A 72089-nucleotide genomic window follows, 5' to 3' on the forward strand; every position below is an offset into this window, starting at 1 on the left:
CGTTTACTCACAGATGCCTCAGCACGGTCCCCCAGCTTTGCAATGAGGACGCTCCTTGCATGGGGGGTGGGTTGCTGACTGTATGGGAGGTGATTCCCCACCTCTGACCAATTTCAGAATTGTTTACCGCTGGAGCAAGTGTCCTGATAGGGTTTCCCTCTGTATAACTGGTGGGTTCAGGTTTTTTTTTCTTTTATGGTTCAAGTTAGATTTGATTCCTCTTTTATGTATTTATAGATATCAGCATGGAAATAATTCATTCCTATAAATACATCTGTGTGAAGGGAATAACTTTTTTCTGTTTTATTTTAAAATTTTATTTTTTAAAATTTTGAAATTTAATTTTATTTATTTTTTTATACAGCAGGTTATTATTAGTTATGTATTTTATGCATATACATGTATACAGGTCAATCCCAATCTCCCAACTCATCCCACCACCACCACCCCATGGCTTCCCACACTTGGTGTCCATACGTTTGTTCTCTACCTCTGTGTCTCTATTTCTTCCCTGCAAACCAGTTCATCTGTACCATTTTTTAGGTTCCACATATATGCATTAATATACAATATTTGTTTTCCTCTTTCTGACTGACTTCATTCTGTATGACAGTCTCTAGATCCATCGATGTCTCTACAAATGACCCAGTTTCATTCCTTTTTATGGCTGAGTAATATTGTCTTTTATATATGTACCACATCTTTATCCATTCATCTGTCTGTGGGCATTTAGGTTGCTTGCATTACCTGGCTATTGTAAATAGTGCTGCAATGAACATTGTGGTGAATGTGCCTTTTTGATTTATGGTTTTCTCTGGGTATATGCCCAGAAGTGGGATTGCTGGATCAGATGGTAATTCTATTTCTAGTTTTTTTAAGGAAACTCCATACAGTTCTCCATAGTGACTGTATCAATTTACATCCCCACCAATAGTGGAAGAGGGCTCCTTTTGTCCACACCCTCCCCAGAATTTGTTGTTTGTAGATTTTCTGAGGATGCCGATTCTAACAGGTGTGAGGTGATACCTCATTGTAGTTTTGATTTGCATTTCTCTAATACTTAGTGCTGTTGAGCAGCTTTTCATGTGCGTCTTGGCCATCTCTGTGTCTTCTTTGAAGAAACGTCTCTTTAGATCTTCTGCCCATTTTTGTATTGGGTTGTTTGTTTTTTTTAATATTAAGCTGCATGGGCTGTTTATATATATATTGGAGATTAAACCTTTGTCCATTGATTCGTTTGCAACGATTTTCGCCCATTCTGAGGGATGCCTTTTTCCATTCCCGTTTTTTTAACAAAAAAGGAAAGAAAGAAAAAGAAGCAGAACACTAATGTGGGTAAAATATGCCTTTTGAAATGGTCGTTTTGAAATATGGACGTCCTTTGAATTTTTTGGTCGATATGTGACCCCAGGATTTCTTTTCAGGGCAGGTGTCATTTACAGGCCTGCAATGATTTTGAATATCAACTGACCATTAGCGCTGGGATTAAAGCTGCTGTTGCGTGAAACGGCCACAAGGTGGCAGCAGTTCTCCCTTACCTAATCTGGTTACTAGAGCAACAGAGCCTCAATGGAAGTCGTGTTCTAGATTGGAATTTAGAATGGAATGTGCCAGGAGAAAGCCCCTCAAGTTTGTATCACTACTTCTTGTTCGTGTTTTTAATTTTTTTTTTTTTTATTTTCTATTACAGCAAGTTTGATTACAATGTTTGGCTTGTTGTAGGTGTGGAAGATGTGGTTCTTTTACACATATACAAATGTCTGTTCTTCCTGGGATCCTTTTCCCATGTACGTTAGGACAGAATGTTGAGTAGTCTTCTCTTGGTATTCCGTAGGTCTTTGGTGATTATATATGTCACCTGTGTTTGATTATGTCTGTTAACCCCGATATCGTAATGAAACCAATCCTCACACCTTTCCATTGGTGAACCATAAGTTTGTTTAATGAATCTGTGATTGCCCTTCTCCGTGGAAATAACTGCCCTGGTATCCATTTTTAGGTAACACCTATAAGTGATATGATACGATATGTGTCTTTCACTTTCTGACTTACTCCAAGTCACGTGATTACCTCTAGACTCATCTACGGGGCTGCAAATGGCATTGTGTCCTTTTTTTCCTTGGCTTCTATTCTGCCTTAGCGAGGTCCATTTTCAAAAATGCGATTCCCTGAGGGTTGTGGATTAGCTGACCTGGGCAGCCTTACCCTGCCGGCCGGCCCTCCCCAGGTGTGCCTGGTTGAGGTCAATATAAACAGCGCTCCAGGCAGCAATAGCCCCTGAAGTTGTGCCTGACTCCATATTCTCTGCCCCATCAGCAGTCTCGGGGCTGTGCTGGTGGGAGGGAGTGAGGGGCCAAGGCTTTGTTGGTGGCCCGGTGTGAGTGGGGCTCTGCTGGCCTTTCTGCAGGAGTTGCCAGGCTGCCACCTGTAAAGAAGAGGATGTGTCACCCATACCTTCCGCTGGAATTTCTCTCCGGACAGAGGTGAGGAAGGAAAAAAGCAGTGGGGGCCGGGACAGGAGGGCTATCTCAGGCAGGGCAATAGAAAGCTTCCAGAAGAGCGCCCGGGGCCAGGACCATCCTGGCTGGCCTGCAGGCACCAAGTTGGCCTGCGTGCTGTCGCTGGTGTGGCTCCACGGCCCTTCCTCTAGGCTTTCAAGCCCTTGTACATATTCAGGTGTTTTACCTGGGAAGGGTGGGAACAGTTCAGCAGCAGCTGGCCTGGGGCTCAGCTCACGTTTACTCACAGATGCCTCAGCACGGTCCCCCAGCTTTGCAATGAGGTCGCTCCTTGCATGGGGGGTGGGTTGCTGGCTGTATGGGAGGTGATTCCCCACCTCTGACCAATTTCAGAATTGTTTATCGCTGGAGCAAGTGCCCTGATAGGGTTTCCCTCTGTATAACTGGTGGGTTCAGGTTTTTTTTTCTTTTATGGTTCAAGTTAGATTTGATTCCTCTTTTATGTATTTATAGATATCAGCATGGAAATAATTCATTCCTATAAATACATCTGTGTGAAGGGAATAACTTTTTTCTGTTTTATTTTAAAATTTTATTTTTTAAAATTTTGAAATTTAATTTTATTTATTTTTTTATACAGCAGGTTATTATTAGTTATGTATTTTATGCATATACATGTATACAGGTCAATCCCAATCTCCCAACTCATCCCACCACCACCACCCCATGGCTTCCCACACTTGGTGTCCATACGTTTGTTCTCTACCTCTGTGTCTCTATTTCTTCCCTGCAAACCAGTTCATCTGTACCATTTTTTAGGTTCCACATATATGCATTAATATACAATATTTGTTTTCCTCTTTCTGACTGACTTCATTCTGTATGACAGTCTCTAGATCCATCGATGTCTCTACAAATGACCCAGTTTCATTCCTTTTTATGGCTGAGTAATATTGCATTTTATATATGTACCACATCTTTATCCATTCATCTGTCTGTGGGCATTTAGGTTGCTTGCATTACCTGGCTATTGTAAATAGTGCTGCAATGAACATTGTGGTGAATGTGCCTTTTTGATTTATGGTTTTCTCTGGGTATATGCCCAGAAGTGGGATTGCTGGATCAGATGGTAATTCTATTTCTAGTTTTTTTAAGGAAACTCCATACTGTTCTCCATAGTGACTGTATCAATTTACATCCCCACCAATAGTGGAAGAGGGCTCCTTTTGTCCACACCCTCCCCAGAATTTGTTGTTTGTAGATTTTCTGAGGATGCCGATTCTAACAGGTGTGAGGTGATACCTCATTGTAGTTTTGATTTGCATTTCTCTAATACTTAGTGCTGTTGAGCAGCTTTTCATGTGCGTCTTGGCCATCTCTGTGTCTTCTTTGAAGAAACGTCTCTTTAGATCTTCTGCCCATTTTTGTATTGGGTTGTTTGTTTTTTTAATATTAAGCTGCATGAGCTGTTTATATATATATTGGAGATTAAACCTTTGTCCATTGATTCGTTTGCAACGATTTTCGCCCATTCTGAGGGATGACTTTTTCCATTCCCGTTTTTTTAACAAAAAAGGAAAGAAAGAAAAAGAAGCAGAACACTAATGTGGGTAAAATATGCCTTTTGAAATGGTCGTTTTGAAATATGGACGTCCTTTGAATTTTTTGGTCGATATGTGACCCCAGGATTTCTTTTCAGGGCAGGTGTCATTTACAGGCCTGCAATGATTTTGAATATCAACTGACCATTAGCGCTGGGATTAAAGCTGCTGTTGCGTGAAACGGCCACAAGTTGGCAGCAGTTCTCCCTTACCTAATCTGGTTACTAGAGCAACAGAGCCTCAATGGAGGTCGTGTTCTAGATTGGAATTTAGAATGGAATGTGCCAGGAGAAAGCCCCTCAAGTTTGTATCACTACTTCTTGTTCGAGTTTTTAATTTTTTTTTATTTTCTATTACAGCAAGTTTGATTACAATGTTTGGCTTGTTGTAGGTGTGGAAGATGTGGTTCTTTTACACATATACAGATGTCTGTTCTTCCTGGGATCCTTTTCCCATGTACGTTAGGACAGAATGTTGAGTAGTCTTCTCTTGGTATTCCGTAGGTCTTTGGTGATTATATATGTCACCTGTGTTTGATTATGTCTGTTAACCCCGATATCGTAATGAAACCAATCCTCACACCTTTCCATTGGTGAACCATAAGTTTGTTTAATGAATCTGTGATTGCCCTTCTCCGTGGAAATAACTGCCCTGGTATCCATTTTTAGGTAACACCTATAAGTGATATGATACGATATGTGTCTTTCACTTTCTGACTTACTCCAAGTCACGTGATTACCTCTAGACTCATCTACGGGGCTGCAAATGGCATTGTGTCCTTTTTTTCCTTGGCTTCTATTCTGCCTTAGCGAGGTCCATTTTCAAAAATGCGATTCCCTGAGGGTTGTGAATTAGCTGACCTGGGCAGCCTTACCCTGCCGGCCGGCCCTCCCCAGGTGTGCCTGGTTGAGGTCAATATAAACAGCGCTCCAGGCAGCAATAGCCCCTGAAGTTGTGCCTGACTCCATATTCTCTGCCCCGTCAGCAGTCTCGGGGCTGTGCTGGTGGGAGGGAGTGAGGGGCCAAGGCTTTGTTGGTGGCCCGGTGTGAGTGGGGCTCTGCTGGCCTTTCTGCAGGAGTTGCCAGGCTGCCACCTGTAAAGAAGAGGATGTGTCACCCATACCTTCCGCTGGAATTTCTCTCCGGACAGAGGTGAGGAAGGAAAAAAGCAGTGGGGGCCGGGACAGGAGGGCTATCTCAGGCAGGGCAATAGAAAGCTTCCAGAAGAGCGCCCGGGGCCAGGACCATCCTGGCTGGCCTGCAGGCACCAAGTTGGCCTGCGTGCTGTCGCTGGTGTGGCTCCAGGGCCTTTCCTCTAGGCTTTCAAGCCCTTGTACATATTCAGGTGTTTTACCTGGGAAGGGTGGGAACAGTTCAGCAGCAGCTGGCCTGGGGCTCAGCTCACGTTTACTCACAGATGCCTCAGCACGGTCCCCCAGCTTTGCAATGAGGATGCTCCTTGCATGGGGGTTAGGTTGCTGGCTGTATGGGAGGTGATTCCCCACCTCTGACCAATTTCAGAATTGTTTATCGCTGGAGCAAGTGCCCTGATAGGGTTTCCCTCTGTATAACTGGTGGGTTCAGGTTTTTTTTTCTTTTATGGTTCAAGTTAGATTTGATTCCTCTTTTATGTATTTATAGATATCAGCATGGAAATAATTCATTCCTATAAATACATCTGTGTGAAGGGAATAACTTTTTTCTGTTTTATTTTAAAATTTTATTTTTTAAAATTTTGAAATTTAATTTAATTTATTTTTTTATACAGCAGGTTATTATTAGTTATGTATTTTATGCATATACATGTATACAGGTCAATCCCAATCTCCCAACTCATCCCACCACCACCACCCCATGGCTTCCCACACTTGGTGTCCATACGTTTGTTCTCTACCTCTGTGTCTCTATTTCTTCCCTGCAAACCAGTTCATCTGTACCATTTTTTAGGTTCCACATATATGCATTAATATACAATATTTGTTTTCCTCTTTCTGACTGACTTCATTCTGTATGACAGTCTCTAGATCCATCGATGTCTCTACAAATGACCCAGTTTCATTCCTTTTTATGGCTGAGTAATATTGCATTTTATATATGTACCACATCTTTATCCATTCATCTGTCTGTGGGCATTTAGGTTGCTTGCATTACCTGGCTATTGTAAATAGTGCTACAATGAACATTGTGGTGAATGTGCCTTTTTGATTTATGGTTTTCTCTGGGTATATGCCCAGAAGTGGGATTGCTGGATCAGATGGTAATTCTATTTCTAGTTTTTTTAAGGAAACTCCATACTGTTCTCCATAGTGACTGTATCAATTTACATCCCCACCAATAGTGGAAGAGGGCTCCTTTTGTCCACACCCTCCCCAGAATTTGTTGTTTGTAGATTTTCTGAGGATGCCGATTCTAACAGGTGTGAGGTGATACCTCATTGTAGTTTTGATTTGCATTTCTCTAATACTTAGTGCTGTTGAGCAGCTTTTCATGTGCGTCTTGGCCATCTCTGTGTCTTCTTTGAAGAAACGTCTCTTTAGATCTTCTGCCCATTTTTGTATTGGGTTGTTTGTTTTTTTAATATTAAGCTGCATGAGCTGTTTATATATATATTGGAGATTAAACCTTTGTCCATTGATTCATTTGCAACGATTTTCGCCCATTCTGAGGGATGCCTTTTTCCATTCCCGTTTTTTTAACAAAAAAGGAAAGAAAGAAAAAGAAGCAGAACACTAATGTGGGTAAAATATGCCTTTTGAAATGGTCGTTTTGAAATATGGACGTCCTTTGAATTTTTTGGTCGATATGTGACCCCAGGATTTCTTTTCAGGGCAGGTGTCATTTACAGGCCTGCAATGATTTTGAATATCAACTGACCATTAGCGCTGGGATTAAAGCTGCTGTTGCGTGAAACGGCCACAAGGTGGCAGCAGTTCTCCCTTACCTAATCTGGTTACTAGAGCAACAGAGCCTCAATGGAGGTCGTGTTCTAGATTGGAATTTAGAATGGAATGTGCCAAGGGAAAGCCCCTCAAGTTTGTCTCACTACTTCTTGTTCGTGTTTTTAATTTTTTTTTTTATTTTCTATTACAGCAAGTTTGATTACAATGTTTGGCTTGTTGTAGGTGTGGAAGATGTGGTTCTTTTACACATATACAGATGTCTGTTCTTCCTGGGATCCTTTTCCCATGTACGTTAGGACAGAATGTTGAGTAGTCTTCTCTTGGTATTCCGTAGGTCTTTGGTGATTATATATGTCACCTGTGTTTGATTATGTCTGTTAACCTCGATATCGTAATGAAACCAATCCTCACACCTTTCCATTGGTGAACCATAAGTTTGTTTAATGAATCTGTGATTGCCCTTCTCCGTGGAAATAACTGCCCTGGTATCCATTTTTAGGTAACACCTATAAGTGATATGATACAATATGTGTCTTTCACTTTCTGACTTACTCCAAGTCACGTGATTACCTCTAGACTCATCTACGGGGCTGCAAATGGCATTGTGTCCTTTTTTTCCTTGGCTTCTATTCTGCCTTAGCGAGGTCCATTTTCAAAAATGCGATTCCCTGAGGGTTGTGGATTAGCTTACCTGGGCAGCCTTACCCTGCCGGCCGGCCCTCCCCAGGTGTGCCTGGTTGAGGTCAATATAAACAGCGCTCCAGGCAGCAATAGCCCCTGAAGTTGTGCCTGACTCCATATTCTCTGCCCCGTCAGCAGTCTCGGGGCTGTGCTGGTGGGAGGGAGTGAGGGGCCAAGGCTTTGTTGGTGGCCCGGTGTGAGTGGGGCTCTGCTGGCCTTTCTGCAGGAGTTGCCAGGCTGCCACCTGTAAAGAAGAGGATGTGTCACCCATACCTTCCGCTGGAATTTCTCTCCGGACAGAGGTGAGGAAGGAAAAAAGCAGTGGGGGCCGGGACAGGAGGGCTATCTCAGGCAGGGCAATAGAAAGCTTCCAGAAGAGCGCCCGGGGCCAGGACCATCCTGGCTGGCCTGCAGGCACCAAGTTGGCCTGCGTGCTGTCGCTGGTGTGGCTCCACGGCCCTTCCTCTAGGCTTTCAAGCCCTTGTACATATTCAGGTGTTTTACCTGGGAAGGGTGGGAACAGTTCAGCAGCAGCTGGCCTGGGGCTCAGCTCACGTTTACTCACAGATGCCTCAGCACGGTCCCCCAGCTTTGCAATGAGGATGCTCCTTGCATGGGGGTTAGGTTGCTGGTTGTATGGGAGGTGATTCCCCACCTCTGACCAATTTCAGAATTGTTTATCGCTGGAGCAAGTGCCCTGATAGGGTTTCCCTCTGTATAACTGGTGGGTTCAGGTTTTTTTTTCTTTTATGGTTCAAGTTAGATTTGATTCCTCTTTTATGTATTTATAGATATCAGCATGGAAATAATTCATTCCTATAAATACATCTGTGTGAAGGGAATAACTTTTTTCTGTTTTATTTTAAAATTTTATTTTTTAAAATTTTGAAATTTAATTTTATTTATTTTTTTATACAGCAGGTTATTATTAGTTATGTATTTTATGCATATACATGTATACAGGTCAATCCCAATCTCCCAACTCATCCCACCACCACCACCCCATGGCTTCCCACACTTGGTGTCCATACGTTTGTTCTCTACCTCTGTGTCTCTATTTCTTCCCTGCAAACCAGTTCATCTGTACCATTTTTTAGGTTCCACATATATGCATTAATATACAATATTTGTTTTCCTCTTTCTGACTGACTTCATTCTGTATGACAGTCTCTAGATCCATCGATGTCTCTACAAATGACCCAGTTTCATTCCTTTTTATGGCTGAGTAATATTGCATTTTATATATGTACCACATCTTTATCCATTCATCTGTCTGTGGGCATTTAGGTTGCTTGCATTACCTGGCTATTGTAAATAGTGCTACAATGAACATTGTGGTGAATGTGCCTTTTTGATTTATGGTTTTCTCTGGGTATATGCCCAGAAGTGGGATTGCTGGATCAGATGGTAATTCTATTTCTAGTTTTTTTAAGGAAACTCCATACTGTTCTCCATAGTGACTGTATCAATTTACATCCCCACCAATAGTGGAAGAGGGCTCCTTTTGTCCACACCCTCCCCAGAATTTGTTGTTTGTAGATTTTCTGAGGATGCCGATTCTAACAGGTGTGAGGTGATACCTCATTGTAGTTTTGATTTGCATTTCTCTAATACTTAGTGCTGTTGAGCAGCTTTTCATGTGCGTCTTGGCCATCTCTGTGTCTTCTTTGAAGAAACGTCTCTTTAGATCTTCTGCCCATTTTTGTATTGGGTTGTTTGTTTTTTTAATATTAAGCTGCATGAGCTGTTTATATATATATTGGAGATTAAACCTTTGTCCATTGATTCATTTGCAACGATTTTCGCCCATTCTGAGGGATGCCTTTTTCCATTCCCGTTTTTTTAACAAAAAAGGAAAGAAAGAAAAAGAAGCAGAACACTAATGTGGGTAAAATATGCCTTTTGAAATGGTCGTTTTGAAATATGGACGTCCTTTGAATTTTTTGGTCGATATGTGACCCCAGGATTTCTTTTCAGGGCAGGTGTCATTTACAGGCCTGCAATGATTTTGAATATCAACTGACCATTAGCGCTGGGATTAAAGCTGCTGTTGCGTGAAACGGCCACAAGGTGGCAGCAGTTCTCCCTTACCTAATCTGGTTACTAGAGCAACAGAGCCTCAATGGAGGTCGTGTTCTAGATTGGAATTTAGAATGGAATGTGCCAGGGGAAAGCCCCTCAAGTTTGTCTCACTACTTCTTGTTCGTGTTTTTAATTTTTTTTTTTATTTTCTATTACAGCAAGTTTGATTACAATGTTTGGCTTGTTGTAGGTGTGGAAGATGTGGTTCTTTTACACATATACAGATGTCTGTTCTTCCTGGGATCCTTTTCCCATGTACGTTAGGACAGAATGTTGAGTAGTCTTCTCTTGGTATTCCGTAGGTCTTTGGTGATTATATATGTCACCTGTGTTTGATTATGTCTGTTAACCTCGATATCGTAATGAAACCAATCCTCACACCTTTCCATTGGTGAACCATAAGTTTGTTTAATGAATCTGTGATTGCCCTTCTCCGTGGAAATAACTGCCCTGGTATCCATTTTTAGGTAACACCTATAAGTGATATGATACGATATGTGTCTTTCACTTTCTGACTTACTCCAAGTCACGTGATTACCTCTAGACTCATCTACGGGGCTGCAAATGGCATTGTGTCCTTTTTTTCCTTGGCTTCTATTCTGCCTTAGCGAGGTCCATTTTCAACAATGCGATTCCCTGAGGGTTGTGGATTAGCTGACCTGGGCAGCCTTACCCTGCCGGCCGGCCCTCCCCAGGTGTGCCTGGTTGAGGTCAATATAAACAGCGCTCCAGGCAGCAATAGCCCCTGAAGTTGTGCCTGACTCCATATTCTCTGCCCCGTCAGCAGTCTCGGGGCTGTGCTGGTGGGAGGGAGTGAGGGGCCAAGGCTTTGTTGGTGGCCCGGTGTGAGTGGGGCTCTGCTGGCCTTTCTGCAGGAGTTGCCAGGCTGCCACCTGTAAAGAAGAGGATGTGTCACCCATACCTTCCGCTGGAATTTCTCTCCGGACAGAGGTGAGGAAGGAAAAAAGCAGTGGGGGCCGGGACAGGAGGGCTATCTCAGGCAGGGCAATAGAAAGCTTCCAGAAGAGCGCCCGGGGCCAGGACCATCCTGGCTGGCCTGCAGGCACCAAGTTGGCCTGCGTGCTGTCGCTGGTGTGGCTCCACGGCCCTTCCTCTAGGCTTTCAAGCCCTTGTACATATTCAGGTGTTTTACCTGGGAAGGGTGGGAACAGTTCAGCAGCAGCTGGCCTGGGGCTCAGCTCACGTTTACTCACAGATGCCTCAGCACGGTCCCCCAGCTTTGCAATGAGGATGCTCCTTGCATGGGGGTTAGGTTGCTGGCTGTATGGGAGGTGATTCCCCACCTCTGACCAATTTCAGAATTGTTTATCGCTGGAGCAAGTGCCCTGATAGGGTTTCCCTCTGTATAACTGGTGGGTTCAGGTTTTTTTTTCTTTTATGGTTCAAGTTAGATTTGATTCCTCTTTTATGTATTTATAGATATCAGCATGGAAATAATTCATTCCTATAAATACATCTGTGTGAAGGGAATAACTTTTTTCTGTTTTATTTTAAAATTTTATTTTTTAAAATTTTGAAATTTAATTTTATTTATTTTTTTATACAGCAGGTTATTATTAGTTATGTATTTTATGCATATACATGTATACAGGTCAATCCCAATCTCCCAACTCATCCCACCACCACCACCCCATGGCTTCCCACACTTGGTGTCCATACGTTTGTTCTCTACCTCTGTGTCTCTATTTCTTCCCTGCAAACCAGTTCATCTGTACCATTTTTTAGGTTCCACATATATGCATTAATATACAATATTTGTTTTCCTCTTTCTGACTGACTTCATTCTGTATGACAGTCTCTAGATCCATCGATGTCTCTACAAATGACCCAGTTTCATTCCTTTTTATGGCTGAGTAATATTGCATTTTATATATGTACCACATCTTTATCCATTCATCTGTCTGTGGGCATTTAGGTTGCTTGCATTACCTGGCTATTGTAAATAGTGCTACAATGAACATTGTGGTGAATGTGCCTTTTTGATTTATGGTTTTCTCTGGGTATATGCCCAGAAGTGGGATTGCTGGATCAGATGGTAATTCTATTTCTAGTTTTTTTAAGGAAACTCCATACTGTTCTCCATAGTGACTGTATCAATTTACATCCCCACCAATAGTGGAAGAGGGCTCCTTTTGTCCACACCCTCCCCAGAATTTGTTGTTTGTAGATTTTCTGAGGATGCCGATTCTAACAGGTGTGAGGTGATACCTCATTGTAGTTTTGATTTGCATTTCTCTAATACTTAGTGCTGTTGAGCAGCTTTTCATGTGCGTCTTGGCCATCTCTGTGTCTTCTTTGAAGAAACGTCTCTTTAGATCTTCTGCCCATTTTTGTATTGGGTTGTTTGTTTTTTTAATATTAAGCTGCATGAGCTGTTTATATATATATTGGAGATTAAACCTTTGTCCATTGATTCATTTGCAACGATTTTCGCCCATTCTGAGGGATGCCTTTTTCCATTCCCGTTTTTTTAACAAAAAAGGAAAGAAAGAAAAAGAAGCAGAACACTAATGTGGGTAAAATATGCCTTTTGAAATGGTCGTTTTGAAATATGGACGTCCTTTGAATTTTTTGGTCGATATGTGACCCCAGGATTTCTTTTCAGGGCAGGTGTCATTTACAGGCCTGCAATGATTTTGAATATCAACTGACCATTAGCGCTGGGATTAAAGCTGCTGTTGCGTGAAACGGCCACAAGGTGGCAGCAGGTCTCCCTTACCTAATCTGGTTACTAGAGCAACAGAGCCTCAATGGAGGTCGTGTTCTAGATTGGAATTTAGAATGGAATGTGCCAGGGGAAAGCCCCTCAAGTTTGTATCACTACTTCTTGTTCGTGTTTTTAATTTTTTTTTTATTTTCTATTACAGCAAGTTTGATTACAATGTTTGGCTTGTTGTAGGTGTGGAAGATGTGGTTCTTTTACACATATACAGATGTCTGTTCTTCCTGGGATCCTTTTCCCATGTACGTTAGGACAGAATGTTGAGTAGTCTTCTCTTGGTATTCCGTAGGTCTTTGGTGATTATATATGTCACCTGTGTTTGATTATGTCTGTTAACCTCGATATCGTAATGAAACCAATCCTCACACCTTTCCATTGGTGAACCATAAGTTTGTTTAATGAATCTGTGATTGCCCTTCTCCGTGGAAATATCTTCCCTGGTATCCATTTTTAGGTAACACCTATAAGTGATATGATACGATATGTGTCTTTCACTTTCTGACTTACTCCAAGTCACGTGATTACCTCTAGACTCATCTACGGGGCTGCAAATGGCATTGTGTCCTTTTTTTCCTTGGCTTCTATTCTGCCTTAGCGAGGTCCATTTTCAACAATGCGATTCCCTGAGGGTTGTGGATTAGCTGACCTGGGCAGCCTTACCCTGCCGGCCGGCCCTCCCCAGGTGTGCCTGGTTGAGGTCAATATAAACAGCGCTCCAGGCAGCAATAGCCCCTGAAGTTGTGCCTGACTCCATATTCTCTGCCCCGTCAGCAGTCTCGGGGCTGTGCTGGTGGGAGGGAGTGAGGGGCCAAGGCTTTGTTGGTGGCCCGGTGTGAGTGGGGCTCTGCTGGCCTTTCTGCAGGAGTTGCCAGGCTGCCACCTGTAAAGAAGAGGATGTGTCACCCATACCTTCCGCTGGAATTTCTCTCCGGACAGAGGTGAGGAAGGAAAAAAGCAGTGGGGGCCGGGACAGGAGGGCTATCTCAGGCAGGGCAATAGAAAGCTTCCAGAAGAGCGCCCGGGGCCAGGACCATCCTGGCTGGCCTGCAGGCACCAAGTTGGCCTGCGTGCTGTCGCTGGTGTGGCTCCACGGCCCTTCCTCTAGGCTTTCAAGCCCTTGTACATATTCAGGTGTTTTACCTGGGAAGGGTGGGAACAGTTCAGCAGCAGCTGGCCTGGGGCTCAGCTCACGTTTACTCACAGATGCCTCAGCACGGTCCCCCAGCTTTGCAATGAGGATGCTCCTTGCATGGGGGTTAGGTTGCTGGCTGTATGGGAGGTGATTCCCCACCTCTGACCAATTTCAGAATTGTTTATCGCTGGAGCAAGTGCCCTGATAGGGTTTCCCTCTGTATAACTGGTGGGTTCAGGTTTTTTTTTCTTTTATGGTTCAAGTTAGATTTGATTCCTCTTTTATGTATTTATAGATATCAGCATGGAAATAATTCATTCCTATAAATACATCTGTGTGAAGGGAATAACTTTTTTCTGTTTTATTTTAAAATTTTATTTTTTAAAATTTTGAAATTTAATTTTATTTATTTTTTTATACAGCAGGTTATTATTAGTTATGTATTTTATGCATATACATGTATACAGGTCAATCCCAATCTCCCAACTCATCCCACCACCACCACCCCATGGCTTCCCACACTTGGTGTCCATACGTTTGTTCTCTACCTCTGTGTCTCTATTTCTTCCCTGCAAACCAGTTCATCTGTACCATTTTTTAGGTTCCACATATATGCATTAATATACAATATTTGTTTTCCTCTTTCTGACTGACTTCATTCGGTATGACAGTCTCTAGATCCATCGATGTCTCTACAAATGACCCAGTTTCATTCCTTTTTATGGCTGAGTAATATTGCATTTTATATATGTACCACATCTTTATCCATTCATCTGTCTGTGGGCATTTAGGTTGCTTGCATTACCTGGCTATTGTAAATAGTGCTACAATGAACATTGTGGTGAATGTGCCTTTTTGATTTATGGTTTTCTCTGGGTATATGCCCAGAAGTGGGATTGCTGGATCAGATGGTAATTCTATTTCTAGTTTTTTTAAGGAAACTCCATACTGTTCTCCATAGTGACTGTATCAATTTACATCCCCACCAATAGTGGAAGAGGGCTCCTTTTGTCCACACCCTCCCCAGAATTTGTTGTTTGTAGATTTTCTGAGGATGCCGATTCTAACAGGTGTGAGGTGATACCTCATTGTAGTTTTGATTTGCATTTCTCTAATACTTAGTGCTGTTGAGCAGCTTTTCATGTGCGTCTTGGCCATCTCTGTGTCTTCTTTGAAGAAACGTCTCTTTAGATCTTCTGCCCATTTTTGTATTGGGTTGTTTGTTTTTTTAATATTAAGCTGCATGAGCTGTTTATATATATATTGGAGATTAAACCTTTGTCCATTGATTCATTTGCAACGATTTTCGCCCATTCTGAGGGATGCCTTTTTCCATTCCCGTTTTTTTAACAAAAAAGGAAAGAAAGAAAAAGAAGCAGAACACTAATGTGGGTAAAATATGCCTTTTGAAATGGTCGTTTTGAAATATGGACGTCCTTTGAATTTTTTGGTCGATATGTGACCCCAGGATTTGTTTTCAGGGCAGGTGTCATTTACAGGCCTGCAATGATTTTGAATATCAACTGACCATTAGCGCTGGGATTAAAGCTGCTGTTGCGTGAAACGGCCACAAGGTGGCAGCAGGTCTCCCTTACCTAATCTGGTTACTAGAGCAACAGAGCCTCAATGGAGGTCGTGTTCTAGATTGGAATTTAGAATGGAATGTGCCAGGGGAAAGCCCCTCAAGTTTGTATCACTACTTCTTGTTCGTGTTTTTAATTTTTTTTTTTATTTTCTATTACAGCAAGTTTGATTACAATGTTTGGCTTGTTGTAGGTGTGGAAGATGTGGTTCTTTTACACATATACAGATGTCTGTTCTTCCTGGGATCCTTTTCCCATGTACGTTAGGACAGAATGTTGAGTAGTCTTCTCTTGGTATTCCGTAGGTCTTTGGTGATTATATATGTCACCTGTGTTTGATTATGTCTGTTAACCCCGATATCGTAATGAAACCAATCCTCACACCTTTCCATTGGTGAACCATAAGTTTGTTTAATGAATCTGTGATTGCCCTTCTCCGTGGAAATATCTTCCCTGGTATCCATTTTTAGGTAACACCTATAAGTGATATGATACGATATGTGTCTTTCACTTTCTGACTTACTCCAAGTCACGTGATTACCTCTAGACTCATCTACGGGGCTGCAAATGGCATTGTGTCCTTTTTTTCCTTGGCTTCTATTCTCCCTTAGCGAGGTCCATTTTCAAAAATGCGATTCCCTGAGGGTTGTGGATTAGCTGACCGGGGCAGCTTTACCCTGCCGGCCGGCCCTCCCCAGATGTGCCTGGTTGAGGTCAATATAAACAGCGCTCCAGGCAACAATAGCCCCTGAAGTTGTGCCTGACTCCATATTCTCTGCCCCGTCAGCAGTCTCGGGGCTGTGCTGGTGGGAGGGAGTGAGGGGCCAAGGCTTTGTTGGTGGCCCGGTGTGAGTGGGGCTCTGCTGGCCTTTCTGCAGGAGTTGCCAGGCTGCCACCTGTAAAGAAGGGGATGTGTCACCCATACCTTCTGATGGAATTTCTCTCCGGACAGAGGTGAGGAAGGAAAAAAGAAGTGGGGGCCGGGACAGTAGGGGTATCTCAGGCAGGGCAATAGAAAGCTTCCAGAACAGCGCCCGGGGCCAGGACCATCCTGGCTGGCCTGCAGGCACTAAGTTGGCCTGCGTGCTGTCACTGGTGTGGCTCCATGGCCCTTCCTCTAGGCTTTCAAGCCCTTGTACATATTCAGGTGTTTTACCTGGGAAGGGTGGGAACAGTTCAGCAGCAGCTGGCCTGGGGCTCAGCTCACGTTTACTCACAGATGCCTCAGCACGGTCCCCCAGCTTTGCAATGAGGACGCTCCTTGCATGGGGGGTGGGTTGCTGGCTGTATGGGAGGTGATTCCCCACCTCTGACCAATTTCAGAATTGTTTACTGCTGGAGCAAGTGCCCTGATAGGGTTTCCCTCTGTATAACTGGTGGGTTCAGGTTTTTTTTTCTTTTATGGTTCAAGTTAGATTTGATTCCTCTTTTATGTATTTATAGATATCAGCATGGAAATAATTCATTCCTATAAATACATCTGTGTGAAGGGAATAACTTTTTTCTGTTTTATTTTAAAATTTTATTTTTTAAAATTTTGAAATTTAATTTTATTTATTTTTTTATACAGCAGGTTATTATTAGTTATGTATTTTATGCATATACATGTATACAGGTCAATCCCAATCTCCCAACTCATCCCACCACCACCACCCCATGGCTTCCCACACTTGGTATCCATACGTTTGTTCTCTACCTCTGTGTCTCTATTTCTTCCCTGCAAAGCAGTTCATCTGTACCATTTTTTAGGTTCCACATATATGCATTAATATACAATATTTGTTTTCCTCTTTCTGACTGACTTCATTCGGTATGACAGTCTCTAGATCCATCGATGTCTCTACAAATGACCCAGTTTCATTCCTTTTTATGGCTGAGTAATATTGCATTTTATATATGTACCACATCTCTCCATTCATCTGTCTGTGGGCATTTAGGTTGCTTGCATTACCTGGCTATTGTAAATAGTGCTGCAATGAACATTGTGGTGAATGTGCCTTTTTGATTTATGGTTTTCTCTGGGTATATGCCCAGAAGTGGGATTGCTGGATCCTATGGTAATTCTATTTCTAGTTTCTTTAAGGAAACTCCATACTGTTCTCCATAGTGACTGTATCAATTTACCTTCCCACCAATAGTGGAAGAGGGTTCCTTTTGTCCACACCCTCCCCAGAATTTGTTGTTTGTAGATTTTCTGATGACGCCGATTCTAACAGGTGTGAGGTGATACCTCATTGTCGTTTTGATTTGCATTTCTCTAATAATTAGTGGTGTTGAGCAGCTTTTCATGTGCGTCTCGGCAGTCTCTGTGACTTCTTTGAAGAAACGTCTATTTAGATCTTCTGCCCATTTTTGTATTGGGTTGTTTGTTTTATTAATATTAAGCTGCGTGAGCTGTTTATATATATTGGAGATTAAACCTTTGTCCATTGATTCGTTTGCGAACGTTTTCGCCCATTCTGAGGGTTTCCTTTTTCCATTCCCGTTTTTTTTTAACCAAAAAAGAAAGAAAGCAAAAGCAGCAGAACACTAATGTGCGTGAAATATGCCTCTTGAAACTGTCGTTTTGAAATATGGACGTCTTTTGAACTTTTTGGTCGATATATGACCCCAGGATTTGTTTTCAGGGCAGGTGTCATTTACAGGCCTGCAATGATTTGGAATATCCACTGACCATTAGCGCTGGGATTAAAGCTGCTGTTGTGTGAAACGGCCACAAGGTGGCAGCAGTTCTCCCTTCGCAAATCTAGTTACTAAGGCAACAGAGCCTCAATAGAAGTCGTGTTCTAGATTGGAATTTAGAAAGGAATGTTCCAGGAGAAAGCCTCTCAAGTTTGTCTCACTACTTCTTGTTCGTGTTTTTAATTTAAGTTTTAATTTTTTATTACAGCAAGTTTGATGACAACGTTTGGCTTGTTGTAGGTGTGCAAGATGTGGTTCTTTTACACATATACAGATGTCTGTTCTTCCTGGGATCCTTTTCCCGTGTACGTTAGGACAGAATGTTGAGTAGTCTTCTCTTGGTATTCCGTAGGTCTTTGGTGATTATATATGTCACCTGTGTTTGATTATGTCTGTTAACCCCGATATCGTAATGAAACCAATCCTCACACCTTTCCATTGGTGAACCATAAGTTTGTTTAATGAATCTGTGATTGCCCTTCTCCGTGGAAATATCTGCCCTGGTATCCATTTTTAGGTAACAGCTATAAGTGATATGATACGATATGTGTCTTTCACTTTCTGACTTACTCCAAGTCACGTGATTACCTCTAGACTCATCTACGGGGCTGCAAATGGCATTGTGTCCTTTTTTTCCTTGGCTTCTATTCTGCCTTAGCGAGGTCCATTTTCAAAAATGCGATTCCCTGAGGGTTGTGGATTAGCTGACCTGGGCAGCCTTACCCTGCCGGCCGGCCCTCCCCAGGTGTGCCTGGTTGAGGTCAATATAAACAGCGCTCCAGGCAGCAATAGCCCCTGAAGTTGTGCCTGACTCCATATTCTCTGCCCCGTCAGCAGTCTCGGGGCTGTGCTGGTGGGAGGGAGTGAGGGGCCAAGGCTTTGTTGGTGGCCCGGTGTGAGTGGGGCTCTGCTGGCCTTTCTGCAGGAGTTGCCAGGCTGCCACCTTTAAAGAAGAGGATGTGTCACCCATGCCTTCCGCTGGAATTTCTCTCCGGACAGAGGTGAGGAAGGAAAAAAGCAGTGGGGGCCGGGACAGGAGGGGTATCTCAGGCAGGGCAATAGAAAGCTTCCAGAAGAGCGCCCGGGGCCAGGACCATCCTGGCTGCCCTGCAGGCACCAAGTGGGCCTGCGTGCTGTCGCTGGTGTGGCTCCACGGCCCTTCCTCTAGGCTTTCAAGCCCTTGTACATATTCAGGTGTTTTACCTGGGAAGGGTGGGAACAGTTCAGCAGCAGCTGGCCTGGGGCTCAGCTCACGTTTACTCACAGATGCCTCAGCACGGTCCCCCAGCTTTGCAATGAGGACGCTCCTTGCATGGGGGGTGGGTTGCTGGCTGTATGCGAGGTGATTCCCCACCTCTGACCAATTTCAGAATTGTTTACCGCTGGAGCAAGTGCCCTGATAGGGTTTCCCTCTGTATAACTGGTGGGTTCAGGTTTTTTTTTCTTTTATGGTTCAAGTTAGATTTGATTCCTCTTTTATGTATTTATAGATATCAGCATGGAAATAATTCATTCCTATAAATACAGCTGTGTGAAGGGAATAACTTTTTTCTGTTTTATTTTAAAATTTTATTTTTTAAAATTTTGAAATTTAATTTTATTTATTTTTTTATACAGCAGGTTATTATTAGTTATGTATTTTATGCATATACATGTATACAGGTCAATCCCAATCTCCCAACTCATCCCACCACCACCACCCCATGGCTTCCCACACTTGGTGTCCATACGTTTGTTCTCTACCTCTGTGTCTCTATTTCTTCCCTGCAAACCAGTTCATCTGTACCATTTTTTAGGTTCCACATATATGCATTAATATACAATATTTGTTTTCCTCTTTCTGACTGACTTCATTCTGTATGACAGTCTCTAGATCCATCGATGTCTCTACAAATGACCCAGTTTCATTCCTTTTTATGGCTGAGTAATATTGCATTTTATATATGTACCACATCTCTATCCATTCATCTGTCTGTGGGCATTTAGGTTGCTTGCATTACCTGGCTATTGTAAATAGTGCTGCAATGAACATTGTGGTGAATGTGCCTTTTTGATTTATGGTTTTCTCTGGGTATATGCCCAGAAGTGGGATTGCTGGATCAGATGGTAATTCTATTTCTAGTTTTTTTAAGGAAACTCCATACTGTTCTCCATAGTGACTGTATCAATTTACATCCCCACCAATAGTGGAAGAGGGCTCCTTTTGTCCACACCCTCCCCAGAATTTGTTGTTTGTAGATTTTCTGAGGATGCCGATTCTAACAGGTGTGAGGTGATACCTCATTGTAGTTTTGATTTGCATTTCTCTAATACTTAGTGCTGTTGAGCAGCTTTTCATGTGCGTCTTGGCCATCTCTGTGTCTTCTTTGAAGAAACGTCTCTTTAGATCTTCTGCCCATTTTTGTATTGGGTTGTTTGTTTTTTTAATATTAAGCTGCATGAGCTGTTTATATATATATTGGAGATTAAACCTTTGTCCATTGATTCGTTTGCAACGATTTTCGCCCATTCTGAGGGATGCCTTTTTCCATTCCCGTTTTTTTAACAAAAATGGAAAGAAAGAAAAAGGAGCAGAACACTAATGTGGGTAAAATATGCCTTTTGAAATGGTCGTTTTGAAATATGGACGTCCTTTGAATTTTTTGGTCGATATGTGACCCCAGGATTTGTTTTCAGGGCAGGTGTCATTTACAGGCCTGCAATGATTTTGAATATCAACTGACCATTAGCGCTGGGATTAAAGCTGCTGTTGCGTGAAACGGCCACAAGGTGGCAGCAGTTCTCCCTTACCTAATCTGGTTACTAGAGCAACAGAGCCTCAATGGAGGTCGTGTTCTAGATTGGAATTTAGAATGGAATGTGCCAGGAGAAAGCCCCTCAAGTTTGTCTCACTACTTCTTGTTCGTGTTTTTAATTTTTTTTTATTTTCTATTACAGCAAGTTTGATTACAATGTTTGGCTTGTTGTAGGTGTGGAAGATGTGGTTCTTTTACACATATACAGATGTCTGTTCTTCCTGGGATCCTTTTCCCGTGTACGTTAGGACAGAATGTTGAGTAGTCTTCTCTTGGTATTCCGTAGGTCTTTGGTGATTATATATGTCACCTGTGTTTGATTATGTCTGTTAACCCCGATATCGTAATGAAACCAATCCTCACACCTTTCCATTGGTGAACCATAAGTTTGTTTAATGAATGTGTGATTGCCCTTCTCCGTGGAAATATCTGCCCTGGTATCCATTTTTAGGTAACAGCTATAAGTGATATGATACGATATGTGTCTTTCACTTTCTGACTTACTCCAAGTCACGTGATTACCTCTAGACTCATCTACGGGGCTGCAAATGGCATTGTGTCCTTTTTTTCCTTGGCTTCTATTCTGCCTTAGCGAGGTCCATTTTCAACAATGTGATTCCCTGAGGGTTGTGGATTAGCTGACCTGGGCAGCCTTACCCTGCCGGCCGGCCCTCCACAGGTGTGCCTGGTTGAGGTCAATATAAACAGCGCTCCAGGCAGCAATAGCCCCTGAAGTTGTGCCTGACTCCATATTCTCTGCCCCGTCAGCAGTCTCGGGGCTGTGCTGGTGGGAGGGAGTGAGGGGCCAAGGCTTTGTTGGTGGCCCGGTGTGAGTGGGGCTCTGCTGGCCTTTCTGCATGAGTTGCCAGTCTGCCACCTGTAAAGAAGAGGATGTGTCACCCATACCTTCCGCTGGCATTTCTCTCCGGATAGAAGAGAGGAAGGAAAAAAGCAGTGGGGGCCGGGACAGGAGGAGTATCTCAGGCAGGGCAATAGAAAGCTTCCAGAAGAGTGCCCGGGGCCAGGACCATCCTGGCTGGCCTGCAGGCACCAAGTTCGCCTGCACGCTGTCGCTGGTGTGGCTCCTCGGCCCTTCCTCTAGGCTTTCAAGCCCTTGTACATATTCAGGTGTTTTACCTGGGAAGGGTGGGAACAGTTCAGCAGCAGCTGGCCTGGGGCTCAGCTCACGTTTACTCACAGATGCCTCAGCACGGTCCCCCAGCTTTGCAATGAGGACGCTCCTTACATGGGGGGTGGGTTGCTGGCTGTATGGGAGGTGATTCCCCACCTCTGACCAATTTCAGAATTGTTTACCACTGGAGCAAGTGCCCTGCTAGGGTTTCCCTCTGTATAACTGGTGGGTTCAGGTTTTTTTTTCTTTTATGGTTCAAGTTAGATTTGATTCCTCTTTTATGTATTTATAGATATCAGCATGGAAATAATTCATTCCTATAAATACATCTGTGTGAAGGGAATAACTTTTCTGTTTTATTTTAAAATTTTATTTTTTAAAATTTTGAAATTTAATTTTATTTATTTTTTTATACAGCAGGTTATTATTAGTTATGTATTTTATGCATATACATGTATACAGGTCAATCCCAATCTCCCAACTCATCCCACCACCACCACCCCATGGATTCCCACACTTGGTGTCCATACGTTTGTTCTCTACCTCTGTGTCTCTATTTCTTCCCTGCAAACCAGTTCATCTGTACCATTTTTTAGGTTCCACATATATGCATTAATATACAATATTTGTTTTCCTCTTTCTGACTGACTTCATTCGGTATGACAGTCTCTAGATCCATCGATGTCTCTACAAATGACCCAGTTTCATTCCTTTTTATGGCTGAGTAATATTGCATTTTATATATGTACCACATCTTTATCCATTCATCTGTCTGTGGGCATTTAGGTTGCTTGCATTACCTGGCTATTGTAAATAGTGCTGCAATGAACATTGTGGTGAATGTGCCTTTTTGATTTATGGTTTTCTCTGGGTATATGCCCAGAAGTGGGATTGCTGGATCAGATGGTAATTCTATTTCTAGTTTTTTTAAGGAAACTCCATACTGTTCTCCATAGTGACTGTATCAATTTACATCCCCACCAATAGTGGAAGAGGGCTCCTTTTGTCCACACCCTCCCCAGAATTTGTTGTTTGTAGATTTTCTGAGGATGCCGATTCTAACAGGTGTGAGGTGATACCTCATTGTAGTTTTGATTTGCATTTCTCTAATACTTAGTGCTGTTGAGCAGCTTTTCATGTGCGTCTTGGCCATCTCTGTGTCTTCTTTGAAGAAACGTCTCTTTAGATCTTCTGCCCATTTTTGTATTGGGTTGTTTGTTTTTTTAATATTAAGCTGCATGAGCTGTTTATATATATATTGGAGATTAAACCTTTGTCCATTGATTCGTTTGCAACGATTTTCGCCCATTCTGAGGGATGCCTTTTTCCATTCCCGTTTTTTTAACAAAAAAGGAAAGGAAGAAAAAGAAGCAGAACACTAATGTGGGTAAAATATGCCTTTTGAAATGGTCGTTTTGAAATATGGACGTCCTTTGAATTTTTTGGTCGATATGTGACCCCAGGATTTCTTTTCAGGGCAGGTGTCATTTACAGGCCTGCAATGATTTTGAATATCAACTGACCCTTAGCGCTGGGATTAAAGTTGCTGTTGCGTGAAACGGCCACAAGGTGGCAGCAGTTCTCCCTTACCTAATCTGGTTTCTAGAACAACAGAGCCTCAATGGAGGTCGTGTTCTAGATTGGAATTTAGAATGGAATGTGCCAGGAGAAAGCCCCTCAAGTTTGTCTCACTACTTCTTGTTCGTGTTTTTAATTTTTTTTTTATTTTCTATTACAGCAAGTTTGATTACAATGTTTGGCTTGTTGTAGGTGTGGAAGATGTGGTGCTTTTACACATATACAGATGTCTGTTCTTCCTGGGATCCTTTTCCCATGTACGTTAGGACAGAATGTTGAGTAGTCTTCTCTTGGTATTCCGTAGGTCTTTGGTGATTATATATGTCACCTGTGTTTGATTATGTCTGTTAACCCCGATATCGTAATGAAACCAATCCTCACACCTTTCCATTGGTGAACCATAAGTTTGTTTAATGAATCTGTGATTGCCCTTCTCCGTGGAAATATCTGCCCTGGTATCCATTTTTAGGTAACACCTATAAGTGATATGATACGATATGTGTCTTTCACTTTCTGACTTACTCCAAGTCACGTGATTACCTCTAGACACATCTACGGGGCTGCAATGGCATTGTGTCCTTTTTTCCTTGGCTTCTATTCTGCTTTAGCGAGGTCCATTTTCAACAATGTGATTCCCTGAGGGTTGTGGATTAGCTGACCTGGGCAGCCTTACCCTGCCGGCCAGCCCTCCCCAGGTGTGCCTGTTTGAGGTCAATATAAACAGCGCTCCAGGCAGCAATAGCCCCTGAAATTGTGCCTGACTCCATATTCTCTGCCCCGTCAGCAGTCTCGGGGCTGTACTGGTGGGAGGGAGTGAGGGGCCAAGGCTTTGTTGGTGGCCCGGTGTGAGTGGGGCTCTGCTGGCCATTCTGCAGGAGTTGCCAGGCTGCCACCTGTAAAGAAGAGGATGTGTCACCCATACCTTCCGATGGAATTTCTCTCCGGACAGAGGTGAGGAAGGAAAAAAGCAGTGGGGGCCGGGACAGGAGGGGTATCTCAGGCAGGGCAATAGAAAGCTTCCAGAAGAGCGCCTGGGGCCAGGACCATCCTGGCTGGCCTGCAGGCACCAAGTGGGCCTGCGTGCTGTCGCTGGTGTGGCTCCACGGCCCTTCCTCTAGGCTTTCAAGCCTTTGTACATATTCAGGTGTTTTACCTGGGAAGGGTGGGAACAGTTCAGCAGCAGCTGGCCTGGGGCTCAGCTCACGTTTACTCACAGATGCCTCAGCACGGTCCCCCAGCTTTGCAATGAGGACGCTCCTTGCATGGGGTGTGGGTTGCTGGCTGTATGGGAGGTGATTCCCCACCTCTGACCAATTTCAGAATTGTTTACCGCTGGAGCAAGTGCCCTGATAGGGTTTCCCTCTGTATAACTGGTGGGTTCAGGTTTTTTTTTCTTTTATGGTTCAAGTTAGATTTGATTCCTCTTTTATGTATTTATAGATATCAGCATGGAAATAATTCATTCCTCTAAATACATCTGTGTGAAGGGAATAACTTTTTTCTCTTTTATTTTAAAATTTTATTTTTTAAAATTTTGAAATTTAATTTTATTTATTTTTTTATACAGCAGGTTATTATTAGTTATGTATTTTATGCATATACATGTATACAGGTCAATCCCAATCTCCCAACTCATCCCACCACCACCACCCCATGGATTCCCACACTTGGTGTCCATACGTGTGTTCTCTACCTCTGTGTCTCTATTTCTTCCCTGCAAACCAGTTCATCTGTACCATTTTTTAGGTTCCACATATATGCATTAATATACAATATTTGTTTTCCTCTTTCTGACTGACTTCATTCGGTATGACAGTCTCTAGATCCATCGATGTCTCTACAAATGACCCAGTTTCATTCCTTTTTATGGCTGAGTAATATTGCATTTTATATATGTACCACATCTTTATCCATTCATCTGTCTGTGGGCATTTAGGTTGCTTGCATTACCTGGCTATTGTAAATAGTGCTGCAATGAACATTGTGGTGAATGTGCCTTTTTGATTTATGGTTTTCTCTGGGTATATGCCCAGAAGTGGGATTGCTGGATCAGATGGTAATTCTATTTCTAGTTTTTTTAAGGAAACTCCATACTGTTCTCCATAGTGACTGTATCAATTTACATCCCCACCAATAGTGGAAGAGGGCTCCTTTTGTCCACACCCTCCCCAGAATTTGTTGTTTGTAGATTTTCTGAGGATGCCGATTCTAACAGGTGTGAGGTGATACCTCATTGTAGTTTTGATTTGCATTTCTCTAATACTTAGTGCTGTTGAGCAGCTTTTCATGTGCGTCTTGGCCATCTCTGTGTCTTCTTTGAAGAAACGTCTCTTTAGATCTTCTGCCCATTTTTGCATTGGGTTGTTTGTTTTTTTAATATTAAGCTGCATGAGCTGTTTATATATATATTGGAGATTAAACCTTTGTCCATTGATTCGTTTGCAACGATTTTCGCCCATTCTGAGGGATGCCTTTTTCCATTCCCGTTTTTTTAACAAAAAGGAAAGAAAGAAAAAGAAGCAGAACACTAATGTGGGTAAAATATGCCTTTTGAAATGGTCGTTTTGAAATATGGACGTCCTTTGAATTTTTTGGTCGATATGTGACTCCAGGATTCCTTTTCAGGGCAGGTGTCATTTACAGGCCTGCAATGATTTTGAATATCAACTGACCATTAGCGCTGGGATTAAAGCTGCTGTTGCGTGAAACGGCCACAAGGTGGCAGCAGTTCTCCCTTACCTAATCTGGTTACTAGAGCAACAGAGCCTCAATGGAGGTCGTGTTCTAGATTGGAATTTAGAATGGAATGTGCCAGGAGAAAGCCCCTCAAGTTTGTCTCACTACTTCTTGTTCGTGTTTTTAATTTTTTTTTTATTTTCTATTACAGCAAGTTTGATTACAATGTTTGGCTTGTTGTAGGTGTGGAAGATGTGGTTCTTTTACACATATACAGATGTCTGTTCTTCCTGGGATCCTTTTCCCGTGTACGTTAGGACAGAATGTTGAGTAGTCTTCTCTTGGTATTCCGTAGGTCTTTGGTGATTATATATGTCACCTGTGTTTGATTATGTCTGTTAACCCCGATATCGTAATGAAACCAATCCTCACACCTTTCCATTGGTGAACCATAAGTTTGTTTAATGAATGTGTGATTGCCCTTCTCCGTGGAAATATCTGCCCTGGTATCCATTTTTAGGTAACAGCTATAAGTGATATGATACGATATGTGTCTTTCACTTTCTGACTTACTCCAAGTCACGTGATTACCTCTAGACTCATCTACGGGGCTGCAAATGGCATTGTGTCCTTTTTTTCCTTGGCTTCTATTCTGCCTTAGCGAGGTCCATTTTCAAAAATGCGATTCCCTGAGGGTTGTGGATTAGCTGACCTGGGCAGCCTTACCCTGCCGGCCGGCCCTCCCCAGGTGTGCCTGGTTGAGGTCAATATAAACAGCGCTCCAGGCAGCAATAGCCCCTGAAGTTGTGCCTGACTCCATATTCTCTGCCCCGTCAGCAGTCTCGGGGCTGTGCTGGTGGGAGGGAGTGAGGGGCCAAGGCTTTGTTGGTGGCCCGGTGTGAGTGGGGCTCTGCTGGCCTTTCTGCAGGAGTTGCCAGGCTGCCACCTTTAAAGAAGAGGATGTGTCACCCATGCCTTCCGCTGGAATTTCTCTCCGGACAGAGGTGAGGAAGGAAAAAAGCAGTGGGGGCCGGGACAGGAGGGGTATCTCAGGCAGGGCAATAGAAAGCTTCCAGAAGAGCGCCCGGGGCCAGGACCATCCTGGCTGCCCTGCAGGCACCAAGTGGGCCTTCGTGCTGTCGCTGGTGTGGCTCCACGGCCCTTTCTCTAGGCTTTCAAGCCCTTGTACATATTCAGGTGTTTTACCTGGGAAGGGTGGGAACAGTTCAGCAGCAGCTGGCCTGGGGCTCAGCTCACGTTTACTCACAGATGCCTCAGCACGGTCCCCCAGCTTTGCAATGAGGACGCTCCTTGCATGGGGGGTGGGTTGCTGGCTGTATGCGAGGTGATTCCCCACCTCTGACCAATTTCAGAATTGTTTACCGCTGGAGCAAGTGCCCTGATAGGGTTTCCCTCTGTATAACTGGTGGGTTCAGGTTTTTTTTTCTTTTATGGTTCAAGTTAGATTTGATTCCTCTTTTATGTATTTATAGATATCAGCATGGAAATAATTCATTCCTATAAATACAGCTGTGTGAAGGGAATAACTTTTTTCTGTTTTATTTTAAAATTTTATTTTTTAAAATTTTGAAATTTAATTTTATTTATTTTTTTATACAGCAGGTTATTATTAGTTATGTATTTTATGCATATACATGTATACAGGTCAATCCCAATCTCCCAACTCATCCCACCACCACCACCCCATGGCTTCCCACACTTGGTGTCCATACGTTTGTTCTCTACCTCTGTGTCTCTATTTCTTCCCTGCAAACCAGTTCATCTGTACCATTTTTTAGGTTCCACATATATGCATTAATATACAATATTTGTTTTCCTCTTTCTGACTGACTTCATTCTGTATGACAGTCTCTAGATCCATCGATGTCTCTACAAATGACCCAGTTTCATTCCTTTTTATGGCTGAGTAATATTGCATTTTATATATGTACCACATCTTTATCCATTCATCTGTCTGTGGGCATTTAGGTTGCTTGCATTACCTGGCTATTGTAAATAGTGCTGCAATGAACATTGTGGTGAATGTGCCTTTTTGATTTATGGTTTTCTCTGGGTATATGCCCAGAAGTGGGATTGCTGGATCAGATGGTAATTCTATTTCTAGTTTTTTTAAGGAAACTCCATACTGTTCTCCATAGTGACTGTATCAATTTACATCCCCACCAATAGTGGAAGAGGGCTCCTTTTGTCCACACCCTCCCCAGAATTTGTTGTTTGTAGATTTTCTGAGGATGCCGATTCTAACAGGTGTGAGGTGATACCTCATTGTAGTTTTGATTTGCATTTCTCTAATACTTAGTGCTGTTGAGCAGCTTTTCATGTGCGTCTTGGCCATCTCTGTGTCTTCTTTGAAGAAACGTCTCTTTAGATCTTCTGCCCATTTTTGTATTGGGTTGTTTGTTTTTTTAATATTAAGCTGCATGAGCTGTTTATATATATATTGGAGATTAAACCTTTGTCCATTGATTCGTTTGCAACGATTTTCGCCCATTCTGAGGGATGCCTTTTTCCATTCCCGTTTTTTTAACAAAAATGGAAAGAAAGAAAAAGGAGCAGAACACTAATGTGGGTAAAATATGCCTTTTGAAATGGTCGTTTTGAAATATGGACGTCCTTTGAATTTTTTGGTCGATATGTGACCCCAGGATTTGTTTTCAGGGCAGGTGTCATTTACAGGCCTGCAATGATTTTGAATATCAACTGACCATTAGCGCTGGGATTAAAGCTGCTGTTGCGTGAAACGGCCACAAGGTGGCAGCAGTTCTCCCTTACCTAATCTGGTTACTAGAGCAACAGAGCCTCAATGGAGGTCGTGTTCTAGATTGGAATTTAGAATGGAATGTGCCAGGAGAAAGCCCCTCAAGTTTGTCTCACTACTTCTTGTTCGTGTTTTTAATTTTTTTTTATTTTCTATTACAGCAAGTTTGATTACAATGTTTGGCTTGTTGTAGGTGTGGAAGATGTGGTTCTTTTACACATATACAGATGTCTGTTCTTCCTGGGATCCTTTTCCCGTGTACGTTAGGACAGAATGTTGAGTAGTCTTCTCTTGGTATTCCGTAGGTCTTTGGTGATTATATATGTCACCTGTGTTTGATTATGTCTGTTAACCCCGATATCGTAATGAAACCAATCCTCACACCTTTCCATTGGTGAACCATAAGTTTGTTTAATGAATGTGTGATTGCCCTTCTCCGTGGAAATATCTGCCCTGGTATCCATTTTTAGGTAACAGCTATAAGTGATATGATACGATATGTGTCTTTCACTTTCTGACTTACTCCAAGTCACGTGATTACCTCTAGACTCATCTACGGGGCTGCAAATGGCATTGTGTCCTTTTTTTCCTTGGCTTCTATTCTGCCTTAGCGAGGTCCATTTTCAACAATGTGATTCCCTGAGGGTTGTGGATTAGCTGACCTGGGCAGCCTTACCCTGCCGACCGGCCCTCCACAGGTGTGCCTGGTTGAGGTCAATATAAACAGCGCTCCAGGCAGCAATAGCCCCTGAAGTTGTGCCTGACTCCATATTCTCTGCCCCGTCAGCAGTCTCGGGGCTGTGCTGGTGGGAGGGAGTGAGGGGCCAAGGCTTTGTTGGTGGCCCGGTGTGAGTGGGGCTCTGCTGGCCTTTCTGCATGAGTTGCCAGTCTGCCACCTGTAAAGAAGAGGATGTGTCACCCATACCTTCCGCTGGCATTTCTCTCTGGATAGAAGAGAGGAAGGAAAAAAGCAGTGGGGGCCGGGACAGGAGGAGTATCTCAGGCAGGGCAATAGAAAGCTTCCAGAAGAGTGCCCGGGGCCAGGACCATCCTGGCTGGCCTGCAGGCACCAAGTTCGCCTGCACGCTGTCGCTGGTGTGGCTCCTCGGCCCTTCCTCTAGGCTTTCAAGCCCTTGTACATATTCAGGTGTTTTACCTGGGAAGGGTGGGAACAGTTCAGCAGCAGCTGGCCTGGGGCTCAGCTCACGTTTACTCACAGATGCCTCAGCACGGTCCCCCAGCTTTGCAATGAGGACGCTCCTTACATGGGGGGTGGGTTGCTGGCTGTATGGGAGGTGATTCCCCACCTCTGACCAATTTCAGAATTGTTTACCACTGGAGCAAGTGCCCTGCTAGGGTTTCCCTCTGTATAACTGGTGGGTTCAGGTTTTTTTTTCTTTTATGGTTCAAGTTAGATTTGATTCCTCTTTTATGTATTTATAGATATCAGCATGGAAATAATTCATTCCTATAAATACATCTGTGTGAAGGGAATAACTTTTCTGTTTTATTTTAAAATTTTATTTTTTAAAATTTTGAAATTTAATTTTATTTATTTTTTTATACAGCAGGTTATTATTAGTTATGTATTTTATGCATATACATGTATACAGGTCAATCCCAATCTCCCAACTCATCCCACCACCACCACCCCATGGATTCCCACACTTGGTGTCCATACGTTTGTTCTCTACCTCTGTGTCTCTATTTCTTCCCTGCAAACCAGTTCATCTGTACCATTTTTTAGGTTCCACATATATGCATTAATATACAATATTTGTTTTCCTCTTTCTGACTGACTTCATTCGGTATGACAGTCTCTAGATCCATCGATGTCTCTACAAATGACCCAGTTTCATTCCTTTTTATGGCTGAGTAATATTGCATTTTATATATGTACCACATCTTTATCCATTCATCTGTCTGTGGGCATTTAGGTTGCTTGCATTACCTGGCTATTGTAAATAGTGCTGCAATGAACATTGTGGTGAATGTGCCTTTTTGATTTATGGTTTTCTCTGGGTATATGCCCAGAAGTGGGATTGCTGGATCAGATGGTAATTCTATTTCTAGTTTTTTTAAGGAAACTCCATACTGTTCTCCATAGTGACTGTATCAATTTACATCCCCACCAATAGTGGAAGAGGGCTCCTTTTGTCCACACCCTCCCCAGAATTTGTTGTTTGTAGATTTTCTGAGGATGCCGATTCTAACAGGTGTGAGGTGATACCTCATTGTAGTTTTGATTTGCATTTCTCTAATACTTAGTGCTGTTGAGCAGCTTTTCATGTGCGTCTTGGCCATCTCTGTGTCTTCTTTGAAGAAACGTCTCTTTAGATCTTCTGCCCATTTTTGTATTGGGTTGTTTGTTTTTTTAATATTAAGCTGCATGAGCTGTTTATATATATATTGGAGATTAAACCTTTGTCCATTGATTCGTTTGCAACGATTTTCGCCCATTCTGAGGGATGCCTTTTTCCATTCCCGTTTTTTTAACAAAAAAGGAAAGGAAGAAAAAGAAGCAGAACACTAATGTGGGTAAAATATGCCTTTTGAAATGGTCGTTTTGAAATATGGACGTCCTTTGAATTTTTTGGTCGATATGTGACCCCAGGATTTCTTTTCAGGGCAGGTGTCATTTACAGGCCTGCAATGATTTTGAATATCAACTGACCCTTAGCGCTGGGATTAAAGTTGCTGTTGCGTGAAACGGCCACAAGGTGGCAGCAGTTCTCCCTTACCTAATCTGGTTTCTAGAACAACAGAGCCTCAATGGAGGTCGTGTTCTAGATTGGAATTTAGAATGGAATGTGCCAGGAGAAAGCCCCTCAAGTTTGTCTCACTACTTCTTGTTCGTGTTTTTAATTTTTTTTTTATTTTCTATTACAGCAAGTTTGATTACAATGTTTGGCTTGTTGTAGGTGTGGAAGATGTGGTGCTTTTACACATATACAGATGTCTGTTCTTCCTGGGATCCTTTTCCCATGTACGTTAGGACAGAATGTTGAGTAGTCTTCTCTTGGTATTCCGTAGGTCTTTGGTGATTATATATGTCACCTGTGTTTGATTATGTCTGTTAACCCCGATATCGTAATGAAACCAATCCTCACACCTTTCCATTGGTGAACCATAAGTTTGTTTAATGAATCTGTGATTGCCCTTCTCCGTGGAAATATCTGCCCTGGTATCCATTTTTAGGTAACACCTATAAGTGATATGATACGATATGTGTCTTTCACTTTCTGACTTACTCCAAGTCACGTGATTACCTCTAGACACATCTACGGGGCTGCAATGGCATTGTGTCCTTTTTTCCTTGGCTTCTATTCTGCTTTAGCGAGGTCCATTTTCAACAATGTGATTCCCTGAGGGTTGTGGATTAGCTGACCTGGGCAGCCTTACCCTGCCGGCCAGCCCTCCCCAGGTGTGCCTGTTTGAGGTCAATATAAACAGCGCTCCAGGCAGCAATAGCCCCTGAAATTGTGCCTGACTCCATATTCTCTGCCCCGTCAGCAGTCTCGGGGCTGTACTGGTGGGAGGGAGTGAGGGGCCAAGGCTTTGTTGGTGGCCCGGTGTGAGTGGGGCTCTGCTGGCCATTCTGCAGGAGTTGCCAGGCTGCCACCTGTAAAGAAGAGGATGTGTCACCCATACCTTCCGATGGAATTTCTCTCCGGACAGAGGTGAGGAAGGAAAAAAGCAGTGGGGGCCGGGACAGGAGGGGTATCTCAGGCAGGGCAATAGAAAGCTTCCAGAAGAGCGCCTGGGGCCAGGACCATCCTGGCTGGCCTGCAGGCACCAAGTGGGCCTGCGTGCTGTCGCTGGTGTGGCTCCACGGCCCTTCCTCTAGGCTTTCAAGCCTTTGTACATATTCAGGTGTTTTACCTGGGAAGGGTGGGAACAGTTCAGCAGCAGCTGGCCTGGGGCTCAGCTCACGTTTACTCACAGATGCCTCAGCACGGTCCCCCAGCTTTGCAATGAGGACGCTCCTTGCATGGGGTGTGGGTTGCTGGCTGTATGGGAGGTGATTCCCCACCTCTGACCAATTTCAGAATTGTTTACCGCTGGAGCAAGTGCCCTGATAGGGTTTCCCTCTGTATAACTGGTGGGTTCAGGTTTTTTTTTCTTTTATGGTTCAAGTTAGATTTGATTCCTCTTTTATGTATTTATAGATATCAGCATGGAAATAATTCATTCCTCTAAATACATCTGTGTGAAGGGAATAACTTTTTTCTCTTTTATTTTAAAATTTTATTTTTTAAAATTTTGAAATTTAATTTTATTTATTTTTTTATACAGCAGGTTATTATTAGTTATGTATTTTATGCATATACATGTATACAGGTCAATCCCAATCTCCCAACTCATCCCACCACCACCACCCCATGGATTCCCACACTTGGTGTCCATACGTGTGTTCTCTACCTCTGTGTCTCTATTTCTTCCCTGCAAACCAGTTCATCTGTACCATTTTTTAGGTTCCACATATATGCATTAATATACAATATTTGTTTTCCTCTTTCTGACTGACTTCATTCGGTATGACAGTCTCTAGATCCATCGATGTCTCTACAAATGACCCAGTTTCATTCCTTTTTATGGCTGAGTAATATTGCATTTTATATATGTACCACATCTTTATCCATTCATCTGTCTGTGGGCATTTAGGTTGCTTGCATTACCTGGCTATTGTAAATAGTGCTGCAATGAACATTGTGGTGAATGTGCCTTTTTGATTTATGGTTTTCTCTGGGTATATGCCCAGAAGTGGGATTGCTGGATCAGATGGTAATTCTATTTCTAGTTTTTTTAAGGAAACTCCATACTGTTCTCCATAGTGACTGTATCAATTTACATCCCCACCAATAGTGGAAGAGGGCTCCTTTTGTCCACACCCTCCCCAGAATTTGTTGTTTGTAGATTTTCTGAGGATGCCGATTCTAACAGGTGTGAGGTGATACCTCATTGTAGTTTTGATTTGCATTTCTCTAATACTTAGTGCTGTTGAGCAGCTTTTCATGTGCGTCTTGGCCATCTCTGTGTCTTCTTTGAAGAAACGTCTCTTTAGATCTTCTGCCCATTTTTGCATTGGGTTGTTTGTTTTTTTAATATTAAGCTGCATGAGCTGTTTATATATATATTGGAGATTAAACCTTTGTCCATTGATTCGTTTGCAACGATTTTCGCCCATTCTGAGGGATGCCTTTTTCCATTCCCGTTTTTTTAACAAAAAGGAAAGAAAGAAAAAGAAGCAGAACACTAATGTGGGTAAAATATGCCTTTTGAAATGGTCGTTTTGAAATATGGACGTCCTTTGAATTTTTTGGTCGATATGTGACTCCAGGATTCCTTTTCAGGGCAGGTGTCATTTACAGGCCTGCAATGATTTTGAATATCAACTGACCATTAGCGCTGGGATTAAAGCTGCTGTTGCGTGAAACGGCCACAAGGTGGCAGCAGTTCTCCCTTACCTAATCTGGTTACTAGAGCAACAGAGCCTCAATGGAGGTCGTGTTCTAGATTGGAATTTAGAATGGAATGTGCCAGGAGAAAGCCCCTCAAGTTTGTCTCACTACTTCTTGTTCGTGTTTTTAATTTTTTTTTTATTTTCTATTACAGCAAGTTTGATTACAATGTTTGGCTTGTTGTAGGTGTGGAAGATGTGGTTCTTTTACACATATACAGATGTCTGTTCTTCCTGGGATCCTTTTCCCGTGTACGTTAGGACAGAATGTTGAGTAGTCTTCTCTTGGTATTCCGTAGGTCTTTGGTGATTATATATGTCACCTGTGTTTGATTATGTCTGTTAACCCCGATATCGTAATGAAACCAATCCTCACACCTTTCCATTGGTGAACCATAAGTTTGTTTAATGAATGTGTGATTGCCCTTCTCCGTGGAAATATCTGCCCTGGTATCCATTTTTAGGTAACAGCTATAAGTGATATGATACGATATGTGTCTTTCACTTTCTGACTTACTCCAAGTCACGTGATTACCTCTAGACTCATCTACGGGGCTGCAAATGGCATTGTGTCCTTTTTTTCCTTGGCTTCTATTCTGCCTTAGCGAGGTCCATTTTCAAAAATGCGATTCCCTGAGGGTTGTGGATTAGCTGACCTGGGCAGCCTTACCCTGCCGGCCGGCCCTCCCCAGGTGTGCCTGGTTGAGGTCAATATAAACAGCGCTCCAGGCAGCAATAGCCCCTGAAGTTGTGCCTGACTCCATATTCTCTGCCCCGTCAGCAGTCTCGGGGCTGTGCTGGTGGGAGGGAGTGAGGGGCCAAGGCTTTGTTGGTGGCCCGGTGTGAGTGGGGCTCTGCTGGCCTTTCTGCAGGAGTTGCCAGGCTGCCACCTTTAAAGAAGAGGATGTGTCACCCATGCCTTCCGCTGGAATTTCTCTCCGGACAGAGGTGAGGAAGGAAAAAAGCAGTGGGGGCCGGGACAGGAGGGGTATCTCAGGCAGGGCAATAGAAAGCTTCCAGAAGAGCGCCCGGGGCCAGGACCATCCTGGCTGCCCTGCAGGCACCAAGTGGGCCTTCGTGCTGTCGCTGGTGTGGCTCCACGGCCCTTTCTCTAGGCTTTCAAGCCCTTGTACATATTCAGGTGTTTTACCTGGGAAGGGTGGGAACAGTTCAGCAGCAGCTGGCCTGGGGCTCAGCTCACGTTTACTCACAGATGCCTCAGCACGGTCCCCCAGCTTTGCAATGAGGACGCTCCTTGCATGGGGGGTGGGTTGCTGGCTGTATGCGAGGTGATTCCCCACCTCTGACCAATTTCAGAATTGTTTACCGCTGGAGCAAGTGCCCTGATAGGGTTTCCCTCTGTATAACTGGTGGGTTCAGGTTTTTTTTTCTTTTATGGTTCAAGTTAGATTTGATTCCTCTTTTATGTATTTATAGATATCAGCATGGAAATAATTCATTCCTATAAATACAGCTGTGTGAAGGGAATAACTTTTTTCTGTTTTATTTTAAAATTTTATTTTTTAAAATTTTGAAATTTAATTTTATTTATTTTTTTATACAGCAGGTTATTATTAGTTATGTATTTTATGCATATACATGTATACAGGTCAATCCCAATCTCCCAACTCATCCCACCACCACCACCCCATGGCTTCCCACACTTGGTGTCCATACGTTTGTTCTCTACCTCTGTGTCTCTATTTCTTCCCTGCAAACCAGTTCATCTGTACCATTTTTTAGGTTCCACATATATGCATTAATATACAATATTTGTTTTCCTCTTTCTGACTGACTTCATTCTGTATGACAGTCTCTAGATCCATCGATGTCTCTACAAATGACCCAGTTTCATTCCTTTTTATGGCTGAGTAATATTGCATTTTATATATGTACCACATCTTTATCCATTCATCTGTCTGTGGGCATTTAGGTTGCTTGCATTACCTGGCTATTGTAAATAGTGCTGCAATGAACATTGTGGTGAATGTGCCTTTTTGATTTATGGTTTTCTCTGGGTATATGCCCAGAAGTGGGATTGCTGGATCAGATGGTAATTCTATTTCTAGTTTTTTTAAGGAAACTCCATACTGTTCTCCATAGTGACTGTATCAATTTACATCCCCACCAATAGTGGAAGAGGGCTCCTTTTGTCCACACCCTCCCCAGAATTTGTTGTTTGTAGATTTTCTGAGGATGCCGATTCTAACAGGTGTGAGGTGATACCTCATTGTAGTTTTGATTTGCATTTCTCTAATACTTAGTGCTGTTGAGCAGCTTTTCATGTGCGTCTTGGCCATCTCTGTGTCTTCTTTGAAGAAACGTCTCTTTAGATCTTCTGCCCATTTTTGTATTGGGTTGTTTGTTTTTTTAATATTAAGCTGCATGAGCTGTTTATATATATATTGGAGATTAAACCTTTGTCCATTGATTCGTTTGCAACGATTTTCGCCCATTCTGAGGGATGCCTTTTTCCATTCCCGTTTTTTTAACAAAAATGGAAAGAAAGAAAAAGGAGCAGAACACTAATGTGGGTAAAATATGCCTTTTGAAATGGTCGTTTTGAAATATGGACGTCCTTTGAATTTTTTGGTCGATATGTGACCCCAGGATTTGTTTTCAGGGCAGGTGTCATTTACAGGCCTGCAATGATTTTGAATATCAACTGACCATTAGCGCTGGGATTAAAGCTGCTGTTGCGTGAAACGGCCACAAGGTGGCAGCAGTTCTCCCTTACCTAATCTGGTTACTAGAGCAACAGAGCCTCAATGGAGGTCGTGTTCTAGATTGGAATTTAGAATGGAATGTGCCAGGAGAAAGCCCCTCAAGTTTGTCTCACTACTTCTTGTTCGTGTTTTTAATTTTTTTTTATTTTCTATTACAGCAAGTTTGATTACAATGTTTGGCTTGTTGTAGGTGTGGAAGATGTGGTTCTTTTACACATATACAGATGTCTGTTCTTCCTGGGATCCTTTTCCCGTGTACGTTAGGACAGAATGTTGAGTAGTCTTCTCTTGGTATTCCGTAGGTCTTTGGTGATTATATATGTCACCTGTGTTTGATTATGTCTGTTAACCCCGATATCGTAATGAAACCAATCCTCACACCTTTCCATTGGTGAACCATAAGTTTGTTTAATGAATGTGTGATTGCCCTTCTCCGTGGAAATATCTGCCCTGGTATCCATTTTTAGGTAACAGCTATAAGTGATATGATACGATATGTGTCTTTCACTTTCTGACTTACTCCAAGTCACGTGATTACCTCTAGACTCATCTACGGGGCTGCAAATGGCATTGTGTCCTTTTTTTCCTTGGCTTCTATTCTGCCTTAGCGAGGTCCATTTTCAACAATGTGATTCCCTGAGGGTTGTGGATTAGCTGACCTGGGCAGCCTTACCCTGCCGACCGGCCCTCCACAGGTGTGCCTGGTTGAGGTCAATATAAACAGCGCTCCAGGCAGCAATAGCCCCTGAAGTTGTGCCTGACTCCATATTCTCTGCCCCGTCAGCAGTCTCGGGGCTGTGCTGGTGGGAGGGAGTGAGGGGCCAAGGCTTTGTTGGTGGCCCGGTGTGAGTGGGGCTCTGCTGGCCTTTCTGCATGAGTTGCCAGTCTGCCACCTGTAAAGAAGAGGATGTGTCACCCATACCTTCCGCTGGCATTTCTCTCTGGATAGAAGAGAGGAAGGAAAAAAGCAGTGGGGGCCGGGACAGGAGGAGTATCTCAGGCAGGGCAATAGAAAGCTTCCAGAAGAGTGCCCGGGGCCAGGACCATCCTGGCTGGCCTGCAGGCACCAAGTTCGCCTGCACGCTGTCGCTGGTGTGGCTCCTCGGCCCTTCCTCTAGGCTTTCAAGCCCTTGTACATATTCAGGTGTTTTACCTGGGAAGGGTGGGAACAGTTCAGCAGCAGCTGGCCTGGGGCTCAGCTCACGTTTACTCACAGATGCCTCAGCACGGTCCCCCAGCTTTGCAATGAGGACGCTCCTTGCATGGGGGGTGGGTTGCTGGCTGTATGGGAGGTGATTCCCCACCTCTGACCAATTTCAGAATTGTTTACCGCTGGAGCAAGTGCCCTGCTAGTGTTTCCCTCTGTATAACTGGTGGGTTCAGGTTTTTTTTTCTTTTATGGTTCAAGTTAGATTTGATTCCTCTTTTATGTATTTATAGATATCAGCATGGAAATAATTCATTCCTATAAATACATCTGTGTGAAGGGAATAACTTTTCTGTTTTATTTTAAAATTTTATTTTTTAAAATTTTGAAATTTAATTTTATTTATTTTTTTATACAGCAGGTTATTATTAGTTATGTATTTTATGCATATACATGTATACAGGTCAATCCCAATCTCCCAACTCATCCCACCACCACCACCCCATGGATTCCCACACTTGGTGTCCATACGTGTGTTCTCTACCTCTGTGTCTCTATTTCTTCCCTGCAAACCAGTTCATCTGTACCATTTTTTAGGTTCCACATATATGCATTAATATACAATATTTGTTTTCCTCTTTCTGACTGACTTCATTCGGTATGACAGTCTCTAGATCCATCGATGTCTCTACAAATGACCCAGTTTCATTCCTTTTTATGGCTGAGTAATATTGCATTTTATATATGTACCACATCTTTATCCATTCATCTGTCTGTGGGCATTTAGGTTGCTTGCATTACCTGGCTATTGTAAATAGTGCTGCAATGAACATTGTGGTGAATGTGCCTTTTTGATTTATGGTTTTCTCTGGGTATATGCCCAGAAGTGGGATTGCTGGATCAGATGGTAATTCTATTTCTAGTTTTTTTAAGGAAACTCCATACTGTTCTCCATAGTGACTGTATCAATTTACATCCCCACCAATAGTGGAAGAGGGCTCCTTTTGTCCACACCCTCCCCAGAATTTGTTGTTTGTAGATTTTCTGAGGATGCCGATTCTAACAGGTGTGAGGTGATACCTCATTGTAGTTTTGATTTGCATTTCTCTAATACTTAGTGCTGTTGAGCAGCTTTTCATGTGCGTCTTGGCCATCTCTGTGTCTTCTTTGAAGAAACGTCTCTTTAGATCTTCTGCCCATTTTTGTATTGGGTTGTTTGTTTTTTTAATATTAAGCTGCATGAGCTGTTTATATATATATTGGAGATTAAACCTTTGTCCATTGATTCGTTTGCAACGATTTTCGCCCATTCTGAGGGATGCCTTTTTCCATTCCCGTTTTTTTAACAAAAAAGGAAAGGAAGAAAAAGAAGCAGAACACTAATGTGGGTAAAATATGCCTTTTGAAATGGTCGTTTTGAAATATGGACGTCCTTTGAATTTTTTGGTCGATATGTGACCCCAGGATTTCTTTTCAGGGCAGGAGTCATTTACAGGCCTGCAATGATTTTGAATATCAACTGACCCTTAGCGCTGGGATTAAAGTTGCTGTTGCGTGAAATGGCCACAAGGTGGCAGCAGTTCTCCCTTACCTAATCTGGTTACTAGAACAACAGAGCCTCAATGGAGGTCGTGTTCTAGATTGGAATTTAGAATGGAATGTGCCAGGAGAAAGCCCCTCAAGTTTGTCTCACTACTTCTTGTTCGTGTTTTTAATTTTTTTTTTATTTTCTATTACAGCAAGTTTGATTACAATGTTTGGCTTGTTGTAGGTGTGGAAGATGTGGTGCTTTTACACATATACAGATGTCTGTTCTTCCTGGGATCCTTTTCCCATGTACGTTAGGACAGAATGTTGAGTAGTCTTCTCTTGGTATTCCGTAGGTCTTTGGTGATTATATATGTCACCTGTGTTTGATTATGTCTGTTAACCCCGATATCGTAATGAAACCAATCCTCACACCTTTCCATTGGTGAACCATAAGTTTGTTTAATGAATCTGTGATTGCCCTTCTCCGTGGAAATATCTGCCCTGGTATCCATTTTTAGGTAACACCTATAAGTGATATGATACGATATGTGTCTTTCACTTTCTGACTTACTCCAAGTCACGTGATTACCTCTAGACACATCTACGGGGCTGCAATGGCATTGTGTCCTTTTTTCCTTGGCTTCTATTCTGCTTTAGCGAGGTCCATTTTCAACAATGTGATTCCCTGAGGGTTGTGGATTAGCTGACCTGGGCAGCCTTACCCTGCCGGCCAGCCCTCCCCAGGTGTGCCTGGTTGAGGTCAATATAAACAGCGCTCCAGGCAGCAATAGCCCCTGAATTTGTGCCTGACTCCATATTCTCTGCCCCGTCAGCAGTCTCGGGGCTGTACTGGTGGGAGGGAGTGAGGGGCCAAGGCTTTGTTGGTGGCCCGGTGTGAGTGGGGCTCTGCTGGCCATTCTGCAGGAGTTGCCAGGCTGCCACCTGTAAAGAAGAGGATGTGTCACCCATACCTTCCGCTGGAATTTCTCTCCGGACAGAGGTGAGGAAGGAAAAAAGCAGTGGGGGCCGGGACAGGAGGGGTATCTCAGGCAGGGCAATAGAAAGCTTCCAGAAGAGCGCCTGGGGCCAGGACCATCCTGGCTGGCCTGCAGGCACCAAGTGGGCCTGCGTGCTGTCGCTGGTGTGGCTCCACGGCCCTTCCTCTAGGCTTTCAAGCCTTTGTACATATTCAGGTGTTTTACCTGGGAAGGGTGGGAACAGTTCAGCAGCAGCTGGCCTGGGGCTCAGCTCACGTTTACTCACAGATGCCTCAGCACGGTCCCCCAGCTTTGCAATGAGGACGCTCCTTGCATGGGGTGTGGGTTGCTGGCTGTATGGGAGGTGATTCCCCACCTCTGACCAATTTCAGAATTGTTTACCGCTGGAGCAAGTGCCCTGATAGGGTTTCCCTCTGTATAACTGGTGGGTTCAGGTTTTTTTTTCTTTTATGGTTCAAGTTAGATTTGATTCCTCTTTTATGTATTTATAGATATCAGCATGGAAATAATTCATTCCTCTAAATACATCTGTGTGAAGGGAATAACTTTTTTCTCTTTTATTTTAAAATTTTATTTTTTAAAATTTTGAAATTTAATTTTATTTATTTTTTTATACAGCAGGTTATTATTAGTTATGTATTTTATGCATATACATGTATACAGGTCAATCCCAATCTCCCAACTCATCCCACCACCACCACCCCATGGCTTCCCACACTTGGTGTCCATACGTGTGTTCTCTACCTCTGTGTCTCTATTTCTTCCCTGCAAACCAGTTCATCTGTACCATTTTTTAGGTTCCACATATATGCATTAATATACAATATTTGTTTTCCTCTTTCTGACTGACTTCATTCTGTATGACAGTCTCTAGATCCATCGATGTCTCTACAAATGACCCAGTTTCATTCCTTTTTATGGCTGAGTAATATTGCATTTTATATATGTACCACATCTTTATCCATTCATCTGTCTGTGGGCATTTAGGTTGCTTGCATTACCTGGCTATTGTAAATAGTGCTGCAATGAACATTGTGGTGAATGTGCCTTTTTGATTTATGGTTTTCTCTGGGTATATGCCCAGAAGTGGGATTGCTGGATCAGATGGTAATTCTATTTCTAGTTTTTTTAAGGAAACTCCATACTGTTCTCCATAGTGACTGTATCAATTTACATCCCCACCAATAGTGGAAGAGGGCTCCTTTTGTCCACACCCTCCCCAGAATTTGTTGTTTGTAGATTTTCTGAGGATGCCGATTCTAACAGGTGTGAGGTGATACCTCATTGTAGTTTTGATTTGCATTTCTCTAATACTTAGTGCTGTTGAGCAGCTTTTCATGTGCGTCTTGGCCATCTCTGTGTCTTCTTTGAAGAAACGTCTCTTTAGATCTTCTGCCCATTTTTGTATTGGGTTGTTTGTTTTTTTAATATTAAGCTGCATGAGCTGTTTATATATATATTGGAGATTAAACCTTTGTCCATTGATTCGTTTGCAATGATTTTCGCCCATTCTGAGGGATGCCTTTTTCCATTCCCGTTTTTTTAACAAAAAAGGAAAGAAAGAAAAAGAAGCAGAACACTAATGTGGGTAAAATATGCCTTTTGAAATGGTCGTTTTGAAATATGGACGTCCTTTGAATTTTTTGGTCGATATGTGACTCCAGGATTCCTTTTCAGGGCAGGTGTCATTTACAGGCCTGCAATGATTTTGAATATCAACTGACCATTAGCGCTGGGATTAAAGCTGCTGTTGCGTGAAACGGCCACAAGGTGGCAGCAGTTCTCCCTTACCTAATCTGGTTACTAGAGCAACAGAGCCTCAATGGAGGTCGTGTTCTAGATTGGAATTTAGAATGGAATGTGCCAGGAGAAAGCCCCTCAAGTTTGTCTCACTACTTCTTGTTCGTGTTTTTAATTTTTTTTTTATTTTCTATTACAGCAAGTTTGATTACAATGTTTGGCTTGTTGTAGGTGTGGAAGATGTGGTTCTTTTACACATATACAGATGTCTGTTCTTCCTGGGATCCTTTTCCCGTGTACGTTAGGACAGAATGTTGAGTAGTCTTCTCTTGGTATTCCGTAGGTCTTTGGTGATTATATATGTCACCTGTGTTTGATTATGTCTGTTAACCCCGATATCGTAATGAAACCAATCCTCACACCTTTCCATTGGTGAACCATAAGTTTGTTTAATGAATGTGTGATTGCCCTTCTCCGTGGAAATATCTGCCCTGGTATCCATTTTTAGGTAACAGCTATAAGTGATATGATACGATATGTGTCTTTCACTTTCTGACTTACTCCAAGTCACGTGATTACCTCTAGACTCATCTACGGGGCTGCAAATGGCATTGTGTCCTTTTTTTCCTTGGCTTCTATTCTGCCTTAGCGAGGTCCATTTTCAACAATGTGATTCCCTGAGGGTTGTGGATTAGCTGACCTGGGCAGCCTTACCCTGCCGGCCGGCCCTCCACAGGTGTGCCTGGTTGAGGTCAATATAAACAGCGCTCCAGGCAGCAATAGCCCCTGAAGTTGTGCCTGACTCCATATTCTCTGCCCCGTCAGCAGTCTCGGGGCTGTGCTGGTGGGAGGGAGTGAGGGGCCAAGGCTTTGTTGGTGGCCCGGTGTGAGTGGGGCTCTGCTGGCCTTTCTGCATGAGTTGCCAGTCTGCCACCTGTAAAGAAGAGGATGTGTCACCCATACCTTCCGCTGGCATTTCTCTCCGGATAGAAGAGAGGAAGGAAAAAAGCAGTGGGGGCCGGGACAGGAGGAGTATCTCAGGCAGGGCAATAGAAAGCTTCCAGAAGAGTGCCCGGGGCCAGGACCATCCTGGCTGGCCTGCAGGCACCAAGTTCGCCTGCACGCTGTCGCTGGTGTGGCTCCTCGGCCCTTCCTCTAGGCTTTCAAGCCCTTGTACATATTCAGGTGTTTTACCTGGGAAGGGTGGGAACAGTTCAGCAGCAGCTGGCCTGGGGCTCAGCTCACATTTACTCACAGATGCCTCAGCACAGTCCCCCAGCTTTGCAATGAGGACGCTCCTTGCATGGGGGGTGGGTTGCTGGCTGTATGGGAGGTGATTCCCCACCTCTGACCAATTTCAGAATTGTTTACCGCTGGAGCAAGTGCCCTGATAGGGTTTCCCTCTGTATAACTGGTGGGTTCAGGTTTTTTTTTTCTTTTATGGTTCAAGATTGATTTGATTCCTCTTTTATGTATTTATAGATATCAGCATGGAAATAATTCATTCCTATAAATACATCTGTGTGAAGGGAATAACTTTTTTCTGTTTTATTTTAAAATTTTATATTTTAAAATTTTGAAATTTAATTTTATTTATTTTTTTATACAGCAGGTTATTATTAGTTATGTATTTTATGCATATACATGTATACAGGTCAATCCCAATCTCCCAACTCATCCCACCACCATCACCCCATGGCTTCCCACACTTGGTGTCCATACGTTTGTTCTCTACCTCTGTGTCTCTATTTCTTCCCTGCAAACCAGTTCATATGTACCATTTTTTAGGTTCCACATATATGCATTAATATACAATATTTGTTTTCCTCTTTCTGACTGACTTCATTCTGTATGACAGTCTCTAGATCCATCGATGTCTCTACAAATGACCCAGTTTCATTCCTTTTTATGGCTGAGTAATATTGCATTTTATATATGTACCACATCTCTATCCATTCATCTGTCTGTGGGCATTTAGGTTGCTTGCATTACCTGGCTATTGTAAATAGTGCTGCAATGAACATTGTGGTGAATGTGCCTTTTTGATTTATGGTTTTCTCTGGGTATATGCCCAGAAGTGGGATTGCTGGATCAGATGGTAATTCTATTTCTAGTTTTTTTAAGGAAACTCCATACTGTTCTCCATAGTGACTGTATCAATTTACATCCCCACCAATAGTGGAAGAGGGCTCCTTTTGTCCACACCCTCCCCAGAATTTGTTGTTTGTAGATTTTCTGAGGATGCCGATTCTAACAGGTGTGAGGTGATACCTCATTGTAGTTTTGATTTGCATTTCTCTAATACTTAGTGCTGTTGAGCAGCTTTTCATGTGCGTCTTGGCCATCTCTGTGTCTTCTTTGAAGAAACGTCTCTTTAGATCTTCTGCCCATTTTTGTATTGGGTTGTTTGTTTTTTTAATATTAAGCTGCATGAGCTGTTTATATATATATTGGAGATTAAACCTTTGTCCATTGATTCGTTTGCAACGATTTTCGCCCATTCTGAGGGATGCCTTTTTCCATTCCCGTTTTTTTAACAAAAATGGAAAGAAAGAAAAAGAAGCACAACACTAATGTGGGTAAAATATGCCTTTTGAAATGGTCGTTTTGAAATATGGACGTCCTTTGAATTTTTTGGTCGATATGTGACCCCAGGATTTGTGTTCAGGGCAGGTGTCATTTACAGGCCTGCAATGATTTTGAATATCAACTGACCATTAGCGCTGGGATTAAAGCTGCTGTTGCGTGAAACGGCCACAAGGTGGCAGCAGTTCTCCCTTACCTAATCTGGTTACTAGAGCAACAGAGCCTCAATGGAGGTCGTGTTCTAGATTGGAATTTAGAATGGAATGTGCCAGGAGAAAGCCCCTCAAGTTTGTCTCACTACTTCTTGTTCGTGTTTTTAATTTTTTTTTTTTATTTTCTATTACAGCAAGTTTGATTACAATGTTTGGCTTGTTGTAGGTGTGGAAGATGTGGTTCTTTTACACATATACAGATGTCTGTTCTTCCTGGGATCCTTTTCCCGTGTACGTTAGGACAGAATGTTGAGTAGTCTTCTCTTGGTATTCCGTAGGTCTTTGGTGATTATATATGTCACCTGTGTTTGATTATGTCTGTTAACCCCGATATCGTAATGAAACCAATCCTCACACCTTTCCATTGGTGAACCATAAGTTTGTTTAATGAATCTGTGATTGCCCTTCTCCGTGGAAATATCTGCCCTGGTATCCATTTTTAGGTAACAGCTATAAGTGATATGATACGATATGTGTCTTTCACTTTCTGACTTACTCCAAGTCACGTGATTACCTCTAGACTCATCTACGGGGCTGCAAATGGCATTGTGTCCTTTTTTTCCTTGGCTTCTATTCTGCCTTAGCGAGGTCCATTTTCAAAAATGCGATTCCCTGAGGGTTGTGGATTAGCTGACCTGGGCAGCCTTACCCTGCCGGCCGGCCCTCCCCAGGTGTGCCTGGTTGAGGTCAATATAAACAGCGCTCCAGGCAGCAATAGCCCCTGAAGTTGTGCCTGACTCCATATTCTCTGCCCCGTCAGCAGTCTCGGGGCTGTGCTGGTGGGAGGGAGTGAGGGGCCAAGGCTTTGTTGGTGGCCCGGTGTGAGTGGGGCTCTGCTGGCCTTTCTGCAGGAGTTGCCAGGCTGCCACCTTTAAAGAAGAGGATGTGTCACCCATGCCTTCCGCTGGAATTTCTCTCCGGACAGAGGTGAGGAAGGAAAAAAGCAGTGGGGGCCGGGACAGGAGGGGTATCTCAGGCAGGGCAATAGAAAGCGTCCAGAAGAGCGCCCGGGGCCAGGACCATCCTGGCTGCCCTGCAGGCACCAAGTGGGCCTGCGTGCTGTCGCTGGTGTGGCTCCACGGCCCTTCCTCTAGGCTTTCAAGCCCTTGTACATATTCAGGTGTTTTACCTGGGAAGGGTGGGAACAGTTCAGCAGCAGCTGGCCTGGGGCTCAGCTCACGTTTACTCACAGATGCCTCAGCACAGTCCCCCAGCTTTGCAATGAGGACGCTCCTTGCATGGGGGGTGGGTTGCTGGCTGTATGGGAGGTGATTCCCCACCTCTGACCAATTTCAGAATTGTTTACCGCTGGAGCAAGTGCCCTGATAGGGTTTCCCTCTGTATAACTGGTGGGTTCAGGTTTTTTTTTCTTTTATGGTTCAAGTTAGATTTGATTCCTCTTTTATGTATTTATAGATATCAGTATGGAAATAATTCATTCCTATAAATACAGCTGTGTGAAGGGAATAACTTTTTTCTGTTTTATTTTAAAATTTTATTTTTTAAAATTTTGAAATTTAATTTAATTTATTTTTTTATACAGCAGGTTATTATTAGTTATGTATTTTATGCATATACATGTATACAGGTCAATCCCAATCTCCCAACTCATCCCACCACCACCACCCCATGGCTTCCCACACTTGGTGTCCATACGTTTGTTCTCTACCTCTGTGTCTCTATTTCTTCCCTGCAAACCAGTTCATCTGTACCATTTTTTAGGTTCCACATATATGCATTAATATACAATATTTGTTTTCCTCTTTCTGACTGACTTCATTCTGTATGACAGTCTCTAGATCCATCGATGTCTCTACAAATGACCCAGTTTCATTCCTTTTTATGGCTGAGTAATATTGCATTTTATATATGTACCACATCTTTATCCATTCATCTGTCTGTGGGCATTTAGGTTGCTTGCATTACCTGGCTATTGTAAATAGTGCTGCAATGAACATTGTGGTGAATGTGCCTTTTTGATTTATGGTTTTCTCTGGGTATATGCCCAGAAGTGGGATTGCTGGATCAGATGGTAATTCTATTTCTAGTTTTTTTAAGGAAACTCCATACTGTTCTCCATAGTGACTGTATCAATTTACATCCCCACCAATAGTGGAAGAGGGCTCCTTTTGTCCACACCCTCCCCAGAATTTGTTGTTTGTAGATTTTCTGAGGATGCCGATTCTAACAGGTGTGAGGTGATACCTCATTGTAGTTTTGATTTGCATTTCTCTAATACTTAGTGCTGTTGAGCAGCTTTTCATGTGCGTCTTGGCCATCTCTGTGTCTTCTTTGAAGAAACGTCTCTTTAGATCTTCTGCCCATTTTTGTATTGGGTTGTTTGTTTTTTTAATATTAAGCTGCATGAGCTGTTTATATATATATTGGAGATTAAACCTTTGTCCATTGATTCGTTTGCAACGATTTTCGCCCATTCTGAGGGATGCCTTTTTCCATTCCCGTTTTTTTAACAAAAATGGAAAGAAAGAAAAAGGAGCAGAACACTAATGTGGGTAAAATATGCCTTTTGAAATGGTCGTTTTGAAATATGGACGTCCTTTGAATTTTTTGGTCGATATGTGACCCCAGGATTTGTTTTCAGGGCAGGTGTCATTTACAGGCCTGCAATGATTTTGAATATCAACTGACCATTAGCGCTGGGATTAAAGCTGCTGTTGCGTGAAACGGCCACAAGGTGGCAGCAGTTCTCCCTTACCTAATCTGGTTACTAGAGCAACAGAGCCTCAATGGAGGTCGTGTTCTAGATTGGAATTTAGAATGGAATGTGCCAGGAGAAAGCCCCTCAAGTTTGTCTCACTACTTCTTGTTCGTGTTTTTAATTTTTTTTTTATTTTCTATTACAGCAAGTTTGATTACAATGTTTGGCTTGTTGTAGGTGTGGAAGATGTGGTTCTTTTACACATATACAGATGTCTGTTCTTCCTGGGATCCTTTTCCCGTGTACGTTAGGACAGAATGTTGAGTAGTCTTCTCTTGGTATTCCGTAGGTCTTTGGTGATTATATATGTCACCTGTGTTTGATTATGTCTGTTAACCCCGATATCGTAATGAAACCAATCCTCACACCTTTCCATTGGTGAACCATAAGTTTGTTTAATGAATGTGTGATTGCCCTTCTCCGTGGAAATATCTGCCCTGGTATCCATTTTTAGGTAACAGCTATAAGTGATATGATACGATATGTGTCTTTCACTTTCTGACTTACTCCAAGTCACGTGATTACCTCTAGACTCATCTACGGGGCTGCAAATGGCATTGTGTCCTTTTTTTCCTTGGCTTCTATTCTGCCTTAGCGAGGTCCATTTTCAACAATGTGATTCCCTGAGGGTTGTGGATTAGCTGACCTGGGCAGCCTTACCCTGCCGGCCGGCCCTCCACAGGTGTGCCTGGTTGAGGTCAATATAAACAGCGCTCCAGGCAGCAATAGCCCCTGAAGTTGTGCCTGACTCCATATTCTCTGCCCCGTCAGCAGTCTCGGGGCTGTGCTGGTGGGAGGGAGTGAGGGGCCAAGGCTTTGTTGGTGGCCCGGTGTGAGTGGGGCTCTGCTGGCCTTTCTGCATGAGTTGCCAGTCTGCCACCTGTAAAGAAGAGGATGTGTCACCCATACCTTCCGCTGGCATTTCTCTCCGGATAGAAGAGAGGAAGGAAAAAAGCAGTGGGGGCCGGGACAGGAGGAGTATCTCAGGCAGGGCAATAGAAAGCTTCCAGAAGAGTGCCCGGGGCCAGGACCATCCTGGCTGGCCTGCAGGCACCAAGTTCGCCTGCACGCTGTCGCTGGTGTGGCTCCTCGGCCCTTCCTCTAGGCTTTCAAGCCCTTGTACATATTCAGGTGTTTTACCTGGGAAGGGTGGGAACAGTTCAGCAGCAGCTGGCCTGGGGCTCAGCTCACATTTACTCACAGATGCCTCAGCACAGTCCCCCAGCTTTGCAATGAGGACGCTCCTTGCATGGGGGGTGGGTTGCTGGCTGTATGGGAGGTGATTCCCCACCTCTGACCAATTTCAGAATTGTTTACCGCTGGAGCAAGTGCCCTGATAGGGTTTCCCTCTGTATAACTGGTGGGTTCAGGTTTTTTTTTTCTTTTATGGTTCAAGATTGATTTGATTCCTCTTTTATGTATTTATAGATATCAGCATGGAAATAATTCATTCCTATAAATACATCTGTGTGAAGGGAATAACTTTTTTCTGTTTTATTTTAAAATTTTATATTTTAAAATTTTGAAATTTAATTTTATTTATTTTTTTATACAGCAGGTTATTATTAGTTATGTATTTTATGCATATACATGTATACAGGTCAATCCCAATCTCCCAACTCATCCCACCACCACCACCCCATGGATTCCCACACTTGGTGTCCATACGTTTGTTCTCTACCTCTGTGTCTCTATTTCTTCCCTGCAAACCAGTTCATCTGTACCATTTTTTAGGTTCCACATATATGCATTAATATACAATATTTGTTTTCCTCTTTCTGACTGACTTCATTCGGTATGACAGTCTCTAGATCCATCGATGTCTCTACAAATGACCCAGTTTCATTCCTTTTTATGGCTGAGTAATATTGCATTTTATATATGTACCACATCTTTATCCATTCATCTGTCTGTGGGCATTTAGGTTGCTTGCATTACCTGGCTATTGTAAATAGTGCTGCAATGAACATTGTGGTGAATGTGCCTTTTTGATTTATGGTTTTCTCTGGGTATATGCCCAGAAGTGGGATTGCTGGATCAGATGGTAATTCTATTTCTAGTTTTTTTAAGGAAACTCCATACTGTTCTCCATAGTGACTGTATCAATTTACATCCCCACCAATAGTGGAAGAGGGCTCCTTTTGTCCACACCCTCCCCAGAATTTGTTGTTTGTAGATTTTCTGAGGATGCCGATTCTAACAGGTGTGAGGTGATACCTCATTGTAGTTTTGATTTGCATTTCTCTAATACTTAGTGCTGTTGAGCAGCTTTTCATGTGCGTCTTGGCCATCTCTGTGTCTTCTTTGAAGAAACGTCTCTTTAGATCTTCTGCCCATTTTTGTATTGGGTTGTTTGTTTTTTTAATATTAAGCTGCATGAGCTGTTTATATATATATTGGAGATTAAACCTTTGTCCATTGATTCGTTTGCAACGATTTTCGCCCATTCTGAGGGATGCCTTTTTCCATTCCCGTTTTTTTAACAAAAAAGGAAAGGAAGAAAAAGAAGCAGAACACTAATGTGGGTAAAATATGCCTTTTGAAATGGTCGTTTTGAAATATGGACGTCCTTTGAATTTTTTGGTCGATATGTGACCCCAGGATTTCTTTTCAGGGCAGGTGTCATTTACAGGCCTGCAATGATTTTGAATATCAACTGACCCTTAGCGCTGGGATTAAAGTTGCTGTTGCGTGAAATGGCCACAAGGTGGCAGCAGTTCTCCCTTACCTAATCTGGTTACTAGAACAACAGAGCCTCAATGGAGGTCGTGTTCTAGATTGGAATTTAGAATGGAATGTGCCAGGAGAAAGCCCCTCAAGTTTGTCTCACTACTTCTTGTTCGTGTTTTTAATTTTTTTTTTATTTTCTATTACAGCAAGTTTGATTACAATGTTTGGCTTGTTGTAGGTGTGGAAGATGTGGTGCTTTTACACATATACAGATGTCTGTTCTTCCTGGGATCCTTTTCCATTGTACGTTAGGACAGAATGTTGAGTAGTCTTCTCTTGGTATTCCGTAGGTCTTTGGTGATTATATATGTCACCTGTGTTTGATTATGTCTGTTAACCCCGATATCGTAATGAAACCAATCCTCACACCTTTCCATTGGTGAACCATAAGTTTGTTTAATGAATCTGTGATTGCCCTTCTCCGTGGAAATATCTGCCCTGGTATCCATTTTTAGGTAACACCTATAAGTGATATGATACGATATGTGTCTTTCACTTTCTGACTTACTCCAAGTCACGTGATTACCTCTAGACACATCTACGGGGCTGCAATGGCATTGTGTCCTTTTTTCCTTGGCTTCTATTCTGCTTTAGTGAGGTCCATTTTCAACAATGTGATTCCCTGAGGGTTGTGGATTAGCTGACCTGGGCAGCCTTACCCTGCCGGCCAGCCCTCCCCAGGTGTGCCTGGTTGAGGTCAATATAAACAGCGCTCCAGGCAGCAATAGCCCCTGAATTTGTGCCTGACTCCATATTCTCTGCCCCGTCAGCAGTCTCGGGGCTGTACTGGTGGGAGGGAGTGAGGGGCCAAGGCTTTGTTGGTGGCCCGGTGTGAGTGGGGCTCTGCTGGCTATTCTGCAGGAGTTGCCAGGCTGCCACCTGTAAAGAAGAGGATGTGTCACCCATACCTTCCGATGGAATTTCTCTCCGGACAGAGGTGAGGAAGGAAAAAAGCAGTGGGGGCCGGGACAGGAGGGGTATCTCAGGCAGGGCAATAGAAAGCTTCCAGAAGAGCGCCTGGGGCCAGGACCATCCTGGCTGGCCTGCAGGCACCAAGTGGGCCTGCGTGCTGTCGCTGGTGTGGCTCCACGGCCCTTCCTCTAGGCTTTCAAGCCTTTGTACATATTCAGGTGTTTTACCTGGGAAGGGTGGGAACAGTTCAGCAGCAGCTGGCCTGGGGCTCAGCTCACGTTTACTCACAGATGCCTCAGCACGGTCCCCCAGCTTTGCAATGAGGACGCTCCTTGCATGGGGTGTGGGTTGCTGGCTGTATGGGAGGTGATTCCCCACCTCTGACCAATTTCAGAATTGTTTACCGCTGGAGCAAGTGCCCTGATAGGGTTTCCCTCTGTATAACTGGTGGGTTCAGGTTTTTTTTTCTTTTATGGTTCAAGTTAGATTTGATTCCTCTTTTATGTATTTATAGATATCAGCATGGAAATAATTCATTCCTCTAAATACATCTGTGTGAAGGGAATAACTTTTTTCTCTTTTATTTTAAAATTTTATTTTTTAAAATTTTGAAATTTAATTTTATTTATTTTTTTATACAGCAGGTTATTATTAGTTATGTATTTTATGCATATACATGTATACAGGTCAATCCCAATCTCCCAACTCATCCCACCACCACCACCCCATGGCTTCCCACACTTGGTGTCCATACGTGTGTTCTCTACCTCTGTGTCTCTATTTCTTCCCTGCAAACCAGTTCATCTGTACCATTTTTTAGGTTCCACATATATGCATTAATATACAATATTTGTTTTCCTCTTTCTGACTGACTTCATTCTGTATGACAGTCTCTAGATCCATCGATGTCTCTACAAATGACCCAGTTTCATTCCTTTTTATGGCTGAGTAATATTGCATTTTATATATGTACCACATCTTTATCCATTCATCTGTCTGTGGGCATTTAGGTTGCTTGCATTACCTGGCTATTGTAAATAGTGCTGCAATGAACATTGTGGTGAATGTGCCTTTTTGATTTATGGTTTTCTCTGGGTATATGCCCAGAAGTGGGATTGCTGGATCAGATGGTAATTCTATTTCTAGTTTTTTTAAGGAAACTCCATACTGTTCTCCATAGTGACTGTATCAATTTACATCCCCACCAATAGTGGAAGAGGGCTCCTTTTGTCCACACCCTCCCCAGAATTTGTTGTTTGTAGATTTTCTGAGGATGCCGATTCTAACAGGTGTGAGGTGATACCTCATTGTAGTTTTGATTTGCATTTCTCTAATACTTAGTGCTGTTGAGCAGCTTTTCATGTGCGTCTTGGCCATCTCTGTGTCTTCTTTGAAGAAACGTCTCTTTAGATCTTCTGCCCATTTTTGTATTGGGTTGTTTGTTTTTTTAATATTAAGCTGCATGAGCTGTTTATATATATATTGGAGATTAAACCTTTGTCCATTGATTCGTTTGCAATGATTTTCGCCCATTCTGAGGGATGCCTTTTTCCATTCCCGTTTTTTTAACAAAAAAGGAAAGAAAGAAAAAGAAGCAGAACACTAATGTGGGTAAAATATGCCTTTTGAAATGGTCGTTTTGAAATATGGACGTCCTTTGAATTTTTTGGTCGATATGTGACTCCAGGATTCCTTTTCAGGGCAGGTGTCATTTACAGGCCTGCAATGATTTTGAATATCAACTGACCATTAGCGCTGGGATTAAAGCTGCTGTTGCGTGAAACGGCCACAAGGTGGCAGCAGTTCTCCCTTACCTAATCTGGTTACTAGAGCAACAGAGCCTCAATGGAGGTCGTGTTCTAGATTGGAATTTAGAATGGAATGTGCCAGGAGAAAGCCCCTCAAGTTTGTCTCACTACTTCTTGTTCGTGTTTTTAATTTTTTTTTTATTTTCTATTACAGCAAGTTTGATTACAATGTTTGGCTTGTTGTAGGTGTGGAAGATGTGGTTCTTTTACACATATACAGATGTCTGTTCTTCCTGGGATCCTTTTCCCGTGTACGTTAGGACAGAATGTTGAGTAGTCTTCTCTTGGTATTCCGTAGGTCTTTGGTGATTATATATGTCACCTGTGTTTGATTATGTCTGTTAACCCCGATATCGTAATGAAACCAATCCTCACACCTTTCCATTGGTGAACCATAAGTTTGTTTAATGAATGTGTGATTGCCCTTCTCCGTGGAAATATCTGCCCTGGTATCCATTTTTAGGTAACAGCTATAAGTGATATGATACGATATGTGTCTTTCACTTTCTGACTTACTCCAAGTCACGTGATTACCTCTAGACTCATCTACGGGGCTGCAAATGGCATTGTGTCCTTTTTTTCCTTGGCTTCTATTCTGCCTTAGCGAGGTCCATTTTCAACAATGTGATTCCCTGAGGGTTGTGGATTAGCTGACCTGGGCAGCCTTACCCTGCCGGCCGGCCCTCCACAGGTGTGCCTGGTTGAGGTCAATATAAACAGCGCTCCAGGCAGCAATAGCCCCTGAAGTTGTGCCTGACTCCATATTCTCTGCCCCGTCAGCAGTCTCGGGGCTGTGCTGGTGGGAGGGAGTGAGGGGCCAAGGCTTTGTTGGTGGCCCGGTGTGAGTGGGGCTCTGCTGGCCTTTCTGCATGAGTTGCCAGTCTGCCACCTGTAAAGAAGAGGATGTGTCACCCATACCTTCCGCTGGCATTTCTCTCCGGATAGAAGAGAGGAAGGAAAAAAGCAGTGGGGGCCGGGACAGGAGGAGTATCTCAGGCAGGGCAATAGAAAGCTTCCAGAAGAGTGCCCGGGGCCAGGACCATCCTGGCTGGCCTGCAGGCACCAAGTTCGCCTGCACGCTGTCGCTGGTGTGGCTCCTCGGCCCTTCCTCTAGGCTTTCAAGCCCTTGTACATATTCAGGTGTTTTACCTGGGAAGGGTGGGAACAGTTCAGCAGCAGCTGGCCTGGGGCTCAGCTCACATTTACTCACAGATGCCTCAGCACAGTCCCCCAGCTTTGCAATGAGGACGCTCCTTGCATGGGGGGTGGGTTGCTGGCTGTATGGGAGGTGATTCCCCACCTCTGACCAATTTCAGAATTGTTTACCGCTGGAGCAAGTGCCCTGATAGGGTTTCCCTCTGTATAACTGGTGGGTTCAGGTTTTTTTTTTCTTTTATGGTTCAAGATTGATTTGATTCCTCTTTTATGTATTTATAGATATCAGCATGGAAATAATTCATTCCTATAAATACATCTGTGTGAAGGGAATAACTTTTTTCTGTTTTATTTTAAAATTTTATATTTTAAAATTTTGAAATTTAATTTTATTTATTTTTTTATACAGCAGGTTATTATTAGTTATGTATTTTATGCATATACATGTATACAGGTCAATCCCAATCTCCCAACTCATCCCACCACCATCACCCCATGGCTTCCCACACTTGGTGTCCATACGTTTGTTCTCTACCTCTGTGTCTCTATTTCTTCCCTGCAAACCAGTTCATCTGTACCATTTTTTAGGTTCCACATATATGCATTAATATACAATATTTGTTTTCCTCTTTCTGACTGACTTCATTCTGTATGACAGTCTCTAGATCCATCGATGTCTCTACAAATGACCCAGTTTCATTCCTTTTTATGGCTGAGTAATATTGCATTTTATATATGTACCACATCTCTATCCATTCATCTGTCTGTGGGCATTTAGGTTGCTTGCATTACCTGGCTATTGTAAATAGTGCTGCAATGAACATTGTGGTGAATGTGCCTTTTTGATTTATGGTTTTCTCTGGGTATATGCCCAGAAGTGGGATTGCTGGATCAGATGGTAATTCTATTTCTAGTTTTTTTAAGGAAACTCCATACTGTTCTCCATAGTGACTGTATCAATTTACATCCCCACCAATAGTGGAAGAGGGCTCCTTTTGTCCACACCCTCCCCAGAATTTGTTGTTTGTAGATTTTCTGAGGATGCCGATTCTAACAGGTGTGAGGTGATACCTCATTGTAGTTTTGATTTGCATTTCTCTAATACTTAGTGCTGTTGAGCAGCTTTTCATGTGCGTCTTGGCCATCTCTGTGTCTTCTTTGAAGAAACGTCTCTTTAGATCTTCTGCGCATTTTTGTATTGGGTTGTTTGTTTTTTTAATATTAAGCTGCATGAGCTGTTTATATATATATTGGAGATTAAACCTTTGTCCATTGATTCGTTTGCAACGATTTTCGCCCATTCTGAGGGATGCCTTTTTCCATTCCCGTTTTTTTAACAAAAATGGAAAGAAAGAAAAAGGAGCAGAACACTAATGTGGGTAAAATATGCCTTTTGAAATGGTCGTTTTGAAATATGGACGTCCTTTGAATTTTTTGGTCGATATGTGACCCCAGGATTTGTGTTCAGGGCAGGTGTCATTTACAGGCCTGCAATGATTTTGAATATCAACTGACCATTAGCGCTGGGATTAAAGCTGCTGTTGCGTGAAACGGCCACAAGGTGGCAGCAGTTCTCCCTTACCTAATCTGGTTACTAGAGCAACAGAGCCTCAATGGAGGTCGTGTTCTAGATTGGAATTTAGAATGGAATGTGCCAGGAGAAAGCCCCTCAAGTTTGTCTCACTACTTCTTGTTCGTGTTTTTAATTTTTTTTTTTATTTTCTATTACAGCAAGTTTGATTACAATGTTTGGCTTGTTGTAGGTGTGGAAGATGTGGTTCTTTTACACATATACAGATGTCTGTTCTTCCTGGGATCCTTTTCCCGTGTACGTTAGGACAGAATGTTGAGTAGTCTTCTCTTGGTATTCCGTAGGTCTTTGGTGATTATATATGTCACCTGTGTTTGATTATGTCTGTTAACCCCGATATCGTAATGAAACCAATCCTCACACCTTTCCATTGGTGAACCATAAGTTTGTTTAATGAATCTGTGATTGCCCTTCTCCGTGGAAATATCTGCCCTGGTATCCATTTTTAGGTAACAGCTATAAGTGATATGATACGATATGTGTCTTTCACTTTCTGACTTACTCCAAGTCACGTGATTACCTCTAGACTCATCTACGGGGCTGCAAATGGCATTGTGTCCTTTTTTTCCTTGGCTTCTATTCTGCCTTAGCGAGGTCCATTTTCAAAAATGCGATTCCCTGAGGGTTGTGGATTAGCTGACCTGGGCAGCCTTACCCTGCCGGCCGGCCCTCCCCAGGTGTGCCTGGTTGAGGTCAATATAAACAGCGCTCCAGGCAGCAATAGCCCCTGAAGTTGTGCCTGACTCCATATTCTCTGCCCCGTCAGCAGTCTCGGGGCTGTGCTGGTGGGAGGGAGTGAGGGGCCAAGGCTTTGTTGGTGGCCCGGTGTGAGTGGGGCTCTGCTGGCCTTTCTGCAGGAGTTGCCAGGCTGCCACCTTTAAAGAAGAGGATGTGTCACCCATGCCTTCCGCTGGAATTTCTCTCCGGACAGAGGTGAGGAAGGAAAAAAGCAGTGGGGGCCGGGACAGGAGGGGTATCTCAGGCAGGGCAATAGAAAGCGTCCAGAAGAGCGCCCGGGTCCAGGACCATCCTGGCTGCCCTGCAGGCACCAAGTGGGCCTGCGTGCTGTCGCTGGTGTGGCTCCACGGCCCTTCCTCTAGGCTTTCAAGCCCTTGTACATATTCAGGTGTTTTACCTGGGAAGGGTGGGAACAGTTCAGCAGCAGCTGGCCTGGGGCTCAGCTCACGTTTACTCACAGATGCCTCAGCACAGTCCCCCAGCTTTGCAATGAGGACGCTCCTTGCATGGGGGGTGGGTTGCTGGCTGTATGGGAGGTGATTCCCCACCTCTGACCAATTTCAGAATTGTTTACCGCTGGAGCAAGTGCCCTGATAGGGTTTCCCTCTGTATAACTGGTGGGTTCAGGTTTTTTTTTCTTTTATGGTTCAAGTTAGATTTGATTCCTCTTTTATGTATTTATAGATATCAGCATGGAAATAATTCATTCCTATAAATACAGCTGTGTGAAGGGAATAACTTTTTTCTGTTTTATTTTAAAATTTTATTTTTTAAAATTTTGAAATTTAATTTAATTTATTTTTTTATACAGCAGGTTATTATTAGTTATGTATTTTATGCATATACATGTATACAGGTCAATCCCAATCTCCCAACTCATCCCACCACCACCACCCCATGGCTTCCCACACTTGGTGTCCATACGTTTGTTCTCTACCTCTGTGTCTCTATTTCTTCCCTGCAAACCAGTTCATCTGTACCATTTTTTAGGTTCCACATATATGCATTAATATACAATATTTGTTTTCCTCTTTCTGACTGACTTCATTCTGTATGACAGTCTCTAGATCCATCGATGTCTCTACAAATGACCCAGTTTCATTCCTTTTTATGGCTGAGTAATATTGCATTTTATATATGTACCACATCTCTATCCATTCATCTGTCTGTGGGCATTTAGGTTGCTTGCATTACCTGGCTATTGTAAATAGTGCTGCAATGAACATTGTGGTGAATGTGCCTTTTTGATTTATGGTTTTCTCTGGGTATATGCCCAGAAGTGGGATTGCTGGATCAGATGGTAATTCTATTTCTAGTTTTTTTAAGGAAACTCCATACTGTTCTCCATAGTGACTGTATCAATTTACATCCCCACCAATAGTGGAAGAGGGCTCCTTTTGTCCACACCCTCCCCAGAATTTGTTGTTTGTAGATTTTCTGAGGATGCCGATTCTAACAGGTGTGAGGTGATACCTCATTGTAGTTTTGATTTGCATTTCTCTAATACTTAGTGCCGTTGAGCAGCTATTCATGTGCGTCTTGGCCATCTCTGTGTCTTCTTTGAAGAAACGTCTCTTTAGATCTTCTGCCCATTTTTGTATTGGGTTGTTTGTTTTTTTAATATTAAGCTGCATGAGCTGTTTATATATATATTGGAGATTAAACCTTTGTCCATTGATTCGTTTGCAACGATTTTCGCCCATTCTGAGGGATGCCTTTTTCCATTCCCGTTTTTTTAACAAAAATGGAAAGAAAGAAAAAGGAGCAGAACACTAATGTGGGTAAAATATGCCTTTTGAAATGGTCGTTTTGAAATATGGACGTCCTTTGAATTTTTTGGTCGATATGTGACCCCAGGATTTGTTTTCAGGGCAGGTGTCATTTACAGGCCTGCAATGATTTTGAATATCAACTGACCATTAGCGCTGGGATTAAAGCTGCTGTTGCGTGAAACGGCCACAAGGTGGCAGCAGTTCTCCCTTACCTAATCTGGTTACTAGAGCAACAGAGCCTCAATGGAGGTCGTGTTCTAGATTGGAATTTAGAATGGAATGTGCCAGGAGAAAGCCCCTCAAGTTTGTCTCACTACTTCTTGTTCGTGTTTTTAATTTTTTTTTATTTTCTATTACAGCAAGTTTGATTACAATGTTTGGCTTGTTGTAGGTGTGGAAGATGTGGTTCTTTTACACATATACAGATGTCTGTTCTTCCTGGGATCCTTTTCCCGTGTACGTTAGGACAGAATGTTGAGTAGTCTTCTCTTGGTATTCCGTAGGTCTTTGGTGATTATATATGTCACCTGTGTTTGATTATGTCTGTTAACCCCGATATCGTAATGAAACCAATCCTCACACCTTTCCATTGGTGAACCATAAGTTTGTTTAATGAATGTGTGATTGCCCTTCTCCGTGGAAATATCTGCCCTGGTATCCATTTTTAGGTAACAGCTATAAGTGATATGATACGATATGTGTCTTTCACTTTCTGACTTACTCCAAGTCACGTGATTACCTCTAGACTCATCTACGGGGCTGCAAATGGCATTGTGTCCTTTTTTTCCTTGGCTTCTATTCTGCCTTAGCGAGGTCCATTTTCAACAATGTGATTCCCTGAGGGTTGTGGATTAGCTGACCTGGGCAGCCTTACCCTGCCGACCGGCCCTCCACAGGTGTGCCTGGTTGAGGTCAATATAAACAGCGCTCCAGGCAGCAATAGCCCCTGAAGTTGTGCCTGACTCCATATTCTCTGCCCCGTCAGCAGTCTCGGGGCTGTGCTGGTGGGAGGGAGTGAGGGGCCAAGGCTTTGTTGGTGGCCCGGTGTGAGTGGGGCTCTGCTGGCCTTTCTGCATGAGTTGCCAGTCTGCCACCTGTAAAGAAGAGGATGTGTCACCCATACCTTCCGCTGGCATTTCTCTCCGGATAGAAGAGAGGAAGGAAAAAAGCAGTGGGGGCCGGGACAGGAGGAGTATCTCAGGCAGGGCAATAGAAAGCTTCCAGAAGAGTGCCCGGGGCCAGGACCATCCTGGCTGGCCTGCAGGCACCAAGTTCGCCTGCACGCTGTCGCTGGTGTGGCTCCTCGGCCCTTCCTCTAGGCTTTCAAGCCCTTGTACATATTCAGGTGTTTTACCTGGGAAGGGTGGGAACAGTTCAGCAGCAGCTGGCCTGGGGCTCAGCTCACGTTTACTCACAGATGCCTCAGCACGGTCCCCCAGCTTTGCAATGAGGACGCTCCTTGCATGGGGGGTGGGTTGCTGGCTGTATGGGAGGTGATTCCCCACCTCTGACCAATTTCAGAATTGTTTACCGCTGGAGCAAGTGCCCTGCTAGTGTTTCCCTCTGTATAACTGGTGGGTTCAGGTTTTTTTTTCTTTTATGGTTCAAGTTAGATTTGATTCCTCTTTTATGTATTTATAGATATCAGCATGGAAATAATTCATTCCTATAAATACATCTGTGTGAAGGGAATAACTTTTCTGTTTTATTTTAAAATTTTATTTTTTAAAATTTTGAAATTTAATTTTATTTATTTTTTTATACAGCAGGTTATTATTAGTTATGTATTTTATGCATATACATGTATACAGGTCAATCCCAATCTCCCAACTCATCCCACCACCACCACCCCATGGATTCCCACACTTGGTGTCCATACGTGTGTTCTCTACCTCTGTGTCTCTATTTCTTCCCTGCAAACCAGTTCATCTGTACCATTTTTTAGGTTCCACATATATGCATTAATATACAATATTTGTTTTCCTCTTTCTGACTGACTTCATTCGGTATGACAGTCTCTAGATCCATCGATGTCTCTACAAATGACCCAGTTTCATTCCTTTTTATGGCTGAGTAATATTGCATTTTATATATGTACCACATCTTTATCCATTCATCTGTCTGTGGGCATTTAGGTTGCTTGCATTACCTGGCTATTGTAAATAGTGCTGCAATGAACATTGTGGTGAATGTGCCTTTTTGATTTATGGTTTTCTCTGGGTATATGCCCAGAAGTGGGATTGCTGGATCAGATGGTAATTCTATTTCTAGTTTTTTTAAGGAAACTCCATACTGTTCTCCATAGTGACTGTATCAATTTACATCCCCACCAATAGTGGAAGAGGGCTCCTTTTGTCCACACCCTCCCCAGAATTTGTTGTTTGTAGATTTTCTGAGGATGCCGATTCTAACAGGTGTGAGGTGATACCTCATTGTCGTTTTGATTTGCATTTCTCTAATACTTAGTGCTGTTGAGCAGCTTTTCATGTGCGTCTTGGCCATCTCTGTGTCTTCTTTGAAGAAACGTCTCTTTAGATCTTCTGCCCATTTTTGTATTGGGTTGTTTGTTTTTTTAATATTAAGCTGCATGAGCTGTTTATATATATATTGGAGATTAAACCTTTGTCCATTGATTCGTTTGCAACGATTTTCGCCCATTCTGAGGGATGCCTTTTTCCATTCCCGTTTTTTTAACAAAAAAGGAAAGGAAGAAAAAGAAGCAGAACACTAATGTGGGTAAAATATGCCTTTTGAAATGGTCGTTTTGAAATATGGACGTCCTTTGAATTTTTTGGTCGATATGTGACTCCAGGATTTCTTTTCAGGGCAGGTGTCATTTACAGGCCTGCAATGATTTTGAATATCAACTGACCCTTAGCGCTGGGATTAAAGTTGCTGTTGCGTGAAATGGCCACAAGGTGGCAGCAGTTCTCCCTTACCTAATCTGGTTACTAGAACAACAGAGCCTCAATGGAGGTCGTGTTCTAGATTGGAATTTAGAATGGAATGTGCCAGGAGAAAGCCCCTCAAGTTTGTCTCACTACTTCTTGTTCGTGTTTTTAATTTTTTTTTTATTTTCTATTACAGCAAGTTTGATTACAATGTTTGGCTTGTTGTAGGTGTGGAAGATGTGGTGCTTTTACACATATACAGATGTCTGTTCTTCCTGGGATCCTTTTCCCATGTACGTTAGGACAGAATGTTGAGTAGTCTTCTCTTGGTATTCCGTAGGTCTTTGGTGATTATATATGTCACCTGTGTTTGATTATGTCTGTTAACCCCGATATCGTAATGAAACCAATCCTCACACCTTTCCATTGGTGAACCATAAGTTTGTTTAATGAATCTGTGATTGCCCTTCTCCGTGGAAATATCTTCCCTGGTATCCATTTTTAGGTAACACCTATAAGTGATATGATACGATATGTGTCTTTCACTTTCTGACTTACTCCAAGTCACGTGATTACCTCTAGACACATCTACGGGGCTGCAATGGCATTGTGTCCTTTTTTCCTTGGCTTCTATTCTGCTTTAGCGAGGTCCATTTTCAACAATGTGATTCCCTGAGGGTTGTGGATTAGCTGACCTGGGCAGCCTTACCCTGCCGGCCAGCCCTCCCCAGGTGTGCCTGGTTGAGGTCAATATAAACAGCGCTCCAGGCAGCAATAGCCCCTGAATTTGTGCCTGACTCCATATTCTCTGCCCCGTCAGCAGTCTCGGGGCTGTACTGGTGGGAGGGAGTGAGGGGCCAAGGCTTTGTTGGTGGCCCGGTGTGAGTGGGGCTCTGCTGGCCATTCTGCAGGAGTTGCCAGGCTGCCACCTGTAAAGAAGAGGATGTGTCACCCATACCTTCCGATGGAATTTCTCTCCGGACAGAGGTGAGGAAGGAAAAAAGCAGTGGGGGCCGGGACAGGAGGGGTATCTCAGGCAGGGCAATAGAAAGCTTCCAGAAGAGCGCCTGGGGCCAGGACCATCCTGGCTGGCCTGCAGGCACCAAGTGGGCCTGCGTGCTGTCGCTGGTGTGGCTCCACGGCCCTTCCTCTAGGCTTTCAAGCCTTTGTACATATTCAGGTGTTTTACCTGGGAAGGGTGGGAACAGTTCAGCAGCAGCTGGCCTGGGGCTCAGCTCACGTTTACTCACAGATGCCTCAGCACGGTCCCCCAGCTTTGCAATGAGGACGCTCCTTGCATGGGGTGTGGGTTGCTGGCTGTATGGGAGGTGATTCCCCACCTCTGACCAATTTCAGAATTGTTTACCGCTGGAGCAAGTGCCCTGATAGGGTTTCCCTCTGTATAACTGGTGGGTTCAGGTTTTTTTTTCTTTTATGGTTCAAGTTAGATTTGATTCCTCTTTTATGTATTTATAGATATCAGCATGGAAATAATTCATTCCTCTAAATACATCTGTGTGAAGGGAATAACTTTTTTCTCTTTTATTTTAAAATTTTATTTTTTAAAATTTTGAAATTTAATTTTATTTATTTTTTTATACAGCAGGTTATTATTAGTTATGTATTTTATGCATATACATGTATACAGGTCAATCCCAATCTCCCAACTCATCCCACCACCACCACCCCATGGCTTCCCACACTTGGTGTCCATACGTGTGTTCTCTACCTCTGTGTCTCTATTTCTTCCCTGCAAACCAGTTCATCTGTACCATTTTTTAGGTTCCACATATATGCATTAATATACAATATTTGTTTTCCTCTTTCTGACTGACTTCATTCTGTATGACAGTCTCTAGATCCATCGATGTCTCTACAAATGACCCAGTTTCATTCCTTTTTATGGCTGAGTAATATTGCATTTTATATATGTACCACATCTTTATCCATTCATCTGTCTGTGGGCATTTAGGTTGCTTGCATTACCTGGCTATTGTAAATTGTGCTGCAATGAACATTGTGGTGAATGTGCCTTTTTGATTTATGGTTTTCTCTGGGTATATGCCCAGAAGTGGGATTGCTGGATCAGATGGTAATTCTATTTCTAGTTTTTTTAAGGAAACTCCATACTGTTCTCCATAGTGACTGTATCAATTTACATCCCCACCAATAGTGGAAGAGGGCTCCTTTTGTCCACACCCTCCCCAGAATTTGTTGTTTGTAGATTTTCTGAGGATGCCGATTCTAACAGGTGTGAGGTGATACCTCATTGTAGTTTTGATTTGCATTTCTCTAATACTTAGTGCTGTTGAGCAGCTTTTCATGTGCGTCTTGGCCATCTCTGTGTCTTCTTTGAAGAAACGTCTCTTTAGATCTTCTGCCCATTTTTGTATTGGGTTGTTTGTTTTTTTAATATTAAGCTGCATGAGCTGTTTATATATATATTGGAGATTAAACCTTTGTCCATTGATTCGTTTGCAATGATTTTCGCCCATTCTGAGGGATGCCTTTTTCCATTCCCGTTTTTTTAACAAAAAAGGAAAGAAAGAAAAAGAAGCAGAACACTAATGTGGGTAAAATATGCCTTTTGAAATGGTCGTTTTGAAATATGGACGTCCTTTGAATTTTTTGGTCGATATGTGACTCCAGGATTCCTTTTCAGGGCAGGTGTCATTTACAGGCCTGCAATGATTTTGAATATCAACTGACCATTAGCGCTGGGATTAAAGCTGCTGTTGCGTGAAACGGCCACAAGGTGGCAGCAGTTCTCCCTTACCTAATCTGGTTACTAGAGCAACAGAGCCTCAATGGAGGTCGTGTTCTAGATTGGAATTTAGAATGGAATGTGCCAGGAGAAAGCCCCTCAAGTTTGTCTCACTACTTCTTGTTCGTGTTTTTAATTTTTTTTTTATTTTCTATTACAGCAAGTTTGATTACAATGTTTGGCTTGTTGTAGGTGTGGAAGATGTGGTTCTTTTACACATATACAGATGTCTGTTCTTCCTGGGATCCTTTTCCCGTGTACGTTAGGACAGAATGTTGAGTAGTCTTCTCTTGGTATTCCGTAGGTCTTTGGTGATTATATATGTCACCTGTGTTTGATTATGTCTGTTAACCCCGATATCGTAATGAAACCAATCCTCACACCTTTCCATTGGTGAACCATAAGTTTGTTTAATGAATGTGTGATTGCCCTTCTCCGTGGAAATATCTGCCCTGGTATCCATTTTTAGGTAACAGCTATAAGTGATATGATACGATATGTGTCTTTCACTTTCTGACTTACTCCAAGTCACGTGATTACCTCTAGACTCATCTACGGGGCTGCAAATGGCATTGTGTCCTTTTTTTCCTTGGCTTCTATTCTGCCTTAGCGAGGTCCATTTTCAACAATGTGATTCCCTGAGGGTTGTGGATTAGCTGACCTGGGCAGCCTTACCCTGCCGGCCGGCCCTCCACAGGTGTGCCTGGTTGAGGTCAATATAAACAGCGCTCCAGGCAGCAATAGCCCCTGAAGTTGTGCCTGACTCCATATTCTCTGCCCCGTCAGCAGTCTCGGGGCTGTGCTGGTGGGAGGGAGTGAGGGGCCAAGGCTTTGTTGGTGGCCCGGTGTGAGTGGGGCTCTGCTGGCCTTTCTGCATGAGTTGCCAGTCTGCCACCTGTAAAGAAGAGGATGTGTCACCCATACCTTCCGCTGGCATTTCTCTCCGGATAGAAGAGAGGAAGGAAAAAAGCAGTGGGGGCCGGGACAGGAGGAGTATCTCAGGCAGGGCAATAGAAAGCTTCCAGAAGAGTGCCCGGGGCCAGGACCATCCTGGCTGGCCTGCAGGCACCAAGTTCGCCTGCACGCTGTCGCTGGTGTGGCTCCTCGGCCCTTCCTCTAGGCTTTCAAGCCCTTGTACATATTCAGGTGTTTTACCTGGGAAGGGTGGGAACAGTTCAGCAGCAGCTGGCCTGGGGCTCAGCTCACATTTACTCACAGATGCCTCAGCACAGTCCCCCAGCTTTGCAATGAGGACGCTCCTTGCATGGGGGGTGGGTTGCTGGCTGTATGGGAGGTGATTCCCCACCTCTGACCAATTTCAGAATTGTTTACCGCTGGAGCAAGTGCCCTGATAGGGTTTCCCTCTGTATAACTGGTGGGTTCAGGTTTTTTTTTTCTTTTATGGTTCAAGATTGATTTGATTCCTCTTTTATGTATTTATAGATATCAGCATGGAAATAATTCATTCCTATAAATACATCTGTGTGAAGGGAATAACTTTTTTCTGTTTTATTTTAAAATTTTATATTTTAAAATTTTGAAATTTAATTTTATTTATTTTTTTATACAGCAGGTTATTATTAGTTATGTATTTTATGCATATACATGTATACAGGTCAATCCCAATCTCCCAACTCATCCCACCACCATCACCCCATGGCTTCCCACACTTGGTGTCCATACGTTTGTTCTCTACCTCTGTGTCTCTATTTCTTCCCTGCAAACCAGTTCATATGTACCATTTTTTAGGTTCCACATATATGCATTAATATACAATATTTGTTTTCCTCTTTCTGACTGACTTCATTCTGTATGACAGTCTCTAGATCCATCGATGTCTCTACAAATGACCCAGTTTCATTCCTTTTTATGGCTGAGTAATATTGCATTTTATATATGTACCACATCTCTATCCATTCATCTGTCTGTGGGCATTTAGGTTGCTTGCATTACCTGGCTATTGTAAATAGTGCTGCAATGAACATTGTGGTGAATGTGCCTTTTTGATTTATGGTTTTCTCTGGGTATATGCCCAGAAGTGGGATTGCTGGATCAGATGGTAATTCTATTTCTAGTTTTTTTAAGGAAACTCCATACTGTTCTCCATAGTGACTGTATCAATTTACATCCCCACCAATAGTGGAAGAGGGCTCCTTTTGTCCACACCCTCCCCAGAATTTGTTGTTTGTAGATTTTCTGAGGATGCCGATTCTAACAGGTGTGAGGTGATACCTCATTGTAGTTTTGATTTGCATTTCTCTAATACTTAGTGCTGTTGAGCAGCTTTTCATGTGCGTCTTGGCCATCTCTGTGTCTTCTTTGAAGAAACGTCTCTTTAGATCTTCTGCGCATTTTTGTATTGGGTTGTTTGTTTTTTTAATATTAAGCTGCATGAGCTGTTTATATATATATTGGAGATTAAACCTTTGTCCATTGATTCGTTTGCAACGATTTTCGCCCATTCTGAGGGATGCCTTTTTCCATTCCCGTTTTTTTAACAAAAATGGAAAGAAAGAAAAAGAAGCACAACACTAATGTGGGTAAAATATGCCTTTTGAAATGGTCGTTTTGAAATATGGACGTCCTTTGAATTTTTTGGTCGATATGTGACCCCAGGATTTGTGTTCAGGGCAGGTGTCATTTACAGGCCTGCAATGATTTTGAATATCAACTGACCATTAGCGCTGGGATTAAAGCTGCTGTTGCGTGAAACGGCCACAAGGTGGCAGCAGTTCTCCCTTACCTAATCTGGTTACTAGAGCAACAGAGCCTCAATGGAGGTCGTGTTCTAGATTGGAATTTAGAATGGAATGTGCCAGGAGAAAGCCCCTCAAGTTTGTCTCACTACTTCTTGTTCGTGTTTTTAATTTTTTTTTTTTTATTTTCTATTACAGCAAGTTTGATTACAATGTTTGGCTTGTTGTAGGTGTGGAAGATGTGGTTCTTTTACACATATACAGATGTCTGTTCTTCCTGGGATCCTTTTCCCGTGTACGTTAGGACAGAATGTTGAGTAGTCTTCTCTTGGTATTCCGTAGGTCTTTGGTGATTATATATGTCACCTGTGTTTGATTATGTCTGTTAACCCCGATATCGTAATGAAACCAATCCTCACACCTTTCCATTGGTGAACCATAAGTTTGTTTAATGAATGTGTGATTGCCCTTCTCCGTGGAAATATCTGCCCTGGTATCCATTTTTAGGTAACAGCTATAAGTGATATGATACGATATGTGTCTTTCACTTTCTGACTTACTCCAAGTCACGTGATTACCTCTAGACTCATCTACGGGGCTGCAAATGGCATTGTGTCCTTTTTTTCCTTGGCTTCTATTCTGCCTTAGCGAGGTCCATTTTCAAAAATGCGATTCCCTGAGGGTTGTGGATTAGCTGACCTGGGCAGCCTTACCCTGCCGGCCGGCCCTCCCCAGGTGTGCCTGGTTGAGGTCAATATAAACAGCGCTCCAGGCAGCAATAGCCCCTGAAGTTGTGCCTGACTCCATATTCTCTGCCCCGTCAGCAGTCTCGGGGCTGTGCTGGTGGGAGGGAGTGAGGGGCCAAGGCTTTGTTGGTGGCCCGGTGTGAGTGGGGCTCTGCTGGCCTTTCTGCAGGAGTTGCCAGGCTGCCACCTTTAAAGAAGAGGATGTGTCACCCATGCCTTCCGCTGGAATTTCTCTCCGGACAGAGGTGAGGAAGGAAAAAAGCAGTGGGGGCCGGGACAGGAGGGGTATCTCAGGCAGGGCAATAGAAAGCGTCCAGAAGAGCGCCCGGGGCCAGGACCATCCTGGCTGCCCTGCAGGCACCAAGTGGGCCTGCGTGCTGTCGCTGGTGTGGCTCCACGGCCCTTCCTCTAGGCTTTCAAGCCCTTGTACATATTCAGGTGTTTTACCTGGGAAGGGTGGGAACAGTTCAGCAGCAGCTGGCCTGGGGCTCAGCTCACGTTTACTCACAGATGCCTCAGCACAGTCCCCCAGCTTTGCAATGAGGACGCTCCTTGCATGGGGGGTGGGTTGCTGGCTGTATGGGAGGTGATTCCCCACCTCTGACCAATTTCAGAATTGTTTACCGCTGGAGCAAGTGCCCTGATAGGGTTTCCCTCTGTATAACTGGTGGGTTCAGGTTTTTTTTTCTTTTATGGTTCAAGTTAGATTTGATTCCTCTTTTATGTATTTATAGATATCAGCATGGAAATAATTCATTCCTATAAATACAGCTGTGTGAAGGGAATAACTTTTTTCTGTTTTATTTTAAAATTTTATTTTTTAAAATTTTGAAATTTAATTTAATTTATTTTTTTATACAGCAGGTTATTATTAGTTATGTATTTTATGCATATACATGTATACAGGTCAATCCCAATCTCCCAACTCATCCCACCACCACCACCCCATGGCTTCCCACACTTGGTGTCCATACGTTTGTTCTCTACCTCTGTGTCTCTATTTCTTCCCTGCAAACCAGTTCATCTGTACCATTTTTTAGGTTCCACATATATGCATTAATATACAATATTTGTTTTCCTCTTTCTGACTGACTTCATTCTGTATGACAGTCTCTAGATCCATCGATGTCTCTACAAATGACCCAGTTTCATTCCTTTTTATGGCTGAGTAATATTGCATTTTATATATGTACCACATCTTTATCCATTCATCTGTCTGTGGGCATTTAGGTTGCTTGCATTACCTGGCTATTGTAAATAGTGCTGCAATGAACATTGTGGTGAATGTGCCTTTTTGATTTATGGTTTTCTCTGGGTATATGCCCAGAAGTGGGATTGCTGGATCAGATGGTAATTCTATTTCTAGTTTTTTTAAGGAAACTCCATACTGTTCTCCATAGTGACTGTATCAATTTACATCCCCACCAATAGTGGAAGAGGGCTCCTTTTGTCCACACCCTCCCCAGAATTTGTTGTTTGTAGATTTTCTGAGGATGCCGATTCTAACAGGTGTGAGGTGATACCTCATTGTAGTTTTGATTTGCATTTCTCTAATACTTAGTGCTGTTGAGCAGCTTTTCATGTGCGTCTTGGCCATCTCTGTGTCTTCTTTGAAGAAACGTCTCTTTAGATCTTCTGCCCATTTTTGTATTGGGTTGTTTGTTTTTTTAATATTAAGCTGCATGAGCTGTTTATATATATATTGGAGATTAAACCTTTGTCCATTGATTCGTTTGCAACGATTTTCGCCCATTCTGAGGGATGCCTTTTTCCATTCCCGTTTTTTTAACAAAAATGGAAAGAAAGAAAAAGGAGCAGAACACTAATGTGGGTAAAATATGCCTTTTGAAATGGTCGTTTTGAAATATGGACGTCCTTTGAATTTTTTGGTCGATATGTGACCCCAGGATTTGTTTTCAGGGCAGGTGTCATTTACAGGCCTGCAATGATTTTGAATATCAACTGACCATTAGCGCTGGGATTAAAGCTGCTGTTGCGTGAAACGGCCACAAGGTGGCAGCAGTTCTCCCTTACCTAATCTGGTTACTAGAGCAACAGAGCCTCAATGGAGGTCGTGTTCTAGATTGGAATTTAGAATGGAATGTGCCAGGAGAAAGCCCCTCAAGTTTGTCTCACTACTTCTTGTTCGTGTTTTTAATTTTTTTTTTATTTTCTATTACAGCAAGTTTGATTACAATGTTTGGCTTGTTGTAGGTGTGGAAGATGTGGTTCTTTTACACATATACAGATGTCTGTTCTTCCTGGGATCCTTTTCCCGTGTACGTTAGGACAGAATGTTGAGTAGTCTTCTCTTGGTATTCCGTAGGTCTTTGGTGATTATATATGTCACCTGTGTTTGATTATGTCTGTTAACCCCGATATCGTAATGAAACCAATCCTCACACCTTTCCATTGGTGAACCATAAGTTTGTTTAATGAATGTGTGATTGCCCTTCTCCGTGGAAATATCTGCCCTGGTATCCATTTTTAGGTAACAGCTATAAGTGATATGATACGATATGTGTCTTTCACTTTCTGACTTACTCCAAGTCACGTGATTACCTCTAGACTCATCTACGGGGCTGCAAATGGCATTGTGTCCTTTTTTTCCTTGGCTTCTATTCTGCCTTAGCGAGGTCCATTTTCAACAATGTGATTCCCTGAGGGTTGTGGATTAGCTGACCTGGGCAGCCTTACCCTGCCGGCCGGCCCTCCACAGGTGTGCCTGGTTGAGGTCAATATAAACAGCGCTCCAGGCAGCAATAGCCCCTGAAGTTGTGCCTGACTCCATATTCTCTGCCCCGTCAGCAGTCTCGGGGCTGTGCTGGTGGGAGGGAGTGAGGGGCCAAGGCTTTGTTGGTGGCCCGGTGTGAGTGGGGCTCTGCTGGCCTTTCTGCATGAGTTGCCAGTCTGCCACCTGTAAAGAAGAGGATGTGTCACCCATACCTTCCGCTGGCATTTCTCTCCGGATAGAAGAGAGGAAGGAAAAAAGCAGTGGGGGCCGGGACAGGAGGAGTATCTCAGGCAGGGCAATAGAAAGCTTCCAGAAGAGTGCCCGGGGCCAGGACCATCCTGGCTGGCCTGCAGGCACCAAGTTCGCCTGCACGCTGTCGCTGGTGTGGCTCCTCGGCCCTTCCTCTAGGCTTTCAAGCCCTTGTACATATTCAGGTGTTTTACCTGGGAAGGGTGGGAACAGTTCAGCAGCAGCTGGCCTGGGGCTCAGCTCACATTTACTCACAGATGCCTCAGCACAGTCCCCCAGCTTTGCAATGAGGACGCTCCTTGCATGGGGGGTGGGTTGCTGGCTGTATGGGAGGTGATTCCCCACCTCTGACCAATTTCAGAATTGTTTACCGCTGGAGCAAGTGCCCTGATAGGGTTTCCCTCTGTATAACTGGTGGGTTCAGGTTTTTTTTTTCTTTTATGGTTCAAGATTGATTTGATTCCTCTTTTATGTATTTATAGATATCAGCATGGAAATAATTCATTCCTATAAATACATCTGTGTGAAGGGAATAACTTTTTTCTGTTTTATTTTAAAATTTTATATTTTAAAATTTTGAAATTTAATTTTATTTATTTTTTTATACAGCAGGTTATTATTAGTTATGTATTTTATGCATATACATGTATACAGGTCAATCCCAATCTCCCAACTCATCCCACCACCACCACCCCATGGATTCCCACACTTGGTGTCCATACGTTTGTTCTCTACCTCTGTGTCTCTATTTCTTCCCTGCAAACCAGTTCATCTGTACCATTTTTTAGGTTCCACATATATGCATTAATATACAATATTTGTTTTCCTCTTTCTGACTGACTTCATTCGGTATGACAGTCTCTAGATCCATCGATGTCTCTACAAATGACCCAGTTTCATTCCTTTTTATGGCTGAGTAATATTGCATTTTATATATGTACCACATCTTTATCCATTCATCTGTCTGTGGGCATTTAGGTTGCTTGCATTACCTGGCTATTGTAAATAGTGCTGCAATGAACATTGTGGTGAATGTGCCTTTTTGATTTATGGTTTTCTCTGGGTATATGCCCAGAAGTGGGATTGCTGGATCAGATGGTAATTCTATTTCTAGTTTTTTTAAGGAAACTCCATACTGTTCTCCATAGTGACTGTATCAATTTACATCCCCACCAATAGTGGAAGAGGGCTCCTTTTGTCCACACCCTCCCCAGAATTTGTTGTTTGTAGATTTTCTGAGGATGCCGATTCTAACAGGTGTGAGGTGATACCTCATTGTAGTTTTGATTTGCATTTCTCTAATACTTAGTGCTGTTGAGCAGCTTTTCATGTGCGTCTTGGCCATCTCTGTGTCTTCTTTG

Source organism: Mesoplodon densirostris, chromosome 10, assembly GCF_025265405.1.
Source record: "Mesoplodon densirostris isolate mMesDen1 chromosome 10, mMesDen1 primary haplotype, whole genome shotgun sequence".
NCBI classification, from domain to species: domain Eukaryota; kingdom Metazoa; phylum Chordata; class Mammalia; order Artiodactyla; family Ziphiidae; genus Mesoplodon; species Mesoplodon densirostris.